This window comes from Marmota flaviventris, chromosome 15 (genome assembly GCF_047511675.1).
Source record: "Marmota flaviventris isolate mMarFla1 chromosome 15, mMarFla1.hap1, whole genome shotgun sequence".
Lineage (NCBI taxonomy): Eukaryota > Metazoa > Chordata > Mammalia > Rodentia > Sciuridae > Marmota > Marmota flaviventris.
The window spans coordinates 1458257-1524342 of record NC_092512.1 but is presented as its reverse complement, the minus strand read 5'-3'; the positions used below and the strand labels follow the sequence as shown (position 1 = coordinate 1524342).

Here is a 66086-nt window from a genome sequence, read left to right as displayed (position 1 = left end):
ATGAGGCAAAGTTAAAAGTGTAAAAGAAACATAAAAGATAGCATGCAGAGAGCCAAGGGAAACCCAGCTGGAACTCCAAGGAAAGAGCTGTGTGGGTAGACTCTTACTAAAAAATATTTCAGAACTGGTGAAAGGCAGGATTCCACAGGGAACATAAGTATACTAACTAGAACAATGGAAAGAAAGTTTGCCCCAGGTACAAAAGAGTGAAACTGCAGGCCAAAGGGAACCTTTGGGACCTTCCCCCAAGGAAAATAAGTCCCAAGGAGACAGCAGTTAGGCTGACAGCAGAATTTCAAGGGCAACAGTGAAAACCAGAAGAGAATGAAATAGTGTCCTTAGGGCTGGGGCTGGGGCTCAGCGGTAGAGCGCTGGCTGAGCACGGATGAGGCCCTGGGTCCGATCCTCAGCACCACATGTATATAAATAAATAAAATAAGGGCATTGTGTCAACTACAACTAAAAAATATTTTTTTTAAAAAAAATGGTGTCTTTAAAGTAAGTGCTCAGAGGATAACTGACAACTAAGAATTGTTCAGTCTTTCCAAAAGTGAGTGCAAAATAACATTTTCAGGTAATTGAAGTTTAGAAAACAACTCAATAGCAAGAAAACAAATCGCCTAATTTAAAATTGAGCCATGGCTCTGAATAGATCAAAATGGATCAAAAGAAGACATACAGATGGTCCATAGGGTTGGGCAGGGGGGAATCCTCAGTGTCACTAACCGTCTCTCTCTCTCTCTCTCTCTCTCTCTCACACACACACACACACACACACACACACCTGTCAGGATGGTGATTGCTGAAAGGACCACAGGCCAGTGTGGAGGAAGGGCGCCTTCGTGTGGTTGTTGGGAATGTGCGCTAGCACAGCTGGGTAGAAAACAGCATGCAGGCCCCTGCAGAGACCTAAAGAAGAGCCGCTGTGCTGTGCTGTGCCATGCAGCCGCCCCCTGTGGAGCGTACACCCAAAGAAAAGGCAGGCAGCAGGTGGCAGAGACAGCTGGGCTGCGCACCCCCCAGTCACCACAGCACTGTTCCCAGATCAGCCCAGGCATCCACCAGTGAATGGGTGGGTGAAGAAAACGCGGAACACACACACCATGAATATTTCAGAACTTTCTTTAAAAAGGAAGAAAACTGACAGGCGCGTGGTGCACACCTGTAATCCCAGCCGCTGGGGAGGCAGGAGGATGGCGAGTTCAAAGCCAGTCCCAGTAATGGCGAGGTGCTAAAACAACTCAGTGAGACCCTGTCTCTAAATACAAAATAGGGCTGGGATGTGGATCAGTGATGGAGTGCCCCTGAGTTCAGTCCCCAGTACAAAAAAAAAGGGAAGGAAATCCTATCCTTTGTGACAATGTGGACGCACCTGGAGGACAGGGAGCAGGTGAACCGAGCCGAGCCGCATCCGCGGGTCTGGAAACACTGAGCTCAGAAGCAGAGTGGACTCCTGATTCCTGGGAGCTGGGGGTGTTGATCAGCGAGGGGCACAGTTTTCATGAGACAGGAAGAATGAGCCCCTGAGAACTACTGCACAGATTGGCAACTGCAGTTGATATAACATGGTTCAAAGTTACCGAGAGTAGGTTTTAAATGTTCACGACACACACACACAAGCGTGTGAGGTGACATGTGAATCAGCCTGGCTCAATTGTTAATTCCAACTTGTTTTTATTCGTGCTGGGGGTTGAACCCAGGACCTTGAGCATGCGAGGCAAGCACTCAGCCACTGAACTACACCTCAGCCCACGATTCAGACATTGTCTTAAAGTTTAGGTAAATACAGTTTTTAGACCAATAAAGCCTAGAGATATCGAGAAGTTTTCCACTAAAAATCCCTTCCTAGAGCTTCCGAAGGTGGGCTGAGAGGGGACTGTGACCATGGAGGGGGGTGTGGCTGGCTCTCCGTGCTGGGACCTGAGGAAGACAACCTAGAGCTGGAAAGGGTACTGGGTTTCAGTCCCTGGCCAGTGACCCCAGGGCTTTGGTGCCGAGGGGAGGCAGAGCGGCAGCTCAGGGCGGCCAGGAAGCCGAGAGGGAGGGGCGGGGGATGCAGGCCCCAGGGCACACCCCCAGGGACCCTCCTTCAAACAGGGCCGCCTCCTCCGGTCCACACCACCTCCCAACATCCACCTGCTGTGAGCCTGAGCCTCACTACCCAGTCACCCCCCAGAGCCCCATCTCTGAGCACCTGCAGAGGGGCCAGGCCTTCCCTGCCTGCTGGGCCCGGGACGTCCAGAGGCAAACCGTAACAGGTGTAGAGCATCGGAAGGAAGGGCAGTGACCCGTGAAATCCAGGCTAGCAATGTCCTGCGGCAACAAGGACATCTGCTGCGCGGAGCCCTGGGCCACAGCAGCCTGCAGGACGGGCGGACGCCGCAGACGAGAGGCTGTGAGCGCAGGAGGTGTCGGTCGGAGCCGCGAGCTTTAGGTCCTTTAGGTGCCGTGAGGCTTCCAGAGCAGCCTGCACAGCATCAGGGAAGGGAGCCGCTCACGGCTGTGGCAGGTGCGCAGGCTAGGTGTGCAGAGACCGCACGTGTCCAGGAGTCAAGGAAGGCCGGGATGCCCTCACACGTGAGCAGGGGAGACTGTGGAGCCAGGTGGGAACGCGGGCAATCATCAGACCCCAGGGCTTTGAAATCACACTGCAGGCCATGGAAAGAACTGCAGCGTGGGGCCGGAAGTCCTGGAACTATAAGTAAAAGATGCCTGTTGGGGAGCGTGCTGCTCATTTTTTGTGACAACTTGGCTGAGCCATGGTGCTGAGGTAATAAGTCAATCAGACATTATTCTGGAGTTTTCTGTGAGGGTGTTTTTGGATGAGATCAGCATTTAAATTGGTGCCTCTTGTCCTCCACGGTATGGGTGGGCTTCACCCAATCAGTCGAAGGCCTGAGAAGAACCCAAGAGGAGCCTGGGGACCCCTGAGCAGGAGGGAATCCTGCCAGGGGGCAGCTTCTGGACACAAGCTGCTCGTCGGCCTCCCTGGTCTCCCGCCTGCAGCCGGCCCCGCAGGCTCTAGGTTGGCCAGCCTCTGTCACCGGGAGCACCAGCTCCTCAGAGCACATGTCCACACGTTTGCTCAGCCGCTGGGTCCGTCTCTGGAGAAGCTGACCCAGGGGAGTGGCACTCACCAGGGAAGACCATTCTGGTGGTCTCCCACCGCCAGGGCACAGTTGGCATGGGCAGAGCTCAGCGAGGGCAGTGGAGAGGTTTGCGGAAGCGGGAAGCACACAGCTGGCGCCCCAGATCCACGAGACCCTCTGACTGCTGCTAAGTGCACAGTGGGCCGGAAGATTCTAGAAGAGGACAGTGCCGGGAGCTGCTCTGGATGCAGACGCCTTTAAGAAACAGGAGAAAAACAAAATCTGCCTCCCTAGATGTAGAGAATCCCCCATATCAAGTCTCACCATGAAAGATTTTTCCTTTTTCCTCTCACTCTCCTAACATTGATTCGTAGTGTATAAATTCCAAAAAATCTTTACCTAATATTTCCAAATATAAAAATTTACCAAAAAATCAGAAAAAATCTTCTGGGAAGTCCAAAGACTTCCCAGTCCCACGCTTTTCCCATGGGAGAGGACCAGAGGTATCAATGTATCCTATTAATCACCTTAATCATTCTTTACATTAATTTATGGTCTCTAGAATTGCAAAATTAAAATTTTTATCTTTCTAAAGATGAAAAATCCCCAGATATTATGAGTCTAACGTCACAGATTATACTTCTGTCTAATTCACTTACTTTCTACAATTCAGCCCACAATACTCTGCAATCCTAAACACGCTCAACTTCTGGAGAGACATTCCAAACCCACTAGATTTCTAAAATTCACCCTGGAGTCCCAGTTCAGGCCTCCATTTGTCGTGACACGTGACTGACCCAGTCAGGGTCACCCCAGGTGAACTGGGCTGCACCAAGTAAACACACAGAGGCAGAGAAATACCTTTTTCTCTGGTTCTGTGACGGCTCCTCCAACCCAGCTCCCACAGGAGACAAGGCAGGCAAGAGAGAGCGTGCTCCTCGAACCCGGGTGTTGTTGGGGGAGGCTGTTCCATGGGATGTTCTATCCCCCAAAGGGCAAAGGGGTAGGACTACAAAGGAACAGGTGAGTGGACTCAACCCAGCAGGTGACATCTACTCCTGGAGCCACACTGTGTTATCTGAGCTGGGGTAACGCCCAAGTTACTGTGACCTGGCTCTGCCGTGCCAGAGGAAGGCAGTGACTGTTCAGAACCCCGAGCGTCAGGACTTACAGGCGTCTGCTTCCAGGGCAGCTCCGACAGGACAGGGAACCAGTGGGGCCACAGTGGCTCAGGCAGGGCACCAGCTTGGAACGGTAAGTCTCTGTTCAGGACACCTGCCGGGCCTGCTGGGCCACAGACGGGCCTGTGTGCAGGAGGTGGGGCAGGCCCTCCCACCCGAGGCTCGAGGCTCGGGCAGCACCTGGGAGTCTGAGAGGCCTGGGAGGCGTCCAGCCAGAGAGCCTGGGAGCACCCAGAGCTCCAAAAGCCTGCACTGGAGGCCAAGATGTAGCATTTCTGGCACAAAGAACGGGTAGATGCCCCTGCCTGAGGAGGGAGGGCAAGGGGTCCCATGAGGGGCTGGCAGCGGGGTCCCTGCCTGAGCAGCAGAGGACTCGCTCCTCGTGCCAGGGGTAGAGCACTGCCCGGGAGGCCCAAGCTCTGCAGGCTCCGCGGTGAATGCCACAGCGCACGTCACCCGGCAGCCGAGTCTGGGTGCTCTCTGTCCCCACATAGGCTGATGGTGTCCCAGCAGGGCTCACACGAGGGGCCTCTTCCCCCTCAGCTTCCACCATTCCTGCCAAGCCACCCCTCCAGGTCCCTGGGCCAGGCCTGAGGCCTGCACTACAGCCCCAACGTCTTTCTGCTTCCAAGAACCCCCTCCTCAGACCCACCCCTCTGCCTCAAACCCCTGCTCATGCCCTCTCACTCAGCCTGAGACTCTCCCCACCTCGCCCTGCTGGGCTGCGTCACCAGGGCTCCCTACGGGCAGGGCAGGCCTGTGTGGGCGTCCCCCACCCCAGCACAGATCAAACAGCCCGACTGAAGGAAGAGCCCTCACTCCACTCTGCCCAGCACACTGCCCTGGGGGGTCCCACAGTCAGAGGAGTGTTCCTGGAGGAAGTGGCACCATCAAGCCCCAGGCTCAGACAGCCCCTGTCCCTCGTGCTGGCCTTCCTGCAGCTTCTGCTCCCAGTTCCTCCCCTCCACACCACCATGTCCAGCTCTAGGGGCCCTAACTCCCCTCCTCTGCCCACCTCTTTGCAGTGTGAAAGCTGGGCTTCCTCTGCGCTGGCTGCTGGGGGCCCTGCACATGCAGGGAGGTCAGGTCTCAGGGCTGCTCCAGGACCTCACCCTGCCTTGACTGCAGGCCAGCAGTGCAGCAGCTGGACAGGCAGCTGCCTGAGCCTGCGGGTGCGTGGGGCCTGGGCTCACCACGCCAGCTCGCCAATGGCTGTCTGCAGCGCTCTGCAGGACCAAGATCTCAGTGTGCAGGGTTCTTAGAGACACCTGAGACAGACCCTGGAGCAGCTGAGCCCACAGCACCACAGGGAGCAGCCACAGGAAGCCTGCCTCAGCCCGAGCCCACCGCCAGTCCCGCCACCAGGGACAAACCTGCACCCTCCCAGCCCTGCACAGAGCTGGGAAAAAGAGAACCAGATCCTGTGCCAGGGAAGGTGGGCAGCGAAGCCTCCTCCTCCTCCCCCTGTGCCCGCACACACTCTCCATTGCTTCCATGCGCACACACACTTACATTTACACACACCGTTCCTCATGGTCATACTGAGAACTCCAAGTCCCCCTGGTGGCTCAATTCCAGTGTTCTGCAATGCCACGCACTTGCTGTCCTCATGTTCTCCTGGTGTCTCACCTGTCCCCCTGGCTGGCCCTGCCTGGGGCTGCTTTCCTGTGAGGCACAGGGAGAAGGACGCGATGGTGAGCTGCCACTTGGCAGGTGTGTGGCCCCTGCCCGTCCCTGTCTGTCAACGAGGCACCGCCACTAGGCCCAGACAAGCATGGCACGGGCATCACGGAGACCACAGTCACCTGCTCAGCAGGGCATCTGGGGAAGAGATGGCAGCACCCTCTCCCTCACCCATCAGCTGGTCCTGACCTCGGACCTCCCCATGCCCGGCCCACTGCTGACACAGCCACAGCAGTGGAGGGTTGGCACCCCACTGCGTGGAGCTCATGCCAGCGAGGAAGGGGGAGCAGGGAGGTGACAGGAAGGTGCACTACGGGGTGCACTGTGCAAGGTGAGGAGAGAAGACACCAGTGTGGGAGTGGGGGGCTGGCTCTGCAGACTCTGTATCCTGTCCTGGAGCCAAAGGAGGGGCAGGGTAGGGCCACCGAGATGGGGAGCGGGCAGAGGCTGCTCGGGCTGGACACTCTGTTCTCCCTACCCCTCGTCCCAATCCTGGGGGAAGCCATGAGCCAGACCAGGTAAGTTCAGATGGAGCGCAGCCCAGCCCCACCTGAGAACAGGAGCCAATCCCGCAGGGCATCTGCATTCCTGCCCACTCATGCTGAGAAAAAATAGTGTTTTAAGCTCCCAAATTTGGGGGCGATTTACCACACAAAAGATAATACAGGTGGGCAGGCCTGGCCTGTGCATGACCTGAGGTCGGGCGAGGATATGGGAAGGAGCCAGGGTGTCCAAGAATAATATGTGAGGAGGGGAGGGCGGCCTCTCGGGAACCAAGAGGCTGAGACCCGCTCTCCCAGGCGGGGCTTGGTTGCCAGGGAGACGGAGATTCTTAACCTGGTTTCCAGGCTACTGCCTTCCTGCGGTGCACGTGGGCGCAGTTCAGCGTATCAGGATTTTTGCAAACAAGCTTAAGTATGGTGGTTGTGATCAGCAGAAGGAAGGGCTTCCTTTAATAAACAGAGTGAAAGGACATCAAGATGTGGCCAAGAGCCCAGCAGAGGGCTGGGAACAGGGGCCTTGACTTCCCTCTCCCCGCCTGACCTGTCAGACGCTGCCTATTTCCTGGAACGCAGGGCGACAAGGCTCAGGACTCTCTGACAGTACCCTGAAGTCTAGGAAGACTCAAGGCCACAGCCTGAGTCTCCTTTTTGTGCTCAGGGTCCTGCAAGTGATTGGAGAGCCTGCTGTCTGCACCCAAGGCCACCTCTGGCAATGGCCCACGTCAGATCCCGGGGCAGCGTCAGAGGCAATGCTTTGGGACCATTGGCTGCTGGGCCTGTGGGAGCTACAAAAGGGGACAGAAGCATAAGGACAGCGAGGCAGGGGTGGGGGACTCAGCTGTGTGGGCTCCTGAGCTCCCTGCCCTGCATTTTGGGCCAACTCAGCCAAGACTGGACATGGGCAAGTCACAGGAGAGACACAGCCATCCCAGCAGCTCATGCCAGGTTACAGAGAAGGGGTTGTTTGCCAAGGTTGGCCCAAGGACAAGTGCCCGCACATAATCCAGAACAGGAGTGACACACAGAGGAGAAGGCCATGTGGCCACAGCCAAGGAGCACCTGGAGCCTGCAGGTGCCAGGAGGGTAGGAAGGAGCTCTCCCCGGACCCTCAGCAGTACGGCCCCACGACACGGGCACGTCTCGTCTGGATATGCCAGGTGCGGGGAGTGCAGCTTGGTGGTAGAGCACTTGCCTGGCATGCAGGTCCCCAGCCACACAGACATAAACAAGACATACAGGACTTCTGGCTCTGAGGCCACCAGAGCACACGTGTCTGATGTCCCTTAAGTTTCTGATTTGTCATGGCAGCCACAGGAAGTCGACATGCTGTCTAGCCAATGGGAGCCTCTTCCAGTTGAACCGTGTGTCCTCTGACAAGGCTTGTACCCAGGATTTTGTTATGAAAAACTTTGAGCACACAGAAATAGTTGGAAGAATTGTACAATGAACACCCCGATGCCCAGGGTCTAGAGGGCACCACTGACCAGGCTCTGTTTGCTGTGTTAGATATCCGCCATTCCTTAGCCCTTGGCTCAACCCATCCTACATGCCTGATGGATCTTGAGGTCAGCAGGAGACACCTGTACACCGCCCCTAAAGACCTCCCATGCACATCATGGGCCACTCAGCATAGGGCTCGATGACATTTGAGGCAAGATTGCATTCAGTGAAGTCTGTGAATCCTGAGTGTGCCCTTCCAAAGTCTGACAAATGCATGTAACCACACAGCTCAAACCCCCACCCAAATGCCGACATTACCATCCCCCAACCCCCACCCTCTCCCCTCACCAAAGGCAGCCCCTGTTCTGAAGCGTGCACACTGTGTGCTGTTCCGCACCTTGGCTTCCTGGCTAGCTTCCTGCGGGATGGACTCCTTTGCTCTGCCAGGTGGGACTCAGCGGGGTTAACTCCCAGACATTGCTGACCATCTCTGTTGCTGGACTCAGCCTTGGTTCCTAGGAACCGGGCCTTTGTGCCAACATGAGCTTTCTAATCTCTTAGGTCGATGGCTGGGTGTGGAGTAGCCAGGCACAATGGCCAGGTAAATGGTAACCCAGAGTGTCTGGGCCATTCTGTGCTCCCTAGCCAAGTGTGGTGGTCACGACTGCTTCGTGGCATGCAGAGGCTGGTGCTGCAGCGTGTCCCAGACCATTCGGCCACCTCCCCGCCTGGCACCCCACATTACTCTGTAGCCTTTCTCTTTCGGTGGTGACAGTACTTGAAGCCAATAGTCTAGACACTGCTCACTGTGGGTGTCTTGGTCCGTTTTGTGTTGGAATGCCCTGACATTGGGTGATCTAAGGAGAAAAGAGGTTGATTTGGCTCACAATCCAGTGGCTGGAAGGTCCAAACCTGCCTCTGGCAAGGGCCCTCCCCAGCCCTCAGAACACTGAGAAGAGCAGAAGAGGATCCTGTGCAGAGGTCACGGGGCCAGAGAGGAAGCAGGCAGCCAAGCAAGAGGCTGGTCAGGCTTTGTCACCGCCCCCTCTCACCAACCCAGCAGACCTGACCCACTCCCAGAGACAGCCCTGGAACCTACCAAATTTTGGTAGCCCTGCCTCCTAAAGGCCCCACGGTCCCAACACCACCCTAGGGACCTTTGGAAGACAAACCACACAAATCCAACCATAGCACAGAGTTGTCCTTGCCTCCAGGTCTCTGCACTTGACAAATTAGAAAATAAGTATTCTATTTCAAAAGGAATAAGTCACATACTCATATTCTCTCTCTCTCTCTCTCTCTCTCTCTCTCTCTCTCTCTCTCTCTGATACTGGGAATTGAGCTCAGGGGCACTTGACCACTGAGCCACATCCCCAGCCCTATTTTGTATTTTATTTAGAGACAGGGTCTCACTGAGTTGCTTAGCACCTTGCTTTTGCTGAGGCTGGCTTTGAACTCGCGATTTTCCTGCCTCAGCCTCCAGCGCCACTGGGATTACAGGCATGCGCCACTGTGCCCAGCCTGTAATCTTTTCATTTCACATTTAGGATTTTTGTGTGTGTGTGTGTGTGTGTGTGTGTGTGTGTGTGGTGCTGGGGATTGAACCCAGGGCCTTGTGCATGCAAGGCAAGCACTCTACCAACTGAGCTGAGCTATATCTCCAGCCCTCAGATTTAGGATTTCTTGTTTTTACTTAACTTCTTTGATTTTTAAAATCCTTCATCTCTTTCCTCTTATGCTGAGAAGTTCATCCCTAATAACAATAACATTTATTTGCTTTATTCTGTGATGCACATGTAGTAGTTTTAAAATGATCACACTAACATTATTACAAATAAGACTAAGAGTTCAGGGTTTCTTTGTGGTCATCTTGTTCCTGGTGTGTATTACACAGGATGTACCTTGGGTCCATGCAGTCATGCCGCAGTAGCCCTGGGAGGCTTCTGACCCTTTCTGTTCTGAATAATGCCACAGTGAGGACTCTGTCCCTTGTTGTGGCTGGTGTACACCTCTGGAACAGCTTCCTGGCAGTGGGCCCAAGGTGACCCATAGGCAGCTTGGCAAGGCACTGACAAGTCTCTCCATGGGGGCTGTGGAGTCCTCCGTCCCCACAGCCCCCTGCCTTGTGCACCTGTTGATGGCTGAGATGCCACCCAGGTCTATCCAGTGGGTGAGAAATAGTATCTCAGTGCAAGTTTAATTGGCATTTTTCTGAATATGAAGATGTTTGAGTGGCTTCTCACAGAGCTAAGAGATATTTGTATGGATTTTTCTGGAAACTCTCTATTCGTATGTTTTCCAATTTTTCTGTTTTCTTCCCCCTGAGTTTTAGGAGCTCTTTATGTATTCAAGGAAACCAGCCCTTTGCTGCCTCTAAGTGCTGACCTCCACACCTTCCTTCCCTTCTCCCCCTTCCTCTCCCCTGTCCTTCCTGGGTCGTGGCCACTGTCATGCCCCTCTTTCCCAGTGGCAAGGCTTCCCCCAGCTGAGTGATGGGTGGCAGGTACTATGGAACTGAGCCACCTCCTTATGGTGTCCTGGGCCTCCTCCATGCCCTTGGCTGACATGTTAGGACCTGCATGTCTGCGTGCTTTGCTCCTCTGCTTGGCAAAGGGGGACTGCCTGGTGCAGGGGGCTGCAAGGGAGGGTACCTGCTCAGTGCTGGAGCTGTGGGGAACCCCCAAATTCACTCCCCTCTTTTTTTCAATTCTGCCCTGCCTCAGGAGGCCTGGGTCTGGCTTCCCCAGTTACATATGCCCCTGTCCACCTCTCCTCCTGTCACCTTAGGACTTTGATGGTATCCCTGTTATGCCACTCAGCTGCCCCCACCAACCCTGATTCCACATGTGCGAGGGTTCAGTACCTGCCTGTGAACAGCTGGGTTCAGTCAACGTCCAGGAGGGAAGAACTGGACGCAGGACCCCTCCCACAAGAGGCGCAGAGGGGCGAAGGCAAAGCTTGTGAAGGGGCACAGGGGAGTCCTCCAGGAGGTCAGGCGTGCATACGTAGGAGGGTGGCCAGCTTTCCTGGAGGGACTGGCAGCTCCCTCCCCACCACCCACGCCAAGGACTCTAGGAGGCCACGTTTTTGCCCGCATCCCTGTGGGAAGGCACCTGAGAGCGCCCTGGGAGCGGGAGGCAACATCACTGAGCTGGCGCCAACAGGCGAGCAGAACCCCAGCCTGATGAACTTGGGGCACCATGCGCTCCAGGGGGCGCCAGTCCCAGAGAGCAGAACCGGGGCCACCCGCAGGTCTCGAGGTTGCGGGGGCTCCGGACAGCGGGGACAAGGCATAGGAGAAGCGCCTGGGCTGGGGGCCGGTGCACCTGAGGACCGCCTTCCCCACGCCACACGGTGTGCCTGCGCTAGGGCTGTTCACCTGGCTGGCAAGGCAGGTCCCGCGCACCCCAAGCACCTGCTGGCGGTGGTGGTGGCACTGGGGTACCTGCACCCCAAGGCCAAACCGCTTTTCAGTGGCTGTCCCTATCCTGGAGCCACAGATTCTGGGTAGGGACCCAGGCCCCACGCTCTGGGCAGGGATGGAGACTGGATGAGGGCAAGTAGAGATTTCCTGGGAGCGCGGGGTGGAGGAGTTGTGCTTGAAGGCACTAGATATGCCTATTCCCTGGCTGTGCCCAGGAGTTTCTCTCACCCGGCGGCTGGCGCTCATGACCCCGGACTCCAAGCATTCTCGGAGGCCAAGGGAAACGTCCTTCCAGCTGGAGCTGCATCGGGCCTGAGCAGAGCCAGGAAACCTCCCCAACGCTAGTACTGATGTGCCGGCACCTCCCCAGAGCCTGGAGGACCTTCCCAGGGACAGGAAGTTCAGGTACAAAACCCAGGTTAAGTCTGTCCTTGGCAGAGGAGCCATTGGAAATGAGACTGAATGAGCCCTGTGTGGTGGCCCACCTGTAATCCCAGCAGCTGTGGAGTCAGAGGCCAGTTCAAAGCCAGCCTCGGCAACTTGGAGAGATCCTATGTCAAATAAAAAATTTAAAAAGGCTTGGGAAACTTAGTACTTAAGCATGGTTGGGTTCAATCCCCAGTACCAAAAAAGAAAAAAGGAAAAAGAAACAAATAAACGAGGCTGAATTATTGAGAAGCAGATATATCTGATGAACACAGCTTCCTCCCTCAAACCCAGGCACCTCCTCGTGGTGACCCTCTCCTGCATAGCCTGGCTCTGAGGGACGTAACTTTGGGTCTGAGACTGTCCTCATCACCTCTCTGTACTCAGGGAGGGTCCAGCTCACTGAGAGGTGAGGACCCCTTGAATGGGGCCTTCCGGGAATCCCTGGGAAGGGCTCCTGCCTCCCCACCATCCACCTCTGCAGTTATCCTCATTTACCCCTTTCTTTGTATTTACGTTGCTTTCTCTGACTTCCTGAGACAGATGTGGCTGATATTTAAGGCCAACATTCTGCTGGGTGGAACTTGCCATTGTGAAGCGGCCTTCTTTATCTCTGCTGTTTATATTTGCCTCCCAGGCTCTGTGTCTTCTGGGGACACAGCTACACCTGCTCTTGGGATGGCACTGGGTGCGTCTCTGCTCTCCAGGGAACCTGTGGATGTCTGTAGAGGATCCACTGGGCTGTCTCTCCAGGTGGAAACCATCTTTCTGGGGCACCATCTTTCCATCCTTCCCAGGTGCCGAGCTCTGATGAAGTGCAGCTGAGACCACCTGCCCTTGGCCTGGCCTGCCTGTCTTGACACCCCTTCCAGATAGTCCCTTCCCACCCTCCCACTCACCCAGGCCCCAACCCTGAACACTCCCGCAGATCTTGTCTCCTGTGGTCAGTTCACTCTCCTCACACTGAGGACATGTGGTTGTTCTGGTCACTGGTGTGGTCAATTGGTCACTCAGCTACCTCAGTCGTGGAGGGCAGAGACTCGGAGTCAACACACAGACACCGGGAGCTGGTGAGGAAGCTGGTTGGTGACAACCACGGTCTGCGTGCAACAGCCCGTTTAAGCAAAATAGCATCTATAAGCCAATCATCTCATGCCTAATGTAACCACACTATGAGGAAGTTCTGAATGTTGCTGTCGTGGTGGAAAGCAGTCTGCTCTGGGGCAACAGCAGCATCCTAGGCCAGCTTAGGGGATCTGGTGAGGACAGTTAGAAGGGGGCCCATGGCAGTGATGCACAGACTCTGTACCTGCTGCAGGTGTGGACTTGACTCGCCAACCTCTGCCGATGGCTGTGGCAGTGGCTGAGGCTGTGCCTGACCACAGGGTGGATCCATATGCTTGCCCTCTGCCCTCCTCCTGGGCCTCTGTTGGCCAACCTCTTCTGTCCCGTAGCCTTGTTATTGCTACGAAGGATCTTGGTCCCTAGGGGAGAGGGCCTTATGAGTCGGGGGTTTCATGCCCTGAAGCACCTGAGTCCGGGTCCTGGCCTGGTAGCCTGGTAGCCTGGCAATGCTGACCACAGTGCTGAGGATGTGGGTTCACAGATGGCTGTCTGGAGCAGAGCTCTCCACCCTGCAGGTGTTCCTGTCAGGCCTGAGCGCGCCTAGGTTTTCAAGCACTCCAAGTTGCTCGTAGCTGCTGGCTGTGAACCAAAAGTTATCCCAACAAGGGCAGGTGCATAGGGTCCAGAGTCTTCAGTTTCACCCCAACCCCCAGCCAGTGCAGGCACCCTGCTCCACAGTGCGGGTGGACTCAGTTGACACCTAGCTCTCAGGTCCTTGACCTCCTTACCTCCAAGGTCCTCTCCCCGGCTCACCTCATGGCCCTGTGGTCACCCCAGGTCTCTCTCCCTGTGTACTCCCCTCCTGCCTGCTCCCCTTCAGCCCTGGTCGGCACCCTCGGTTCCCTTTCTCCTGGTGACCAATAAACTCAGCCCTGCACAAAGCCCTGCTCCAGATTTCCTCTGCCACAGGGACAGCTGATGTCCACTGAAAATTGCTGCTGCGCCTATCAGCCTCAGACCTCGGGTGCTGGGCACCCCGCAGCCCCTGCTGCTGTGGAGAGTTCACACTCCATAAGAACACCTGTTACTGAATCTAGGACTTACCCTGATCCAGGATGACCACAGCTCAAAATCCTGGACTCAATTACACTTGCAAATATAGATTTTATCCAATAGGGCCATATTCACAGGTTCTGAGGGCAACGGTTGGATGCTCCTCTGGGGGGACTGTGCAGCCCTATGCCGTCCTTCCTGGAAATAGCATGGGGCTGGTCAGGGACCCAGAGAGTGAAGCAGGTCTGGCCCTGGACTCTGAGTGGCTGTGCCCTGGGAAGTGGTCACACACAGGTGTTATTGGTCTACTGAGCCCCACAGTGAAGGTGCTCCCCAAAGCCACCCCAATGGGAAGAGGGACCAGAATGGCCCACTGGTCTCCTGCTTCTCAGCCTCCCAGTCAGCCTGGGAGGCTGAGCTCCAAAGGTTTTGAACCGATTCCTCTTCTGCTCCCACCAACCAGGAGCCCTGTGTGCCTTGGCAGCAGTTACATGTGCACCAGGGGCAGAGGACTCAGCACATCCCAGGGCACCTGAAGTCCCTTTGCAGCTCCTGGCCCGCATGCACACACAAGGCACTATGCACAGTTTGCAAGCTGTGGGATTCTGTGCAGAGGCTTCACGCATCCACACGGCCGGAACATCAGTCTGATGTGTTCTTGCTGCTGGCATCTGAAGGGACAAGCAGAGAGCTCTGTTCTTCTGTCCGCCCCACCATCAGCCAAGGGTGCCACCTGTGAGCCTGGAGGCTGGGGAGTAGGAAGACTAGAGGCTTTGACTTCTACAGCTGGGATTGTAGGAGGTGGGTTGTGACGGAGGAGAAGGAACAGGCCTTGGGGGGAGAGCAGCAGCAGGGTGGCATGGGCAAGGCGGGAAGAAACGGGGCGCCTGACACCAGACCCTGCCAGGCTGGCACACAGCAGCTGTGCCCAGGGAGGCCAGCAGCTCAGCTGGCATGCTCAGCCGCCACGGGGACACAGGGGACTCAGGGATCACAAGGTGGTCCAAAGGCCTCAGGATGCTACCTCAACGGCACGAGGCACTAAAGCCTGGTGGGGGCTGCTGGGAGTGGGGCTCAGAGCCGCCCGGCTGGCTGAGGAGCCCTGGCCAAGCAGGGAGGGACAGCACCAGCGGGAAGGTGGGCAGTGGGACTGCTTCCCTCCTCTTGGCCACTCCCAGCCTAGGAGGGCTGGGTCTTTGGGCTGCAGGGTGGGACAAGCACCAGTTCTGCCCCTAAGGGTGGCCCTGCCCAATCCCTCCCACAGCTCACTCTCATATATGCAAGCTCAAGGACCATTTGTCCTTGATGGGTTGTGACCCAGCTGAGGTCCTTCCTGTCTGGCCCAGGAGGGCCTCCTTGGAAAGGGCTCTGGAGGAAGTTCCAGGGCTCTGGGGGCCAGCAGTTCCCTGGGGCAGGAGCACAGTGACACCACCCAACCTGCCTTTACCCACTGGCAACACACCCAGCCACACAGCCACCTGCTCCCCCGGGGAGTCCCCCACCCAACGTCCAGCGTCCGGTGGGGTCCTGCTCTGAGCAGGGGACACAATGTGCCTGCAGGTGTCAGCCTTGCCCTGGCCACATTCAGTCTGAGGGTGGCAGGGTCTGGGGCTGCTCTGGGGCAACAGCAGCATCCTAGGCCGGCTTAGGGGATCTGGTGAGGACAGTTAGAAGGGGGCCCATGGCAGTGATGCACAGACTCTGTACCTGCTGCAGGTGTGGACTTGACTCGCCAACCTCTGCCGATGGCTGTGGCAGTGGCCGAGGCTGTGCCTGACCACAGGGTGGATCCATATGCTTGCCCTCTGCCCTCCTCCTGGGCCTCTGTTGGCCAACCTCTTCTGTCCCGTAGCCTTGTTATTGCTATCGAGTCCCATGAGTGAAATGTCACCAAGTCTGTCCCCCAGGTAGAGCCCAGGAGGCACAGTCCTGGCTGGGGAGCTGGAGGGTGCATGGAGGTGGGGGGGGGGGGCATCTGCGCTGGGGTAGCTCCCTGGGCTTCCTCATCTGTGGCATTAACCCAAACTGCACATGGCCTAAGCACACCTGGGCACTGAGTCCCATGCTGTGTGGCCTGGGGCTCGAGGAGCTCCAGGCACGCCCCTAGCTGTGGCCGCTGAGGTCTGCACCCCCTCCTTCCTCTGTGCATAGCACTGCAGGCCCACATGTGGCCCAGCTCTGAGCCTGTTCCTGTTCAGAAGGCTGCCCAAGTACGAATCGTCCTTTGCTCCAGGAAACTCTGTTAAATGTGACTTGCCTAAGGCTTGTGGGTATCAAGTTGCCAAAACTCTGTTTGCTCAGGAAAGCAAGTCTGGCCCAGGAATGCAGCAGAGCCCCGAGTGCTCGTGGCCACCACTGCTCCTGGAGAGGGGAGTGAGGCTGGGCCAGGCACCCCCCCCCCCCAGGAATAGCAGCTGAGGCCTATACTCTGGCTCCCCACTCTTCCTTCCAGAATGTATTCAAGGGTCGAGGTGCACACGCCAGGGCCCAAGGCTGGGCCGAGTGCTGCCCCCACAGCTGGCTGCAGCTTCCCTGAAGCCCATGGCTCCAGGGCGAGGGCTTTCAGCCTGGTCCTGACCTGCATGACCCAGGGAGTCTTACCATCCAGGACTGGCCCACAGGTCAGGCCCTGCAAGCCCCACCTCCCCTCTCCCACCCCAGATCCTGGACCCTGAAGGAGCAGCAGGACTAGCTCCTCTTGGTTCGACGAGGCTGCCCTTCCCATGGTTATCTAAGACTCCAACACAAGCGCTTGGTGAGGATGGGCAGCTCCCTCACCACCGGGTGCAGAGCAGGAACCCCACACCCTCTTGCCTCCTCCTGCAGGGGTGGTGCCTCCTCTCCTACCCTCCCCAGGGGAACCCACCTGAGGTTTCTCAACCTGCCAGGAGCCCTTGTGGCCATGCCCACCCAGCTTCCCACCCTCTGATGTGCAGACGCTGCCATGGGGTTTTGTGTGGCCAAGGCTGGGGACCACCCATGGTGGGCAAGGGGCTCCTGCTCTCTGGGCCCCTTACTTTGGGTTCTGCAGCAGCTGGTGGCCCTGCAGCCAATGCACATCATATGCCACCTTGCGGAGGCAGGGCCAGGCTTTGCACATCCGCTCCTTGCCTTCCAGGGACTTGGGAGTCGCCCCGTGCCGCCTCCTGCTGGCCGTGAGCTTGGGCAGGCAGGGGCCAGGCTTCTGTGGACGCTCGAGGAGCCCCTCACCTATCCACTTCCTGCTTTTCTGAATTAGGACAAGAGAAGCGGCATAATTATGTTCCGAGTCTTTCCTATCTGTCAGGTGAGGGGGATGAATGTCGACTGAGATAAAATAAATGACACGCACAAAGTCTACCTGGCTCGTCATTTCCCAGGGGAGACATCAGTACCCCACACAGCAGTGGGAGTAGAGAAGGCCGAGCCTTGGGCCCTCAAGCCTGGGGACGGGCCTTCTCAGGGAGGATGGGCTGTGAAGGACTTTGCAGCCTGCTGTGCCAACCACAGATGGGTGTTAGCCACCTCCACTGTGGGGGTCAGGGCTGAAGGAAGAGTCTCCAGGTCGCCAAGGGTGTCTAATGGACCCTGAGGGCTCCTGGGCATGGGACCATATGGAGGGAGAAGGGGCAGCTGGAGGAGGACAAGAGAAGAAGGTGCACGTCCAGGATGGGAATACCAAGGTTCTCAGAGACTGTGATGTGTCCCCTCGTGGGCTCCTGGGTATGGGTGGGGTGAAGGAATGAGTCCTTGGTCCTCCCACCCACAGCTGCTTCCAGAGTGCTCGTTCCAGGGAGGAAAGGAGCCTGCGCCTTACTAGCTGTGTCCACCACTCATTTCTGAGGGTTCACCCTGTCCCTGCCCACCCAGGGAAGGAGGGTCTAGCCTCTGCCAGAAGGGGAGAAGGTCAGTTACAGAGGGTGGAGGGAGCCCAGAGCAGGGACACAGGCACAAGGGCTGGCATATGTGAAGCCCACTTCTGTGCCAAGGTCCCTCTCCCAACACAACACCAGCCCCATGCCCTGGTGGCACTGTTGGCCCCACCCCAGCTCCATGGTGGCCTTCTCTGGAACACCTTCCTAACACCTTCCCCGAAGAGGAGTCTGATACTCCCCAGAGGCCAGCATGGGTGCCATGGTGCCCAGGTCAGGCCATACAGCCCCCAAGAACTGCAGGACCCACAGCACCCCCTCAGCATAACGCCAGCACTGACCTGCCCTCTGCACCCCACCTCACCATCTCCGGCTGGAAGGAGGGTGATAGCTGAATGCCCCCTGTCCACAACCAGCATGGAGCTCTCAGCCCAGGACTGCTGTTGCCAGAAGGGGCAGTGTGACCCACGTGGGCCCCACGTGGGGAGGGACCCAAGATCAGTGGCCACAGGGGCCAGCCCCACCAAGCCAGGGAGCACAGGCAAGGTCAGGGCCCAGAGGCACAGGAGTCTGCAGGTAGGGGGCTGGGTGACCGGCTGTCCCTGAGGGCACTCTGGGGCGTGGGTATGGCCAAGGGGTAAGTGTGGGCTGGGAGGGGTCAGAGGTTCTGCAGGAACCATCCTCAGGGCCACAAGCCCTCAGCCCTGGTCCCGAGAGCCTCAGGGGCCCTGCCCTGGGGAGCTTGAGGGAAGCCTGGTGGAGGTGAGCTGGGCTCCGCACACACTGAACTGGCCATTTCCACCTTCAGACTGGGGGGCAGTGCGGGGGGCCAGGAGTCTGCCATGGAGGCGTCACGGCAGGGGGCCATGTCACCATCATTGGTCATAGGCCCTGGCCTGGCCAGGGGTCAGCTCCCATGAGCCCTGAGCCAGACCCACAGCCTCTCCTGGCCGGGGCAGGGGGAACAGTGTGTGCTGGGCACACAGGGGTATGCCCTCCGGAACCAGGAGGGTGAGTCCTTGCAGCCTAGGTCCTTACGGGACAGAGAGCTGGCCACGCCACTGCCCCCTAGAGTTGTGGAGGATCAAACAACCAAGGCTCATTTTAGCGAGTCCAATGTTTCTGTCTTCCCTCCGCAAGACTCAAGAGCTCTAGCCTAGGCCTGGGATGGCCAAGGAGGAGCTGGGCTCAGGAGGAGGCTGCTCAGCTGGCCTGGGCCCATGGAGGGTGGCAGGTGGGGGGCCCTGGCTCCCTAACAGGGCCTCCCTGGAATCCAATCCTGCCTGCCCAGACCAGAGTGCCTACAGGAAGCTGCTGGAGGTGGGCGGCTGGACCCCTACTGGGCTCCTGTCCAGCACCTGCCTCTGCCCCCTCAGGAAAGGGGAAGCCCCAATGCTGCAGTCTGCACCTCCCCAGAGGCGTGGGGACACCCACAGGGAGGCTGGGGCTGGTGGCTGCCCCAGCAGAAGGCCAAGGAAGGTGTGTCCCAGCAGTCCCAAAGAGACCCCTTGTCCTCCCCAGCCAGCTGTAGCTCAGGCGCAAGGAGACCAGGGGACTTGCCTTGAACAGCCTCACCATGGCAGGACACCCAGAAAGAATGGGGCTGAGACGGGGTGGCTGGCAAAGGCTATCTAGGGAGGGGACACGTGAGCAGGGACACTGAGGCAGGCACAGCCACGTGGGCACAGCAGGAACAGTGAGGGCAAAGGCCTGAGGGCAGGGACAGCGGAGGCCCTGGTCCCAGCCAGCGCACAGGCAAGGTGGTGGGAAGGGGGCCAAGCTGGAGGACACCGGTCGCGTTCTCACCTGAGCACTCTGACACCCCAAGCGGGATGCCCACTAGGGTGGAGGTGCCTGACACCCAAGCCCCTGTGGCTGTGTGGCCAGGGTCCCTAGGAGGAAGGGACAGACAGGCACTGCCCCAGGCTGCATGGCAAAGCTGAGGCTCCAGGGCCCAGGAGCCATGGCGGGGCCAGGAGGCTCCTGAGGCTGCACTCACCTTCTGCAGGTGCAGCACAGGTGGACAGGATGCCCCAAGACTGACACAGTGACTTCCCCTTCCCCTCCAGCCCCAGAGGTCCTGGAGGAAAGCAATGTCCTTGGCATGGTGCCTTCAAACAGCGTAAGGCCCATTGTTTGAAGCTGGAGCTGGTGGGGGCCACGGAAGCCCCGGCAATGCCCTTCGTCCCACTTACCGCAGATCCGAGCCCTGAGTGAGGACCAGCAGAGTGCATCCAGCAGCGCCCAGCAGGATGGAGGTGCTCAGGGCTGTCCTCCTGGCCCTGCTGCTATGCGGGCAATCAGGTGCGGGCATGAGGGGGTGGTGTAGTCCTGGCCCTGGGACCCCCATGGGCCCCCAGTCTGGGGACGAGGCATGGGTTTGGGGGAAGGAGGGGTGAGGCTGGTGTCCCCAGGCTAGAAGGAGGTGGGTAAGGCTGTCCTGGGCCCCCAGAATCATGGCCCCAGCTGGGACCAGGTTCCCCTCTTCCCCAGCGCTACAGGGCTTTGGGGACCCTGCTCACTTCTGGTCTGTTTCCTCTTCTGTGAACCAGACAAGCCGTGGAGAAAAGGGTGGACAGGGGTGGGGGCACTCCACTCGAGTGTATGTCCTCTGTACCTGGGTAGCTGAGGTTTAGAGGCGTCCCTGCACGGCCAGGGTGTGGACAGGCACAGGAGGAAGATGCTGATGACACGGACTTGGGGCCGGACAGCTACGGTTATGATGATGAGGACGAGGAGGACGAGGAGACCAACGTGGCCCCTGGCACAGGTACCCTTCACCACCCGGCCCAGGGCCCTGTCCCCCTGCCTGGCTGGAGGGAGCCTCTGTCCTCACCTCCGCCCTGAGGGTGGAGCAGAGAGAACGCAGGCGCAGCACACTGCCAGGGCTTGCCCCACACCAGGAGGCCCTCGCCTGCCCCAGGCTGCTCTCTGTCCTGTAGCCTTCAAGTGCCAGGCTGCCTGCCCAGAGTTCTCAGATGCACCTCCAAGCCCTCAAGGCCAATGGCAGGGGCCTGGGGCCTGGGGCCCTGCCACTGAGCAGGTAACCAATGGAGGCACAGAAAGGTCACCCTGCTGTCCCCATGCCTCATCCTGGCTCATCCTTCAAGAACCCCCAGCAAGGGGCCCCCAGGGTAGGCCCTGGAAGCAGCTCATGGGAAGGGTGGATGGGGCTTGCTTGAGAAGGCCCTGCAGACCCTGCCCTGCTGAGCAGGCCACGCCCACAGAGCGCCTGCAGTGCTACTCCTGCCAGTCCCTGCACAGGGGCGAGAACTGCACCCAGATGCAGAGCTGCCCTAGCCACGCCTCCTGCATCACGCTGATCACCCATGGAAACACAGGTGAGTGGATGCAGCTGGCACACACTTGGCGGCCCCAAGGGCAGGAGCCCACCTCTGTGCCCCTACTTCAACACCTGTTCTCCACCTTCCCCCAGACTCAGGTTTCCTGACCACCTACTCCATGTGGTGTGTGGACACGTGCCAGCCTATTACCAAGACAGTACATGGAACCCAGATGACCAAGACCTGCTGCCAGTCCACCCTGTGCAATGTCCCACCCTGGCAGAGGCCCCAAATCCGGGATCCTCTGGGTGGCAGGGCAGGCAGCCCACAGGACGGTGGAGCTGGCCATCCCAAGGGAGGCAGGGCAGGCAGCTCCCAAGATGGCGGAGCTGGCCATCCCCAGGAAGGGGAGGCAGACAGCCCCCAAGACAGCGGAACTGGCCATCCCCAGGGCGGTGGGGCTGGCCATCCCCAGGGCAGCAGGCCTGGACATCCCCGGAGTGGTGGGGCTGGCCATCCCCAGGGAGGCAAGGCAGGCAGCCCCCAAGATAGTGGAACTGGCCATCCTCAGGGCAGCAGGCCTGGACATCCCCAGAGTGGTGGAGCTGGCCATCCCCAGGGTGGCAGGGCAGGTGGCCCCCTAGGATGTCCCCAAAATGTGGGTACAGCCCTCCTGCTCAGCCTCCTCACCAACCTTTGGGCAACGGGGGCCTGAAGACTTGCCCTCTCCCACCACTTAGGCCCTGGCCTGGCGCTCTGTCCAGTGTCTCCCCTACCCCATCTCCAGCCTGAGAATAAACCTGGAGTGTCCTTCATGACCCAGCCAGCTCGGGCTCTCTTGGCCAGTGTGTCTGCAATCCCTCCCAAGGTCCTGTTGTAGCCAACCCAGGACGTCAGTCCTGAGGACAGAGAACAGGACACCAGAGGCTCTGGGAGGGGCCACCCTCTCTCATCCAGCCATCTAGAGTGGCGAGGTGGGGCTGGACCCCATACCACCATCAGGGCCATGGCCACTGTAGCAAATTACCACTGACTAAAAACAACACAAGTCCACACTCCACACTGAAGGCCAGACACGTGAAATCAAGGTTCTGGCTCCAGGGCTCCATATCCTCTGCAGCAGACCCCTCTGACTCCCTCCAGAGCCCCCATGACATGTTCAGGGTCCACCTGTATCACCCAGGGCAACCTCATCTCAGATCCTCCTCTCCATTGTGCCTGCCGAGTGCCACGTGCCACTTGAGGCAGCATCTGTGGGTCCTAAGGATTAGGGCCTGGGGATTGTTACCCTCTCTGGACACCAACCCTGTGTCTGGCTGTGTCTAGGAGCCATGGATAAAGCCTGACTACAGGATTCAAGGAGGCATGGTCCAGCACGAGGAGCACGTGTTGGGACCTTGTCCAGACTGCAGAAGCCAGACTGGAACACTGCAGCCTGGGCTGGACTCCCGGCCAACTAGGACGTGGACTCCTGGCCCTGCAGTGTAGATTCAGGCTCCTCAAGACTAGGGTTTAAAGTTGAGTCTGTTTTAAAGCCACATTAGGGAAAGTATTGAGAATGAAGAGGCCCCCCCCTGAAGAGGCACGGCCAGCCTGTGTCCAGACCGGCCTGGCCCCTTGCCATTTCACACAGGCCTATGCTCCTCAGGACTCCCACATGTGGCTGGGACCACACCTGGCTGTGGAAGAGCAGGGGCATTGCCGGACTCCGGGACAATGTCTAAACACAGCTCTCCTGCCCAGGAGCCCTGACCATCCACACACAGGACCCTCCCAGGGGCCACAGGCGTCCAACCCCTACACGCAGCCGCAGCCTGTGCTCACCACCATGGGGGGAACAGAAGGTAAAAGGAAGGACCCTGAGACTGGAGGTCCGAGGTGCACAGATTGGAGGGTAGGCAGGAGAGACAGAGCAGGACCTGCCCAGCACCCACCAGGCCTAAGATTCTGGCTCTCGGGGACTGAGTGGGGAGCAGACCTGCTCTTGGCACAGACGCAGGCGTCAGGGAGTGATTAGGTGCCTCCCAGCAGGCCCCACTTTCAGTCTCACGATTCTGACTTCACACTGCTGCGGAGCGGCTTAGCAGACGGCTGGAGAAGCTCTGAGCTCCATCTCTGCCTGGGCACCTGCGTCCCCCCAGCCTGGGATCTGGCTGTAGAACTGGGTCCCTGAAGGCTCTGAATTGTGTCACACAGCTCCCCAGGCAAAAGCCTGGCCCTTCACCCCTCAGAGGGGCCTGGCTATGCACACAAAGGCCTTCTACCCACATGAAGCCCCAGAGCCTCGAGTGCATTTGTGTACGCATGTGTGAGTGTGAGAGCTGAATCCAGCACCTTGTGCATGCCAGGCAAGCACTCTACCATTGAGCTACACCTCCAGCCCTTCTTATTTTTTGAGGCACGATATTGCTACATTGCCGAGGCTGGTCTTGAACTTGCTATCCTCCAGCTCTAGCCTCCTGAGGGGCTAGGGAGCCTGTTAGCAGCAACCTCTTGCACTCTTCCCTCAAGCCTTGCTTCTCCGCAGCCTCTGGTGTCCAGGCCTTGGTGCACGCCATGGCTCCAAGGACGCACAACTCCACCTCCATATGAAGGGACCTGACATGCAGAGAGCAGCTCTTGCTGCAGCAGATAAAAGGAAATGTAATAGATATCTGAGCCTCATGCAGCTTGCCGGGTTTCCGCCTCCCTAGGGTTATCTCCTGCCAAGAATGGAACACCTGGGGAGGAGGGCCACTGTACCTGAGCCGAGCCCTCAGAGGCTGATGCCCCTGGGGAGGGACTCTGGGGTGGCTCCCCAGGCCTCCAGACATCAGAAGAGGGTGCTGCAGTGGGCAGTCCTCACACAGGGCCAGAGACCTGCACCTGCCCCCTCTAGGCCTCACTTCCCTTTCTGGAAGAGTTCAGGTGGCTAGGCGCTTGCTGGGGAAAAGACCTGGTCACCCTAGGGAACACCTCACCAGTCTGGTGACATGGGGTGGGGGCAGAGAAACTGGGGCTTGGAGCTCAGTCACTGTGGGAACGCCTTTCTGGGAGCATGGCCTCTTTCTGTGGGCCAGGACCCAGCTCTAGCAGGTGATATGGCCAGACCTGAGACCAGAACCCTGCAGGCACCCTGGCCAGGGACAGGGCTGCAGGTGCCAAAGCCACTAAGTACCAGTCTTCCCACATCTGGGACAGGGCAGGCCATTACAGCTAGAGATGCTGCCTGTCTGCTGCCTGGCCTTCAGCCTGTGTCCTTCTCTCCTGAGCACTTGGTTGCCCAGTGGTCATCACCCTTGCTTTCTCCACTCCAGTGACTGCTAGGGCCCCCCTAGGTCCAGCACCAGAGTGCCTGCGGCCCTCAGCCTTGCAGTGTGTGCTCGCAGCATCAACTCAGCAAACTCCGGGGTCTCCTGGATGGGGTGAAGGTAACTGCAGACCTAACTGGCACATCCCCACATGCGTGACAGCAACTGGTGGTGGCAGAGATTCTCTGCCTTGAGCTGCCGCTGTCCCGAACACCTGGTTCAGCTGCCACCATGGCAAGCTGTTAGGAAACAGACCACCCCTCTCCCTGCCCTGGGCCCCAGTGCTCTGTCTGCCAGGCAGGGGGCATGAGCACAGGCTAAGACCACTGACCATAGCAGAGGCCCGAAGCCAGAAGGACAAGGGCCTGGCAGGGCTGGACGAACTCCTCGGGCACAAGTGTGGTCAGCAGAGATTATCCCTGACCTGAGCTCACAGAAGCCAGCCCAGCCAGCCCAAGGGCACCCAGAGGAGGGGTGTGCAGAGCTTGGCCTGTTGGAGAAAGTCAGGTGTACCCCACACTATGATGCAGGAAGCCCTTGTCCCCTCTTCCAGTCCAGGTGACCACAGCCACCTGTACATGAATCAAGAAGGCACTTACCTTCCCACCTGGCCTTGGGATCCTTGCAGCAACACCTGGCAGGAGTGCAGGCCCTGTCTGGTGGATGTCAGTGGCAGTCTCCCTCATTTTCCTCCTGGAGCCACCAGCCTGAACATGGTCCATGCACAGAATCCTGGGAGAGGGCCTCCTATTGTCTGGCAGAGCACTAGGGACATTTCCACTCCTATTTCCAGACCCCAAGCTTGGACAGGGAACTGCTGTGGGCTCCTGAGGAAGCTCGGCCCACAGAGGCCTCTTTGTGGTTGCCCTCAAGTTCTGGCAGCATGGGGGGGCTCTTGTGTGGGCACTTTAGGGCAGGCTTAGGGTGGGGCTCGTGCTGACCGCAGGGGTGCTCTGAGGGCAGCTTGGTGCCTCCCTGTCCATCCCTCCTCGTCAGAGAATGCAGCCTTCCACCTCAGACCCTGGTGCAGAGAGCCTCGGGTCCACCTCTGCTGTGACCAGGAAGCAGTGACACGGCCGGAGCTGAGCGGAGCTCTTCAGGGAGGAGACTGCCAGCATCATTCCACGTGGGGGTGGGGGCCTGTGAACAGGATGGGGTCCCAGAGAGAACAGCAGCCACACTGGGAGGGCCTCCAGCTGCCCAGTGAATGCCGAGGGCAGGGGTAAAGTGACAGAAAAGTCCCTCCTCACGGCTCTGGGGCTGGAGTCTAAGGTCAAGATGTGGGTGGGGTTGGTTTCTCCTGGACACACGTGCACTCCGTCCTCTCTGGGTGTCCTCCTATGGCTCACTCTGATGACCTCATTTTACCTCGGACACCTCTATGAAAATTCGCCTCTCCAAATACAGCCACACCGTGAGGCATGAGGAGGAGCAGGGCAGCACACGACTCCTAGGAACGCGGGCACCGTGACAGAGCTTGTGGCACTTGAGACTGGGAAGGCAGGGGGTCCGGTGCTTCCATGGAGCCCTCAGCACTGACCACCACACTCCGCAGTTACCCACACACATCTGTCACTCACACCCAGTGTACATGTACATGCACGTCCTGCTGGCCTCTGGCTAGCCACAAGGATGGCAGATGTCTGGGAGCACGGCGCCTGGAGTGGCCAGTCAGGACATGTCTACCTGGAAGCCTAGGAAAAGTGGACTTCTGCCTAAGGCCTGAGGGGCTGAGCAGGCTGCTGTAAGCTGCCCTGTGCCAGTTGTCCTCACATGGTCATTTAGCTGACCCTCACCCTCACCTGGGATCAGGAAGCATGGGGACACAAGCTGGAGACATGTGGCTTGGCTCTGGCAGAGGCATCTGCAGGGGTACTACGACAAGGAGTGACCCGTCTGCCCCAGGGGCCAGTGGTACCTGGGAAGGGAGGAGGCACAGGCTGCAGACCAGCCCCTGGGGGCAGGCCCAGCACCACACGGTGTTCCCTCCTTGCTCAGGGCCCACCATGATCTGCTGGCTCAAGAGTGCAGGGTGCCCGTGCCTGGCTCCAGGGAGTCGGGAGGGGGCTCTGTGGGGTATGCAGACCCTTCCTGGGGCCCAATGGACAGGTCTGGGAAAATAAGTCACCTACAGTACCCAAGGGCTCCTCAGATCAAGTGTGTCTTGAGTGTTCATTCCTACTCCAGAGTCACCTACCCACCCCTGCTCTACTGAAGGGAGACACAGGCCAGGAACTTGACTCCTCTAAAGCTCCTTGGGGATTTCCTGCCTCCCCGGACAGGAAGCCGCAGTCCACAGGCACCTCCTGCTCCTGGCCCTGGACTATGAGAACTCGCTGAGGCAGGCACTGTCCCTAGAGCAGGAAATTCCTGAGGAAGGAGACGCGTTATCAGTGCCCTCAGAGACCTCAAGGGCTTGCAGAAGCTGCTGAACACGGGGACAGGGGGCACCACCAGAGGCAGAGCTAGGCTACCCTCTCCTCTGCACCCAGGTCCCAACACAGACAACTCTCAGGAACTTTCCAGAAGAGACATCACCTGCTTGGTGCCATGGGAGACAGCACCTCCCCATGCTGTGCACATAAACAGCTCCTGCCCACCAGACTGTAGGGTGGGGCAGGGTCCCGCTGGTCCAGAGAGAGCTCCTGGAAGTCAGGGATGTGGGAGGTAGGCTTGACATTCCAGCTTGGCTGCAGAGGCTCCCTAAGGAAAAGGTGCTTTAGTGTCTCAGGTGTTCAGCAAAGAGAAGCTGGGACCACACAGTCCAGCGCGTTCCAGCCCAATTATCCCATGCACATGGCTGCCCATGGTGGGCAGCCATACCAAAACAGAAACCACTCAGCAAAAGACCCAGGGAGGGGACACAGGAACAAACGGAGTGGGAGCATCTCTGAAATCCACACATGGGACAAGATCATATCTACAGTGCATCTACCTACCACCTCATGAGGGAACAACTACCCAACTAAGAGGGGCAAGAGGCCCTCGCTGAGGACAAGCAGACCACAACAGGCACGTGGAGAGACCCATCACCACTAGCCCTGAAGACACAAATTAAAACCACAGGGAGGTGTCCCCACACACCACACAGAATGGCCAAAATAATAGTAGAACCACCAAACTGGGGTGGATGCAGGGAAATGAGGCCATACACACATACTACTGGTGGCAAGGGGAAGTTGTATGGCCACTCTAGAAAAGAGTGTGGCTGATTCTTACAAAACTAAATGTGCAGGGCTGGGGTTGTGGCTCAGCAGTAGAGTGCTCGCCTAGCATGCCCAGGCCCTGAGTTCGATCCTCAAACCACAAAAAAATAAATAAACAAAATAAAGGTATTGTGTACAACTAAAAAGTAAATACCAAAAAAAAAAAAAAAACCCTAAGTGTGCAATTACCATATGACCTACTCATTGCACTCCTGGGCACTGATCCCAGTGACATGAAGGTTACCTTCAAACAAAAGCCTGCACATGAGTGTTTATAGCAACTTTGTTACAATCCCAAACTGGAAACAGTGCCAATCCCAGTCACTCCTAGGGTGAAAGGTCAAACTGTGATGCACATACCAGAGGGCACTTCAGCAATAAATAGGAGAGAACATCTACAGAGGGACACCCAGGAAGAAAAGGAAAGTTCCGGGGCGGGGTGAGGGTCCCCGACTTCATTTCAGCGTAAGTTTAAAAATGAAGAGAACAGATCAGCGCTGCTAGGGATCTGAATGTGATATCGAACTAGTCAGGCAAAGTGACATTCTTGGAGGAAACTCAGCAAAGTAAACTAAGCAAAGTGTACAACTGATTTCTCAGTATATCATCATCCTGGTCATCTTCACTGAGTTACTGGGGACGGAACTCAGGCCTCTGCTTGCTAGGCAAGGGCTCCACCTCGGAGCCACGCCCCAAATTCATGGAGACATCTCACTAAATTGTCCAGACTCCTCCCACTCGGGACCCTCCTACTGCAGCCTCCCCGGTAGCTGGGATCACAGGCTTGCGCCACGGTGCCCGGCTCTCTATTATTTCTTAAAACCGGGCGCGAATATACAATTACCTTTTACTTAAAAGTTTTAATTAAAAAGCAAAGAAAGCAGCCTCGGAAAGTCCTGCTGCGGAGAATACTGCAGGTTTGGACCTCGCTGGACTGGACTATGCGGAGAAGCCTTTGGCGGAGCGCTTTCCCGGCTGCCTACCCCTGAGCACTGGGGCCCGCGGACCGGGCCCCAGCGGCCCTCCTGCCTCCGCGGCCGGGGGCGGCCAGGGCGGCCGGGGAGACCCAGGCTGGGCAGGCGCAGGAGATCAGCTGCAGGCTGAGCGGGCTCCGAGGAGTACCTTTCCCATGGCCACATGGGGAATGCCTGCAGCTGGGCCTCCTAGGGAAGAGGCTCACTGACCTCCCAGGGCTGGAGGCGCGAAGTCCCAACAGCTCAGACTCTGCGCACAGCGAGGGGAAAGTCGGGAAGGGCGGGGGCAGCGACGCGGGCGGGGCGGGCGAGAGGCCCAGGGCAGGGGGGTGGCGCGCGCCCGGGCCCCGCAGAGGAGGGGCGCCGCCTACCGACTTCCCGGCAGCCTTCCAGGCTCTGTGCGGGGGAAACGGCACCGCCCTCACTGAGCCGCGCGTCAGCACCGAGAAGCCGCGTGACGTCCTAGAGCGGCGCCGGAAGAAGCGGGACCAGGGTGGGGCGGAACACGGCGTAGCACCACCGAGAGTCCGTGCGATGGCCTAGAGAGCAGCACCGGAAGGGGCGTGTCGGCGGGAGAGCGGAGGGCGCGTCTTCCTGCGGGCTCCTCACGCTAGTGCGGTGGGAGAGGCGGGCCGGGTCCGGGCGGCTGTGCTCTCTGGCCGCCCGCCCCCAGCCGGGCTCGGCGGCCGGCGGGGCGTCTGCTCCTCTGGGCGGAGGCGCTCGCCACCCTTGGGCTCCACCAGGTATCTCCTGCATTCGCGCGCGGCGGAATGGGCAGCAGGAGGGCCGGGCTCGCGCTCGGGCGCTGGCGTCGGAGGGCCAGCTGCGGAGGCCTGCGGCAGGCTTGAGCGGGTCCGGCTGGCCAGGTGGGAGCCCGTCCATCCAGGGCTCTCCAGCCCGCGAAGGGGCCAGTCTCCGTGGTTCCAGGTTCCCCAAGGCAGGGCCGGGGGGACAGGCTTCCAGAGAGGACCTCCTGCTGCTGGGTGCTCAGAGCTTGGAGAAGCCTCATCAGAGAGGTAAAGGAGCCACCCCGAAGTTGCACAGCAGGCCAGGGAGCGGCAGCAAGGCTGATGTGGACTGAGTGGATAACTGCTTGTGTCCACAGGCCGGTAAAGTGAGAGATTCCGTTTTTAATGGTTATTTTATGTCATGTTATAGGGAGCCACTTCAGAAAATTCAAATCCACCAGAACTTTACTTACCTGGCCAGGGACTGTCACCCACCCGTAGATACTGAAGCTCTGTGGGAGAACAGAATTTCCTGGCCTGTGTCTTGGGAATTTAAGGATGAAAAACACAGCTCAGGGGCTTTTCTCAGCATCGTACAAGCAAGCCAATCATAGATGCTAAGACAGTAGTTACCTGCGAGCCCTAAGCAGGACTGGAATTTTCCAGTTAGCAAGCAAGCAAGTTAGAGAAGCTAAGAAGCAGCTTGCAACTCAGTTAACTGCATCTTGGGTCTGAGCAGGTGTTAGACAACCATATTCTGAGTCGGAGCAGGTGGTTAATGGGGGCAAGAATCTACTTCAAAGTCTTGGGTCACCAAGACCACCGCGTCCTGGGTTGAGTACATTTTGTGGGGTATAAAATACAGAAAAAAGTATATTATGAGAAAACAGCTTTCATTTCAGTTTTTCAGAAACAGCTCTTGTAACAGTTTTTTAATAGAAGGTAGTAAAATGGAGGCCTAGGCCTATGACAGTTCTTGCTTTATAATGGTCTTTTCTCAGTTCTAAAAATCTTGTATCCACCATCTATATTTTTAACTAATCTATAACCTATAACTTACACTTTTATTGATTGTATTTATCAGTTCACACTAGTCAGTGTGGACACAGGTAGAGAAGTGAGCAAACCTAGTCCCTGCCTTCATGCCTGCCCCTGGAGGGCCAAGGACACCATCATAAAAAGTATTCTGAGCATGTCAGTGACAGGGACTGGGGACAGAGACACAGCCCTACCCTCAAAACCCCTGCCTCCTAAGGAGGCTTGCACACCATGATGAGCCACCTGAGAAGGGAACACTGCTGTGGAGCTCAGGACTTCACACTTGTCCTAGAGAGTAGTCTCCTGTGGGGCACACGGTGTGTTCTAACAGTTCCTGGGTCACCCGCTTCCTACTAGTACCTGGCCTCAAAGTGCCCGAGGGCTCGGAGCCTCTGAGAGCACCCCTGCTCTTCCTAGAAGAGTGGTGCCGCATTCCCAAAGCCTCCGCCAGCACATAGGACTGCTTCACCTACAGCTCCATCTCCCACCAGACCTGAACCGTCTTCTCCCAGAAGTCGTCTCCAGGTAGAGCCCACAGAAAGGGGTGTTGGCCTGTAGCTGAATCATCTAAACGTTTCATTTGGGAAACTGCACTCTCAAACTCCTTGTGAGGTAGAACTCTGGTCACTTGGGGCCACTTCCCCTCATGGAGGGAAGGCCAAACATCCCCTCCCGACTTAGCAAAGAGAATTCAAAGGATTTATATTAAAATATTTCACTTAGATGTGTGTTTCCCTTCCGTTTCCTGTTCACACTAGACCCCAGCTTCAGACTCCAGCCTGGTTGACCCGTACAAATAGGTGGAATATTGTTACATGGAGCACCACATTTTGAGGTAAGAGAATGTCCTAGTGGGCGAGAGTGACCATCCTGGGACTCTGACACTTTGCCAAGAACACTGTCTGCGAGAGTGGTTCCAGGAGCCAGGTAGTCCACCCTCCTTGGAGCTGCAAGCAGAAGGGTGCTCCCCGTATCTTATGGGGCTATCTTTTACCAGCATCTGAACGGGCCTGATGTTTTTCAGGGTGTTGTGCTGGAATCCATCAGTTAGTACTTAGAGGCAAAACAATACACAGAAGAAATGGAACAGGATTTTTTTTTTTTCAAGGGATTGAACCCAAGAGCAGGATTCTTAACAAATGAAAAGGTGCAGCTGACTCTTAAGAGACCTGGACCTTGCCTGTTACTCCTCTGGCTCTGGTTGACTAACTCTCGTGTGAAGTGGTGCTGAGGTTGGGATTCTGTCATGCGGACGTGTGGATGGGAATTCAGGTCTTCTCCCCGAGCGGTCCTTGCAAGAGGCTGACATTTCTATAGGACAGTGTCCGGACCATGCAAGCACAGGCCTACTTGGTAGTTAGCTGCAGCTTTGGCCTCAAGTCTGAATGAGAACAGCCAGTTGCTCAGGCAAGACGGCCGTGGGGGAGTCACCAGAGCAGTACCACGGCTGCCACCCCTCCTAAGAGGCCCAGTGGACGGCAGCAGAGATCAGACAGTGTGCTCCGGAAGTGATATCGTTCAATTTTTTAGACTTTCAGCACAGTTAACGACGTACTTCCATGTCCAGGAGCTTTTCCAAAGCCCTGGAAGAAACTGTATAAACTAGAAACATTATACATTTGGTTAAAGACGAGAGTGATTTGAGGGAAAAGGTGTGTGGGACTCTTGAGAAGGAGCCACTGAAGGCGAAGGGCCCTCCTTGTGCAGACCTCCAGGGGCAGGAAGGATGGTGGGTGCTTGGGACACTCGAGCCAGCTGGTAAGAGGAGGGAGACGTGAGGGCCGGGCTGCGGAAGCCTTGGTAGTACAAGTGGAAGCCTCTGGGGATTTGAGCGGGGATAGGTGTGGGATTTGCTGGCTGCTGTGGGCCAAGGGGGTAACCCACGTTTCACCCAGCTCAGCACTAAGATGTGGGTGATGGAGGCACCCCTCAGAAGCCCCTATTCCAGAGCATGCCCACTGATCCCAGTGTGAAAGGGACAGTTAGGGAAGTGGAGAAAAGAAAGCCACGTGGTGGCCATTCATTCCTAGTGCACACAGAACCCTGCTGGACACTTGAAATCCCTGCCCCAGCAAGAGGAGGAAGCCGGGGACGGGTGAGATGAGGTGGGAGCTCGTAGCACCAAAAGCACCTTGATCTGCTGTTCAGTCTTGCCCTTTCAGCCACAGAGCCGGTGCCGTCTTCCCCGCACAGAGCTCGAGGGGCGTGGTGTCAGGAGGAGGAGCTGGGAGCCCTCAGCTTCCAGGGTGCCCTCTCCCGGGATCAGCATGGAGAAGCCTGCAGGCAGGAAAAGGGGAACCCAGGCCCCAGAGGCAGAGGCAGATGTGCAGAAGGCCACTCTGAAAGGAGAGAAAGCATCTGGTGGCAAGAGACCCGGCAAGAGACCCGCAGCACCCAGAGAGCACCACAAGGAGCCGAGTCTGAGCCCTGAAGATGAGGCACAGCTCTTTGATGCCTTCGACGCCTCGTTTAAAGATGACTTTGAGGGTGTCCCTGTGTTCATTCCTTTTCAGAGAAGGAAACCCTATGAATGCAGTGAGTGCGGACGAATCTTTAAGCACAAGACGGATCACATTCGCCATCAGAGAGTTCACACTGGGGAGAAGCCCTTTAAGTGTGATCAGTGTGGGAAAACGTTCCGGCACAGCTCTGACGTCACCAAACATCAGAGGATCCACACTGGGGAGAAGCCGTTTAAGTGTGGGGAGTGTGGGAAAGCCTTCAACTGTGGCTCCAACCTCCTGAAACACCAGAAAACCCACACCGGAGAGAAGCCATATGAATGCCAAGAGTGTGGGAAAGCCTTTGCCTACAGCTCCTGTCTTATCCGGCACCGCAAACGCCACCCACGGAAGAAGCATTGAGTGGGGGTGGCCTTCAGGTCACAGAGTTCCTGCTGGGGCACCAGGGCTCCCTCATGCAGCATCCGGTGAGGCCTGGGCCCTGTGCTGTGTGCTGTGCGTGCCTCTGGCTACCATCCCTGTCGTCACCAGAAGAATCCACCCATCAGTGTGAGTTGGCAAGAGGCCTTTCTGCATCAAGCTACAGTGGTGGCACGGAAGCTGCTCGAGGCTCCTTGCAGCCACAGCCATTTTCCATGCTGCTCTATGCTGCTCAGTGCTCAACACAGAACAAACCAGCCTGTCACCTGCCATCCATGGGACACCTGAGGACACCCCTGGGTTCAGTCCCCAGTAGGAGTGGCATTCGTAGTTGGTGAAGGCTGATGGCTCCTGAGTGGCCCTGCCTATAGTGTCCACTCCACTCTGGTCCTGTTACTAACACCTTGAAGACTCCATCTGTGGATGCTCAGCCCCTTGGATCCCTGAGTTTAGTCCCAGGAACTGAGCAGGCACCTGGGACCCCAAGCTGGATAGCAGTGGTCTGTGACCAGCTCTGGCTTCTTTACTAGGGTACCAGGCCCCAAGTTCAGCCCCGTCCCTGGAACTGAGCCGCACCTGTGCTCTCCCACCCAGTCGCCACCCCAGGTGGACAACCTGACTTACCCAGACCGACCCGTCAGACATGGGCTCCTCGGCTCCTGAGTGCTGCCGCCTTGGGAGATTCCTGCCCTGGCCATGTGCTAGGCCCCCAGGGTGCTACCTGCAGCTTCCATCCACTTGACCTTCAGACATGGTGGTGGCCCTGCCCCCTTGGTGGCCTCCACTCAGGTTAGTTCCAGTTCCCTGCCTCTCCCCAAGTCTGCCAAGTCCGCGTGGCTGTGCTGGCCCTTTGTATCCCAAGAGAGATTTGGATGGGACTCTGTGCTCTTGGGGACTGGCTTGTAGGAGGGCAGCAGAGCAGTGCCAGCCAGGAAGCAGGACAGCTTTTTACTGGGAGAATGCTGGCACCCATGTTTTCAACTGGGAGTAAAGACTGATAATGGCCTAATAGAGTGTTGTAGAGACTCGACCCTGAAAAAAAGCTTCCCAGCCAGAGCTGAAGATAGTGTGTCATTCAAGCAGTCACAGAAAGCAAGGGACACCACCCCAAATGATTGAGAGTGGTCCTATTCCCAGTGCAAATATTTTGCCAGGTGAACAGCTTTTACTCTCTGAATCCCCTAGGAGCTGTGACGCTCAGTGCCACTGCATGAGCAGGTGTCCCCTGAGGCAGCCTCCCAGCCAGATTGGCCACATTAGTATCACAGGCATCGCCACCCTTGCAGAGTGGCCTGCCACTCTGAACACACTTCCAGTCCCTGTGCTCAGTTCTACTTGAGAACACTGCACAGTGTACACAAGGCCTACTGCTTCCTGGCAGTGCATGCTGGCTGCCCAGTCAAGGAGCCCACTGTGATTGATGCTGGGGGCTGCAGTATGGCCAGCAGCTGCCCCATGCAGAGGCGGTGTGATTCCCCAGCTCTCGAGCCAGTTTTCTGAAGGTTCACACTGAGTTCCTAGCACCAGACTCCCTCTGCTTTACACACACACTAGCCTAGACATTAGGAAAAAAATTACCTAAATCAGCGGGGCACAGGGGCATGTGCCTAGAATCCCAGCTACTCAGGAGCCTGAAGAGGGAAGATCACAAGTTGAGGCCAGCCTGGGCAACCTAGTGAGACCTGTCTCGAAGTTGAAAGGGCTGGAATGCAGCTCAGTTGTGGAGCACCCCTGTGTTCAATCCCTAGTACCACCAAAGAACAATAATTCACCTAAATTCCAAAAACAAGTGAAGGCCTGACATAGGAGTTTAGCTTATGGCCCAGTCAATCTATAATGGCAGGTCCTGGAGCCCAGCCTGTCACTTTCCCTTGTCCATTTTTTGGTCTACAAGACAGCACCTCACAGACTCCTGGAATATTCTGAGGCCAGGCTCTCTGGGGCTTCACCCACTGCTCTTGGCCTGGAGTGCAGGGCAGCCATGGCCCACCTGGACAGCTAGCTCCTAGTGATGCAGGGGACATTGGCTGGTACTACCCCCACGGGACAGAGGATTTCAGGTGAAGAGCCTCCCATGCTGGGACCTCCTTCTGAGTTGGAAACAAAACAGTGGAAGTGACAGGGCTGCAACCATTCCTGGCTCTGCAGCACACAGTTATCAGGTGGTGCAGCCCAGTCAGAGACGGTGTAGAGCGAACGAGCCAGACTGGGTGCGGGCCAGAGCCCATGGACCAGGCAGTAGCTGTCACTTTCCCATTGTGGTACAGGGTTAGGGCACTGAACCCTCAAAGCTGGCAGACTTTTTCTTTGCAAACTTTCTATAGGTCTTAAAGTCCTTCAGAACTAGATGTTGGCCAGGAAGTTGGGAGACTTGGGTAGAGGACATGCATGGGAGCCAGAGAGTGGCCAAGAACAGCTCAGTCTGTGTCCTCTGATGCTTGGTGTGCCAGGAGGAGGGTGACCTAGACATCACAGCAGTCTCGGTATTCACGTGCCCCCATTGGTTTATTTATTTATTTTTTTCCTCCTTTTGGTACTGGGGATTGAACCCTGGGCTGCTCTACCACTGAGCTACATCCCTAGCCCTTTTTATTTTATTTTGAGATAGGATCTCGCTAAGTTGCCCAGGCTGGACTTGAACTTGTGATCCTCCTGCCTCGGCCTCCCAAGTAATAGTGGGATTTTACACATGTGCCACCATGCCCAGCTGCTTTGTGTTTTGTTTGCAATAATTTCTCCCTGCTGTTATTGGGAAACATCACTTTTAATGAGTGCCTAATGATCTGTTGACTGAGAAAATCAAAGCTGACTTAATCATCTCCTAGCCTGGTCACACAGATTTGGGCTTAAATTGTTATAAATAATGCCATGAGAAAAAAATAAAAACTAACAAAAGAACAGTGATGGCATAGTAAGTGCTTTTTTCCACTTAGGACCTGTAGGTGGTGTCCCAGGTGCAGAGTTCCATGTTGCTGAGCACCTGCCCCTGGTCCGGGCCTTGAAGACACTGCAGCAGTGTGGACAGAGGGCTGCCCTGGCCACCAGCAGCTGACAGGTAGGTTCTTACTCTTGCCAGCTCACTGAGAGAGAAGAGGTGTATTGTAACCTAGTGTCCGTGGTCTCTGTGAAAGAAGGAGGTGCTAGAGAGCATACAGGCACTGGTTTGGCCCTAGACTACAGTGTGGGACCTGGAGTGTGTCACTCAAGCACCTTGCGCCTCATTCTCCAGTGTGAAATGGGGTGCTGATGGTGCTCAACCCCAGAGGGTCTCCAGAAATCAGTGATTTGATGCATGAAGGTCTAAGTACAGGGCTGGTTCATACTGAAGGTTAACAAATGCTAACTCTCAGCAAGGCGCAGTGGCACACATCTGTGAGACCAGCTACTCAGGAGGTTGAGGCAGGAGGATCACAAGATTAAGGCTAGCCTCTATCTCAAAAATTTAAATAAGGGTTTGGGATGTAGTTCAGTGGTAGAGCACCCCTAGGTTCAATCCCTGGTACCACCAAAGAAAGAAAAAAAGACTAGTCTTCTCACACATTTGTGTTCTTAAGTGCTCATTCACATGTGTGGAGGGGTGCCCTGCATGTTTCTCCCAAGAAAAGATGAGACCAGAATTTTTAAAGATCACCATGGAGAAGAGCACATGGCAAGGTGTTTTTTTTTTGTTTTTGTTGTTTAATACAGTTGGATTTTTATTTATTTATTGGGGGGGTGGTGCCAGGGATTGAACTTGGGGGCACTTGGCCACTGAGCCACATCCCCAGCCCTATTTTGTGTTTTATTTAGAGGCAGGGTCTCACCGAGTGGCTTAGCGTTTCACTTTTGCTGAGGCTGGCTTAGAACTCGTGATCCTCCTGCCTCAGCCTCCCGAGCCTCTGGGATTACAGGCCCTGCACCAACTCGCCCAGCAGATTTTTTTTTTTTAATTATGGTTCATGGTTATGAGAAAAATCACCCACCCAACCCCAAATCAGTGAGCGTCCTCTCTTACCATCTTTCTGGCACAGACAGACAGGTGAGCTCATTTCCTTTTTTCTGAGGCAACCAGGACAACAGCAAGCACCAAGACCAGGTGATGCAGGTTGACTCTCATGTTTTGTTGTTTACATGAAACTCGCCGTCCAGGAGAAGGAATCCCTAATCGCCCACGTCGAAGCCAAAACAGTGGAAGTGACAGGGCTCCTGGAGCTCAGTGCCCCCGAGAGCCACTGGGACAGCGGAGGCCCCAGAGGCCCCAGAGGCCACAGGGTGCTGGCAGGAGCAGAGCCAGGACCAGTGAGCCAAAATCAGAAAGGGAGAATGAAGCCAGAGAGGCTAAGGGACTGAAGGAAAGGCTGTGAGAGCGCGATTGGGGTCAGTGTGGCTGAGGGGGAGGACAGGTGAACCATTCGTCGTGTCGTGGTTTGCATATGAGTTGACAGAGCTCATGTGTGTCAGCGCCAGTAGGCCTCAAGGTGAGTGGCTGTGACCTGATCAGCAGCGATCCATGATGGAGAGTCACTGGCAGGTGGGGCGTGGCGGGGTCCTGCAGCTGTCTCAGGATTGTGGAGCAGAGCCTCTGTCCCTGCTGCCCTCTTCCCAGCTGCGTCCCTCGGCCACACTCCTGCTGTCATGCTGTCTTATCTCAGGCCCCGTGGAATGGAGTCAGCCACCTACAGACTGAGACCTTTCAAACCCTGAGCCCCAAAATAAACTTATTCCTCCAAAATTATTATATTTTTAGTTGTGGATGGACACAACACCTTTATTTTTTATTTATTTATTTAATGTAAAAATTTTTTTAGACATTGATGACCTTTATTTTATTCATTTATTTATGGGTGGTGCTGAGAATTGAACCCAGTGCCTCACACGTGCCAGGCAAGCGCCCTACCACTGAGCCACAGCCCTAGTCCCCAAAATCATTCTTGTGGGGTCTTTGGGTCACAGCAGTGAAAAAGCTACTAAAACAAGTAGTGAGAGGGGAGACAAGTTCAGATTTGAGAACACAAAGATGAGAACCACCACATAGACCACACACAGGCAGGAGCCCAGAGAAGCAGCCAGGCTCCGAAGACAGTGTACCAAGCCACTTGTGGAGGAGTCCCCTGCAGAGTCCCGTCACACCCAAGGAGATGGTCAGTGGCTTACATTCTTCCCAAAAGAATCCAAATTCAGGAAACCCCAACTCCAGTTATATGCGATGGAAAAACAGGAAATAGTGGGGTACACACGTGTAATTCCAGCAACTTGGGAGGGTGAGGCAGAAGGATTGTGAGTTCAAGTCCAGCCTTAGTAAGACCCTGCCTGAAAATATGTAGTTGAGTGGGAGACAGACAGGAGCTGGAAGAAACATCCCTTTATTTTATGGGACAGGTATAACTTTGAAATCCAAGTTACAGCTCTGTTTCTGTGTCACATACATAGACATAGAAATCCTAAACAAAACCCTAGCAAGCAAAGTTCAGTGGAACGTACAATGTAGCATGACCAAATCAGGTTTACTTCAGGAAGGCAGATTTTGTTCAAGGTTGATGTAGTGGGACTGGCAATGTAGCTTGATGGCAGAGTGCTTGCCTAGCATTTGTGAAGCCCAGCTTCTATCCCCAGTACTGCAAAAGAAAGAAAGAAACTCTGATCATCATGATTGACAGGTAATGTCACTGTGTACACAGAAATCTGAAAAATCATCACAGAACTACTGGATTTATTAAGACTTTAGTAAGGTCATGTAGAAGATCAATGTTATAAAAGTTAGTTGAAATTAAGACCAAAGAGAATAGAAAGCAGAGGTGTAAATGGACATCACTGTATAATGTTGATAGCAGCATCATTTACAGCAACCTAGGAAAGATGTAAAAACAAAAGTGTGAGACTTACGTAGAAATTTTACATGTCCTTTAAGTAAATAATCTAAATAAATTAGGAAGCTGTATCACAACACTGACAGTCCTGAAATTATCTCTCCCTCAAATTAATTTAGAATGCCAATCTAATTACGTTTCCAGCTAGGTTGTATGCAGAGCCCAAGTGATTCAGAAGTGTGTGTGCAAGACGGCTGAAGAAGGGCCAGGTGGGGTCCTGGGGAACCTGCCCTGCCACAGCCAGAGCTTCTCAGCTTGGCAGCAATCAGGCATGGGGACTCGGGGGGGGCCTCACAGCAAAGGCAGGGCCTAGACCCAGAGCATCCCCAGACCTTCGAGGTTAGCAAGAAGCAAGCACCTGTTGTGTCGGGACCCAACTGAAGCCTCTGGCTGACACCAGGTACTCACCCTGACTGCTGCTGCAGCAGGTGACACCTTCCCAACCAGGGGGCAGGTTTTTTTTTTTTTTTTTTTTTTTTTTTAGGAAAAAGACAAGTAGCAATTAGAAAGCAGACAGAAGACAGGCATTTCACAGAAAAAAAAACGTGAACAGCTCATAAGTCTATGAAAAGATCTTGATCTCAATAAGGAATACAAGATGGGACGGCAGGGAGACAACAGATTCAATAAAATGTTTGAGTCTCCTCATCCACTCAGGAAACAAGATAAGCCAAGGAACTGTCTTCTGTACTGTTGGAGTGTCCCAAGGTCAGCAACTTTGGGGAACAGTCTGATGTTTCCCTGCCAGTTGAAGGTCTGCACCCCATTAACCCAGAGACTTCACTTATTTATTGCCTCAGAGAAACTTTGTACATCTGCCCAAGGAGATGGTTGTAGCATGCAGTGGTGGTCATGGTGTGCTGTGTCACAACCTGGAAGTCCCCATGTGTCACTAGTGCTGCCGTGCAAGTGTTTCCATGGGCTCAGGGGCGTCCACAGGAACAAGGCAGCTGCAGGGTGCACTGGGACATGATCCTGGGCAGAGGAATTAATCCAGAAGCCAAGAGTGTGCTGTGGGGCTGTGAGTGGCAAAGCACAGGAGCGCTAGAGGTGCTGAGAATGGGCGGGGGTGGCTGTCAAGTCATTCCACTCCCAGCCCCAAGTCTTCGAAGCAGCAGGTGCTTCCTGCATGAGAGTGCCACCCGGTCTGGACCCATGCTGCCCATCCCCCTTCGCCTTCTCTGAGCCCCTCCACCAGCTCCTAGCACCTCTACTCCCCCTTGGCAGCACCCCTGCTCGCTCAGTCGGCTTTCTCCCAGCCAAGGGACAAGGCAGGAACTCCACCTCTTCCCTTCACTCCTGTTATTTCTCATCCTTTCCAGGCCGCTGGAGAGGACCGTCCCAGCAAGGTGTCCTGAGGAAAGGACCCTGGAACCAACAGGCAAGACCCCGTGTTCCTGCATTCAGAGGGCAGTAGAGAGGACCAGTGTCCACATGCAGCTCCTCTGGCCATCCAGGCTGAGGCTTGTACAATAGCGAGGGCCTCTGGGGACATGTAGGAAGAAAGCCAGGCGGCGGGTAGGGACGAGCAGAGAGGCCCTGTCGACACAACCGCTCCGCAGGGCTCTTGGTGCCCATACTGCACACCGCTCGGCCACATCAGGCAGCTGCCCACCAGGGACAGTCCTTGCTCGCTGTCAGCTGCCAGCCATTGCGGGGGCGCTCTTCATACCAACTCCATGCTCAGAACCCTCTGGACACCTGAGAAAAGTCCTGAGAGAAACGGGACAGTCCTTGAGCCATGTGACAGGGCTCCCTCACAGGAAAACGATCGACAAAAGCCAGGAGCTGGAGGAGCCCACCTAGGCAGTGCCACTATAACCATCACGTCCAGCAGACACTGCCCACTGGGTCCTTGACCTGGTGTTTCCCAGGCAGCACCCATGCCAGGCCCTGTGGGGAAGCATGGCCTGCAGGTTGCAGCTAGGCCTTGCCCACAGAGAGGCTCTGCCAGGGACCCAACATCACGAATCCAGACCCGGTGTTCTGGTAGCTGCTTTTCTCTCCCTGAAGCCTTCTCTGGCACACAGGTGGGCAGGCTGGCCAGCAGCATGGCCTTGGCCTGTCTGCCTGCATTTTCTGACTCCCAGTTATACCTGGGCACCATTCCCTGTATCTCAGATCTGTCCCAGTTTGGGCACAAGATAAACTCATTTCCTTCCTGTGCCAGTGAGCTCAGACACCAAGACACTGTGGAGGAAGGCAGGACTGCGGGTGTGGGGAGAGCCAGGTGCTCGGGAGCATGGGGTAGGCTCCAGGTGAGGAGCTGGGCCCACACACTGCCGCTGTCTGCAGACAGCAGATGGCTCTGGGCCTGTGTTTTCCAGAGCCTCATACCTGGAACTTGGCCCCTGCCTCCTCCTGGTGTCCTCCTCCTGAACACCAGGTACGTGTTCAGCTCATGGAGGACAGGCAGGCCGTCTTCATCTTGGCTGCACCCCAGGACTTGTGCTTGTCTGTGGTGCAGCTCCAGCTGATGCCAAAGTGGCACAGGGAGAACCTCTGGGACCAGCAAGGGTCCCTGGGCTTCTGTAAGCAGCACCCATGCCAGGCCCTGTGCAGCCTCACCTCAGCCACCTGTGGGCTCATCTGAGTGTTTGCACCTCTTTGTTTTCCTGCATGTGGGACTCCTGGTGCAGCTGGAGGCAAGTATCATAGGACTCTTCTGTTCTGTCGGGGGCAACACCCTGTGCACCTTAGTGACTCATGTACTGCTGTTAACAGTCATGTTCTGGCCTCTTGTGCTGTGGCAGATACTCTCCCTAGTCCAATTTTTCCCACTATAATTTGTTTTGTCCAAAAATTTAACTCTCCAGCTAGCCAGAGTCGCTCCACGTGTCTTCAACCTTGGGGTGAAACTGTTTGCGGCTTCTGTGACTCACTCTGTCCTTGGCTCCCTCCACCCTGAGGGCTGCCTTGCGGGGCCACCACAGCTCTGGTCACCAAGCCTGCCTGTCCCTGCTGCTCATGGACATGTGTCCTCCTGGAGTGGACGTCTGCCCCCAGCCCGTCTGCTGTGTTCCATTGTGCCTCCTGCAGTTTGGGGTGTGCTCAAGATTCCTTCAAGGAGGAGGCCACTGGCTTCCTCTCCAGGGAAAGTGAGGATGCCCCTTCCCAGGTCTCCCCAGTACAGGGTGGGACCCCAGCAGGCCACTGCCCCCAGTGAAAGTCTTTAGGATGCTCCCATTAACCAAACTCGTGAGAACCTGACACACACGAGAAAACGAATCACTGCCTTGTAATGGGATTGCCCCTTCCCAGAGACGGAACACCACCCTGCCCTTCTGGCTCCAGGCAGCTGGGAGGGAGGCTAGTGGAGTTTGGTCAGTTGTGCATCCCCTGCAGTCAGGACTTCAGGGAAGCCTGGGAGGTGTTCTGGGCTCTCCCCTGGCACCCTGTCATCCCCAGCCCCCCTCCCTGAATTCCAGATAACATGCAGACCCATGTGCCCTTGCTAACACATCCTTCATTTTGGGCTATAGTTCTCAGCAAGGGGCAATTCTGACATCAGGGAACACTTGGCAATGTGGGGACAACTTTGTCAACAACTGGGAGGACCTGGTGGGTGAAGAGCAGGGATGCTACTGAGCATCCTGCGCATACAGGCCAGCCCCCAAGACGGCTAACAGGAGGTACATGTACCCCAAAGGACAGTGGGCCCCAGGGCCAGGAGCTGTGGCAGGCTGAGGGATGGTCCACAAGCCCACGCAGCAGCCAAGAGCAGCTGAGGTGTGTTTGGTTTGGGTACTAGGAGTTGAACCTAGGGTGCTTTATCACTGAGCTACAAACCCAACACTTTTTATTTTGACGTTCTCAGATTGGCCAGGCTGGCCTTGAACTTGATGATTCTCCTGCTTCGGCCTTTTAAGTCCTGGGATTCGCCAACATGCGCGGCCACACTCATCTCTCCTGCTCTTTTTCTTTTTGAGTAAAGGGCATTTTATTCAGTAAATAATGCAATTTGGATATTTACATTGATTATGAAACTTTACCAGTTCCAGGTTTATTTAACTGGCCAGAAAGGCAGCCAAGGTTTAGTGTCCCACTGAGAGCACAGCAGGGGCCAGAGCCCGACTCAGCCTGCAGTGCCAACCTTGAAGTCACCACAGCTGCCCTGTCCAACCACTACTGCACTCCAGGGGGCCTGGTCGCCTGCTCCACCTTCTCCCCACCAGCAGTATTTGCCACCTCCAAAGTCAGTGTCCAGTTGGAGCCAGCACAGGCCTCATAAGGCACGATGGGCAGCCCCCAGGACCACTGGGGTCAGGACCCCAGAGGAAGGGGTCCTGAAGTCTGTGTGACTTCAGCAGGACCAAGGAGGGGGACAATCAGTCTGCAGCCCACTCTCCTGCTCAGGAACTGAACCCACATGAGGATCTTGAGTTGTCCCAGGCTTGCTGTCCACCAGGGCCCTGGTGGTCCTGTTTAGAGGACTCCTCCTCCCCAGCTGCAGGTCAGTCTCTCAGCTCTTGTCCTGGACACCACCTTGTCACAGGAGAGTAAGGAGCAGGAGCTCCAAACCTCAGTTCTGTGTCCTGGCGAAAGAAAATCTAAAGTCAGACATGAAAAGCTAAGCACAGGAATGTTATGAGTGATTCGTAAGTAGATAAAGATGGTGAACAAATGACCCTCCAGATTCTGGATATACCTTCTAAAAGGAGATGGTGAGGGCTGGGGTTGTGGCTCAACAGTAGAGCGCTCGCCTCACCCTGGGTTCGATCCTCAGCACCACATACAAATAATAATAAAGTAAAAAAAAAAAAAAAAAAGGAGATGGTGATAATGCTCAGGTGTATGCCATAAGACAAAAGCCGCAATGGTGGAGATGGTCTTACTGCCTCTGCAGCGACTTTGCTCAAAAGGATGCTACAGGGGCTGGGGATGTGGCTCAAGTGGTAGCGCGCTCGCCTGGCATGCATGCGGCCCGGGTTCGATCCTCAGCACCACATACAAACAAAGATGTTGTGTCCGCCGAAAACTAAAAAGTAAATATTAAAAAAATTCAAAAAAAAGACTATATTTAAAAAAAAAAAAAAAAAAAAAAAAGGATGCTACAAGAGGCAACAGAGTATCAGCTTGTGTGCCAGCTAGAAAACACAAGGTGCCACTGCAGTCGCCAACTGCATGAAAAGCTGAACAAATGCAACAAGCTGACCCAAGCAGGCAGAGCATGGGCGTGACATATAAAGGAATGGTGCCCAGAGAAATCCAAGGCAAGATTTCAGAGGCTAAATTGGACATAATCTCAGCCAAAGCCTGAAGATGAACAAGGTGAAGTTGAAATACCTGTCCTGTAGGTGGGTGGCGCTGGTCCCAGTCGAGCTTGAACTCCAAATCTAGTTCTGGAGTCGGAAGAAAATTTTAAAGTCAGACACGAAGAGCCAAGCAAGAGGAATGTATTACGAGTGAAAACTAAGAAGGGCTCGAGCAGAGAGCACCCCCAGGGCAGAGAGCGCCCGAGTCAACACTGCACTGCGGCTTCCCGTGCTTGCCCGGAGAGCTGGGGTCCACCGGTGCAGTCCTCGCCGTCAGCCGGTTAGCTCCTCCTGGGTGTCAGGCGGGGAGGTTTGGACCCTAGCTGGTCCTCTGCGGAACTGCCACGGCCACACCGCCTTCAGGGGCCTCCCGGAGAGTGGGCTGGGTGCTGGGCTCGGTGCGCTACGGAAGAGCCCCTCCTCACGAGCTACCGCGCTGCTCTCGAGCCGTCAGGGCAACTCGCAGTCCCCGCGACGCCGCCCAGCACCCCGCGAGCGCGCCTGCTCTCCCGGCGGGAGCCGAAGGGCCGCGGTGGGAAGGCCACCGAGGCGCGGACCTCCGGCGCCCAGAGCGCCCCGGAAGCGCGCGGGCGGGCCGGCGAGGCAGTTCCGGTCGGCGCAGGCGGCCCCCTCCCGCTCGGAAGGTGAGTGGGCGCCGGTCCGCCGGGTCTGCCCGGCCCGCGACGTCCCGCGCGGTCACTGCGGCCGTCGCTGCACGCGGCCCCAAGGCGGCGCGGGGAGCAGCCCAGGTCGGGCGCGGGAGGAGGACGGGGCCAGCGCAGGCCACGCCCGCTGCCCTCGGCGCCCGCTGCCCGCTCCTGCAGAAGGCGCGTTGATGCAGACCTCCCGCGCCGCAGTGTGGAAGAAAAACGCTCTCACGCTGGACGCGAGCCGTTCGTGCAAACCAAGTTAAGGAACAGTGTTTGGCCCCAGATGAGTCTCGGGGTGTGGCGGGCAGGCCGGACTTGGGGGTGGCCCCCTGCGGCCTGCGACTCTGCAGGGCGGGAGGAAGAGCTTCCTGGGATCTAATCTAGCACCTCCGTGCCCCAGCAGGCATGTTCAGCTTTTCACCCCCCCCCCCCAGGGCCAGGAGCCCCCGGATATGGTACAGGAGGTTCCCCTGGAAGTGTCAGCATGCTCTTATGGTGGGTGAAGCCTCGGGTTGGAAGGACATTCAGGATCCTTTGCTGAAGAACTTGGGGTCAGTCCCTGCAGGTCTGCTGGTGCTGTCCAGGTGACGTCCTGATAGGATTTCACATTGAACAAAACATCCCAGGTCCTTGAATCGCCTCCTACCACAAGCTGGGCACCTCTCCACTTGCCCTTACCTCTTGGCATCCTTGTGTTCCTGAATGAGGAACACTGTGTCATATGGGGCTGCTTAGGACCTGGTGTGTTGTCCCCTCTCCCCACAGACTTCTCCACCACCCTCATCTGCCTTGATTTTCATTTTTTTCAGGTCCCAGGTGCACACACCTTCAGGAAGTCTCTGGAAGATGGCGGCTCTAGGAGCTGTTGAGGAAGTTCTTCCTGTCCCATCTCCCATCAGTCTGTCATCATCAGGGACACCTGGAGCCCGGCACCACACAGCACAGCTTCACCTCCACAGTCATCCACACGGTACTCATCTGGCCCACTGTGTTCCCTCTGCCCTACCTCCACACTATGGAGCCCCCATCTGACCCAGCAACCCAGCTGGCTGAGAGGCAGCAGCAGACAGTTGTGCAGCTTCTTGGAGGCAGGGGCCTGAGAGGCAGCGCTAGGTCAGGACTCAGCCGTGGGAGGAGACCAAACCCATGTCTGGCTTCCTAGGAAAAAGCCCCTGGGACCATGGGACCATTTCTTCCCTGGTGTAGAAAGAATAGCCTCAGAATCTGGGTCTGGTGTGAGCAGGAGTGAGCCAGCACCCCCAGCCCTGTCTGAAGCTGTGTTCCCAAGCAGAAGAGAGCCCAGAGTTGTTGCTAGGCTGCTTTGGGTATGGAACCTGTGGGACCTGCAGGGATGGAGCCATTGACCTTGGTTCTACCCACAGTGTGTGTCTTTACTGGTCACAAGTAAGGAGCAGGCAGGGTGCACTGTGCCCCTGGCACACCTGGCTCTTGGGTCATGGTGTCCTGAGGCTTCCTCTCTGTGTTGGATAGCCAGGCTCAGTGCTCCTAAGAGCCTGAGCCATTGACAGCAAAGACAAGGTCCCTCGTAAGGTATGTCCTGGCAGCCTGCACCTATGTTTAGAAGCTGGTGAAAGGTCCAGGAAAACAGCCTTCCTGGTGCCCAAGGTTCTCAGTCTTGGCTGTTCTTGTTAGTCTGTCTACTGGCATAGTGACGCTGAGGCTTGTGGAGCATGACTGCTGTACCAGGTCTAGGATGAGCTTTTCAAAGCCCAGCCACAGCCTTTCACATGCACACTCACAGATAAGGACAGAGAGGACACCAATAGCCAGGAAATCACATGGTGCAGCACAGGCCAAAATGGGAGTCGTGAGCTCTGCGTCTGCTGCCTGACGGCAGGACCTTTTGCCCCTGCCCATCCCGGGAGATTGCTGGGAAAGTACTTCTTTGGAGCACCTTGCAGTGGTTCCCGTGAACTAGGTGGAATGTCTGGAAGGACCTCAGACTCATTCTGTGCTGAGCCTTGTGGGGCCACCCCTACCACCATCTCTTTCTCCTCTCCGGTGGTTTCTGGACCTTCAAGGGCCCCTGGCCTGTGCCCAGGGCCTGCGTCTCAGAGCCCAGAGCTGAGCCCCTTTGCCATCTGGTTTCTCAGGAGTGCTCCAAGGCCCACAGATCCCTGACAGACCCCAGTGTTTCCAGAACCTGCCCAGGGTTCCCCTGCCAGTTAGAATTCGAGCCAGAACTTCTTAGAGCCAATCCTTCCAGCTTCCAAGTCAGAGTCTGAGATGAGCCAGAGGAAGCCCACCCAGGAGCCCTGAGTCCCAGTGATCGTCAGAGCCCACCCCATACCCAGTCACTCCTGGAGACTCTCTGGCTGGGCTCATACTGGGCACTTGGTGTCCTTGCAAGAGGAGCTGGCTCCTTCCTCCTCAGAGGAAATGAAGGATGCTGGGGGCTCATTAAGCAGGGTGCTCAGCTGTCCCTGTGGGCAGCAGGCTGAGATCCTGTGTCCGAAGCTGAGACCACCTCCTGGCTGGTCCCAGCCTCTTAGAGCAGGCTAGGAAGCAGGTGTAGGACATAGTTGTTCTTCTCCCAGGACCTCTGTGTTCCTACATAGACATAGGTCAGGAGCCATGGCCAGTTTTGGGGTGCTGAGGGTCTGACACAGCTCCTCAGGGTCTGTGTTGTATCAATATAGGGGCAGTGGAGGGCAGTGGGGCCTTCTGATGGGGGCATGGGAAGGAGGCCAGGCCAGAGACTGCCCAGCTTTTGTCTGCTTACAGAGCAAGGGAGGGTAAGTCCCAAAGCCAGGTTCTCAGGAGGGCTTCCTAGGGCAGCTCTTGACCAAGCTGGGGAGGAGGAGAAAGGGTCCTCCTGGCTGGGGAGGCTCCTGGCTGGGGAGGCTCCTGGCAGTGGCACGGAGTCAAGCTGCCCTGCTCTTCTAGAGGTGCTGGGGAGGTGTATACGTGGCAGTGGAGGAGGTGGTGCTGTGTGTTAAGGGCTTGGCCCAGGAGCACGTGGCATCCTGTAGGTGGCCTGGGCAAGTGGGGCTGATTCCAGGGGAGGCAGCACTCTGGAGGGTGGGGCCTGAGCCATAGCCCCCAACCCCTAGGCTCTCCCAGCTCCAACCCTGAGGTGCTCTCCCAGCCATCAGAACTGGATCTCCAAGACCTAGAGGAAGTGGAGATCGGCAGAGACACCTGGCTTGGTGAGTGAGGACCACTGCCCACCCTACCCCGGCACACTGAGCATGTTTCCCATTGCCCTGGAGCTCCTGAGCACCAGGCTCTGGGTATTCCCACTGCTGTGGCTGGCGGCTGCTGTCTGAGGTTGGGCAGCTGCTTCCAGGGAGTTGGGCTACAGTACAGTTGTCACTGAGGCCACCGCCACCCCATGGAGCTCTCTGAGCAGGTATGAGCTCATTGGATCTTACCCGTCTGGCATGGCAGGCTTCAAGAGAGGCTTGTTCCTTGTCCCTCAGTACTTGAGCCCAAAGGATCAAAGTTCCAGATCCTTGCCAGTCCTTAATGTCAACCCTCGGGCCACCTCCTCCCAGCTCAGAGTAGACATGCAGGTCTCGTTAACCACTGTGTCCTCGTAGACAGCCAAGGCCCCGTACACATGCTCAGGTCACCGTCTGACAGAGCCCAGCTGCCCCCCACCGTATGTTTTATCTCAGCTGTTTGGGGCAGAACACCTTGGCCACTGTTCGGGGCCTCCTTCCACCTCACCAGTCCCAAGTCAGGCTTGCCCCCCAGGTTTTGCCCCCCCAGGTTCTGCTCTTACTTGGTCCCAGTCCCTAGAATGCCGCAGTGGGGCTGGAGCTGGGTACCATCTGTCTGCCGTCTCTCCTTTCAGACTCAGAGGCAGAGCCTGGGCAGGCTCCATCATCTCCCCACCAGCATGTTTCTGAAGACAGGGTGGACCCAGAGGGAGGGGCACCGAGGGGCCTCCTGAGGAGCTTTCCCCACAGGCCCAAGTGTGGGGAGAGCTTTGGGCAGGAGTCCAGCCTGGAGCGGCCAGCAGACCAGCCTCCAGGGCCCATGCCCTGCACCCTGAGGAGGAGTGCCTGGTGCCTGGCACTCCTGTCGCAGGGAGCTTCAGAGACCGAGGGCAGCCCTGAACAGGCTCCAGAGCTGGGGTGCAGCTTGGGTCCCAGTCCACCACGGGCCAGTGCACGCGGCACCAAGCCGCACCGCTGCGACGCCTGCGGCCAGAGCTTCAAGTACAACTCGCTGCTGCTGAAGCACCGGCGCGTCCACACCGGGGAGAAGCCCTACGCCTGCCCCGAGTGCGGCAAGCGCTTCCGTGGCTGGTCGGGCTTCATCCAGCACCGGCGCGTCCACACCGGGGAGAAGCCCTACGAGTGTGGCCAGTGCGGCCGCGCCTTCAGCCACAGCTCACACTTTACGCAGCACTTGCGCATCCACAACGGCGAGAAGCCCTACAAGTGCCGCGAGTGTGGCCAGGCCTTCAGCCAGAGCTCCAACCTGGTGCGCCACCAGCGGCTGCACACGGGCGAGAGGCCCTACGCCTGCAGCCAGTGTGGCAAGGCCTTCATCTGGAGCTCCGTGCTCATTGAGCACCAGCGCATCCACACGGGCGAGAAGCCCTACGAGTGCGCCGACTGCGGCAAGGCCTTCCGCGGCCGCTCGCACTTCTTCAGGCACCTGCGGACCCACACGGGCGAGAAGCCTTTCGCGTGTGGTGCCTGCGGCAAGGCCTTCGGCCAGAGCTCGCAGCTCATCCAGCACCAGAGGGTGCACTACCGCGAGTAGCCACAGCCTGGCCTGCGATAAATGCTGTGTGTGGAACCAGGAGCTGGCTTCTGCTGGGCGAGGTGGGCTGCTGCCCGACCATGGAGCCGTCAGACCTGCCCAGCACCGGATGGGGACCAGTGGCAGCGCCTGGAGCAGGCGGGGCGGGCGGGGCGGACGGGGGGGGGGGGGGGGGGGGGCGGACGGGGGCTGCCTTCCAGGCTCCTGCGTTCCTCCTGCAGCCTGTGGCCTGACCCAGGCTTCCTGTCGACCCTGGGCACAGGGTCTGCAGCAGCTGGGTCTCCCCGCACAGCCCTCAGACCTGTTCCTTGTCTCCTCCTTGCTCTTCCATTTAGGGCTGGCAAGGTCAGCAGGCTTCCATGAGAGGACCTCCCCGACCTGTGTTCTCCCGACCTGGCCTCCCATGCTGCTCCTGCTCTGAGAAGGTGGGGACCTTGAGTTGTCGGGGCTGGACAGGTGTGCAGAGGGGTCAGGCTTTTGTCCTCTGAAGATCTTCCCAGAGAGTCCTGTGGAGGGAAGGGCAGAGCCCGGTGGAGAGGGCAGGCTCCAAGCAGCCAGGGTTCCGGGCACCTTTCCTGCCCAGCTGTTCCCTCCAGAGCAGCTGAGGGACAGCAGACTCCTCCCAAGACTGCAGTGCCCAAGTGTGACCTCCCTGGCCCTCCCCACTGCTGGGCTTGCCCAGGGTTCCTGCTGGCAGGTCCCCGTGGTGGCTGGGAGGCACTACCCTGCTGCACTGGTGGTGTGCTTTGTGGCTGTCATCAGCCCTTGGCCAGCCTGTTTCCCAGGGGACACGGAAGTTATGAGGTGACGCATGGCTTCCTGCATGTCACAAGCAGTGACCAATCTCAAGTCTCCTGATGGGTCACACAGCCCTCTGCAGCCCCTTGAGGAAGGCACCTGTGGCCACCAAGTGCTGTTTGCCCCCACCCTGTGTCCCCATGCCAACTGAGAGCCAATCTAGAGGTGAGAGCTAGAGGTTAGGCTGTTGCCTGCCTCCCCCGCCCCTCAGGGATACGTGGGCAGCGCGAGACTCTGCAGGCAGCCCAGCAGCCTCATCACCAAGGACGGGCTCCATTGGCAGTAATGGAACCCAGCAGCATCTAGGGAAGGTCCTATGGTGCTCCAGGGGTCCCAGCCTCCTGGAAGTGGCCTTCAGGCACCTTGTGGGGCAGGGCCAGGTGCCCCAGAACTAGCTGTGGGTGCTAGTGGCTGGCAGGGCAGCTCTTCTGTGCTGGGTCTAAACCTTTGCTGAGGCAAAGTCACCGTTGTCCCTTGCTGGGCAGGACCACCAAGATGAGCTGAAGTGGAATTTGCATCTCCCGTGGTACCCTTTTTCCTCCAATCCCTGGCAGTCAGCAGATTCCCAGATGTTCCACCAGATCTCCACCCAATGTTTCCAGGAAATTCAGTGGTAGGGGTCAGGCATGGCTCCTCAGGACCGTTCTACTTACCCTTGCCCATCCCCATCAGCATTCACTTGATTGGGGCACTTATCTCCTGTGCCCCAGAGGAACCTGGGCACCATCTCCCCTCAGTTATTCCTGCCTTGCAGGAGGTATCTTGTCTGGGCCAGCCTGTGAAGGCATCTGTGAAGGGCTCCTGCAGTGGCTGTTTCCAAACTCCAGAAGTGACCATTTCTGTGAGCACAGCATCTGCATTTGGTCCCAGAGAAAGGGGCCCTAGAGGGACACTTGAGCCATCAGGTCCTGGAGCTGCCAGAAAGGATTTTGTGAGGCAGTTTCCAGGGATTGCAGGCAAGGGGAGGGAGGGCTGTGAGCTGATGAATCCTAGATGGAACCACTTGGTTTTAGAGTATGAGGATCTGCCCCAGGTGCCGTGAGACAAGAGGCAGATATATCCAGGGTCACGCTGCATTTTATTGTGGAACTTACTGACAAAGGCAAAGTTGTGATAAGATCAATTGCATTCTCAAAATTTGGATCAGAAAGGGACATATATATGAATCAGGACCAAAGTAACCTCATCCTGGCTGAATTGTACCTGGTTTATCTTAATGTGGAAGAGTTGGGTACATCCCTGGAGTCGGGGTCTAACCTTGTGCATTGTTTGCTAGTTGGTGAGTGCAAAACCACTAAGCACCACCAGGAGGAAGAGTAGAGAGGCATATTACTTGAAGTCAGGAGAACACTGGAGATAATTCTCAAAGCAGTGTGTCCCCCCAAAACAAAGCAATGGGCTTTTATTGGGGAAATGAGCATATTTCCCTAGGAGACTCATCACTTGTAGAGGTGGGCACACTGCTGGGAATGCTCAGTTTGAGGTCACAGCATAGCCTTTAAAAAAAAAAAAAAAAAAAACAGCTGGTGATGCCTCTGGGCAGAGAATTCAGTATTACAATGAGCAGAGTTCACTCCAGGTCACCTAGACTCCGTGGTCAGCAGCTTGCACTGGTTCCTTGTGAGTTCTCTGGAGAGTTTGGTCTGGAACAAAACACCTCTGATGGAGCATTAAGTCACTTAAGGGGCGGCTTCTCCCTTCCTCCAGGAAGCCTAGGCGTTTGTCCCTAACTGTACCAGCCTAGTGCTAACAGTATGATTCTGTGGCTTGTCTATCACAGTTTGCTGGGGAACTGTGCAGGAAAAACCAATTAGGGTTACTCTGGGGCAATTGTGGGGGTAGACTCAAGATGGCTGTAGTCAAGCTGAATCTACCCAGGCTGCACGTGGCTGTGGCAAAAAGGGTCAATCCTGGGTTTAGAGACTGCTGTTGGACACAAGGGTTTGGTTTTTACATAAACATACCTGTATGGTGCAATGGATAAGAAAATCAACTGTGGAACTTAAAGGACAGCTCTACTCTTATCTGTGTAAAATGAGATTAATTTCTCTGAACCTGTTTCCTGGTTAGTAATATGATGAAGTCGGGTTTTCAGTGTTTTGAGAGCCCTTGGGTAAGTTGGGACTTCAGTCGCAAAGCAGTTAGCAACCCTGCCCTTCAAGGGGATAGAGGAGGCCAGATCCTGGTGTTGACCAGGTGCCCCTCACGGGATACTTCCTTCATCTGGTAGGTAGCCTTGTGTTTAGCTGTGGACCTGTACCAAGGTTTCCTCACTTGGGAGCGTGTCTATGCTGGCAGACACCTGAGTGGCTCTTGTCTGACCCATTTTGTGGAAGGCAATCCATCTTTGCCCCCGCGGTTCCTTTCTAAGTACTCCGCTCCTGCAGCTGGTCCGACTGTGCCTAGACTGGGTTCATTGCTGGACGCTCACGTTCCCACCCCAGTCCCGGCCAGCACCCCCTCTCTCCTGGACCACAGCCTCAACCCAGAGTTGGATTCCCTTTTTCTTCCCACCTACAAGCACAAAGGCCTTGACGCCCCCCACTTCCCGCAAGCCCTTATGGCCTCTAGGTCCCCTTGCTTGCCCCGTCTGTGCCCCACCGCCGCATCCCCTAGCACCTCGGACAGCGCCGGGCGAGCAGCCGCGGTCCCCAGGCTGGGCTTGGGAGCCAGCCTTCGGAGGTGCCTGCGGCGTGGGGCGGGGCCTGCTGGCCTCGCTTCCGTCTCAGCGGTGCGCGTTCCGCGCCCTGGAACTTGGGCCTCCGGGACCACGGAGCACCCCCCTGCCCCCGAGCCGGCCGGCCGTGCGTCCTCCGGGGCCCCTCTGGCCCCTGTCCGCCCCGCGCGCGGCGGCCAGCTGGAGCTGTGAGCGTGGGGTGTGTCCCCTGCATCAAGCCAGGGACCCACTCCGCAGGCGCGCCTTGAACGAGGCCGGTACCGTCTGGCCAGCGACACCTGGTGGCCACCGTGAAAGGAGGGAGGCTGGAGGAGTCGTGGGGAAAGCTGCGCGGCGCGTTCCTCTCCGCGAAGGCGCGTCCTGGAATGTCGGGACAGCGCTTTCTCAGTGCAGCCCACCGGGATCGCCGAGCGTCTGCCCCTGTCGCCTTCTCCTGCACACCAGTCGGGGCGAAAGGGATGCTCCTGCTGTTGCCGCCGGAAGAGACCCACCCTCCTGGACCTTGCCTGGACACGGTCTGTTGGCCAGGCAGCTAGCCGCTGCCTGCCTCCTGCGCAGTCCTGTGTCCCTTCGGAGCGCACCTGGGCTCTAAGCACAGCCCGGTGGGTGCCTTCTGAGACCCTCAGGACCTGTCCCAGGACGGGAAGTGTACATCCCAGCCAATGGGCTCTGGCACCGGCTCTAACCTTGTCTCCCGCCTCACCTGCCCAGGGAGACCGGCCAGACTCTCCGTCAGGCAGCCAGGATCCCAGAACACCGTACTTACCTCTCCAGCCCCCTTCTTCGTCCCTCAGGCTCGAGCCCCAACCCTGCTGCCTCCCCTCACTCAGCCAGCAGCCTCCATGGGCTCTGCCAACAGCCCACCCTTGCCTGCTGCCCTACTGGGTGGGTGGGAGGTACCCCGCCACACCGCAGACCTCAGGGAGGAAAGTTGAAGTCGCATCCTTAAAAAGCACGTTTTTAACAAATTTCTTTTCCCCAAAGCATTTGTTTGTGGTCTTTAAAGAAATTTTAGAAAATGTAAAAAGAAAAGAAAGAAAGAAAAAGAATAATGGAAACCAGGAAACGTTTTTCCTTCCTGTCAGTAATTCTGAAGAAGTGTTTGCCTATATTTTCAATCAGTTCTTGGTTTTAAAACGAACTCAATGCTCAACTCATCCCTAAAATAATCTTCCTGACTTGAGGTCTCAGATCTGCCAGGATCTGTCCTGGAGCCCTTGTCCCCGCCTTGTGAGGGGCTCCAGGGGGATGAGGCCCTGCACACAGCTGTGTGCTGAGCCCAGGACTGGACTCTGGAGCCCACACTGCACTCCCACCGCCGCCCTGTCCTCCCTCAGTTTGCTGTGACTGTGAGTGGATGGCGTGTTTCCAGGGAGGATGCCTAGATGGGGGTCACAGGGGCAGCGGTGTGAGCAGCGTCCTCCAGGCTCCCTTTCAAGTGTCCTGGAATGCCCATCCATGCTCCTTGGGAGAGACCTTTTATCCCAAATGGGAGAGCTGTTCCTAAGTGTGTCCCCAGCATGGGAAGCAGGTTTGGCCAGTCTCGCCCCAGGCATTGCCCAGGGGTGCTTCATGCATTCCAGTGCATCTGGTGCTAGCGGAGGTCTCAAAGTCAGGAGGATGCTCCAGAGAGCCTGGCTGCTTGTGGGCCACTTTCAGAGTGTCCAGCAGTTGGTGACTTTGTCACATACCCCCCTACCCACTCTCTAATTCAGTACAGCATGCTGGCCCCAGGCAGCTGAGGTGAAAAGCACTGACTCCCAAGAGCCAGATAGCCCCCCATGGCCTGGGGGGAGGCAGGTGGGGACAGAAGTCCACCTGTGTGCTGGGGGGGGGGGGCAGGGGGACTCGGTCTTGTAATTCGCGTTGGGCCCAGCTCGGACCCGGGCCTTGGGCGGGGCGTCGTCTGCCCGCAGACGGGCAGTGTGGTTTGGTGCAGATTCAGGCTTTCCTTGAGGTTCTCATAGGCAGCCTGTCCTGGCAGGAGAGCGGTTGCCCTGTTGCCAGTTCTGCCATGTCCCTTACAGGAGCCAGGTCTTCCCTAAGCTGTGGCCCCATGTCTTCTTTAAAATGCAGTGTCCCTCTTTCCTCACCTCTCCAGCCCACAGACCACTCTCCTGGGTCACACTAGGCCTGTGGGACATTCTCCACCTCTCCTCAGAGGCTGCCCAGGCGGCGCTGCGTCCAGCCAACTCCAGCCCAGACTTAGCAGAGAGCAGGACCACATCACCATGCCCTCTGCTCTTTCTCTTCTGTGACTTATTTTTAGGAAGAAACAAGAAGGTTCTAGAAATAGGAACGCACTGTGCCACAGCAGCTCAGTGAGGACAAGGGGCAGGTCGCACAGCTGCCTGGGTCTGTGTTTCCTACCCAGATGAGACACACAGGCCGCTCCGCAGGGAGCTGAGGCAGAATGCTTGCTGGTTCCAAGCAGGGTGGTGGGCAGACAGGCCCACAGAGAGGTCCTTGGACAGTCCTGGGAGCAGACAGCCTGTCCCCTGCTGACTCTGTGAGGTCCTGTGCCCCGCCTGCGCCTGGCAGTCACCTCTCCTTTGGTCCTATGGCCTGCCTTTAGGCCAGGGAGCAGGAACCCACTGAGCTTTTCAGCCCTGGCACCTTTAAGGAGTGCTAAGCTGCGGTGACTTAGGCCTGCAGTCAGCATTTGGAGGTGCAGGGCTCAGGCCCTTTCCAATACCCACAAGTCCCGCCACCACTCCCTGCTGCACCCCTCCCCTGACTCTGGCAATGGCAAGGCCCTACTGAGGTGGATGGTGCAAGGTGTCCATCCTCTGGAGGAGCGCAGTATGTTTCTGGGAATGGCCTGGTTTGTTTCTGTATTCCTTTAATAAGTATAGTTGCGACTTCTCATATGACCATTAAGTATGAAAGAAAAAACGTGACTTTCCCAATTAATGCAACTACTTCTAAAGAATGAATCTGTTTGCGCTAAATGATTCAGCTGTGGAACTGTAAATCGTTAATGTTTAATGAGAAACCCCCTGTAGGAAAAACAGTCAAGGAAGTTTTTGAGAAATTAAATTAAAATCTAGAGAAGAAGAATTCATGTTAAGAAGACAGATTAGTGCTTGGTACTGGGCAACTTGTTCTTGTTCCTGTGCACAATGGTTTGATGCTCTTACTCTTGTTTGATTAAAATTAGTAGCCTCTCTTTTCAAGTTAACCACTTGCCATAACCGTGGTGCTGTTCTAGTCAATAAGTCAAGAAAGAATAGTCAAGGTATAGGCCAGTAGTCTGGACATTTCTAACTATTATTAAAAGCTAACTAACAGAAACAGCTCAAAGCAAAACGCAAACTGAAAGGAAAAATGCTTGCTTATGCATAAGCCAGGATACATTCTTCTTATCTAATTGTAGCTACACAATATTTTGTTTCTTTGAATAATGATTCCTGTTTTGTAACCACAAAGTACTGTGAGCCTGCCAAAATGAAAAGTATGTATGATCAACTTCACAAGTAGAGATGGGGATTCGGCACCTTCACTATGTGTCTGTGTTGATTCTCCGCCGCCTTGCGCCATCTCTCGCAGACTCCTGGCCTCCGTTCCTCTCCTGAGACCCCCTGCCCGAGCTGGACTCCGACAGCTCCCTACAGCCCCGTCCGCGCCCCCCCCCCCCCCGCGTCCAGGACAAAGCTCCTAATTTCCCTTCTCCCTGCCTCTCACGAATACAGACGCTCTTGCCCCCCATGGCCCGGGCACGACCAGAGTCCGGTGACACCGCCCTGTCCCTTTCTGGTTTCAGACCGTGAGGACCAAGGAGCGCAGAGCAGGGAGGCCTGGAGCGGGCAGCGCCCCGGGGCGCCCGCGGGGGGAAGCCCAGCCCGCGCCGGCCGAGGCCTCCCCGCCGCGCCTGGGGCCAGGGCGCACGCGTGCGGCGAGTGCGGGGGGCCTTCCGCCGGAGGGCGGGCGCCGCCCAGCACCAGCGCGTCTCTCCGGGAGAAGCCGAACGCGTGGGCCACTGCGGCCGCGCCTTCGCGCACAGCTCGCACTTCTCGGCACCTGCGCTCCCACGCCGGCGGGAAGCCCTTCGCGTGCCCGAGCGCGGCCAGGCCTTCAGCCAAGCTCCAGCACCGCAGGGTCCCACGGGCGAGCGCCCCTACGCGTGCCAGGACCGCGGCCGCACCCTCAGCCGCGCCCCCTTCCTCAGCGAGCACCGCCGCATCCACACGGGCGAGAAGCCCCACGAGTGCGGCCAGTGCGGCCGCGCCTTCCGGGCGCTGTCCGGCTTCTTCCGGCACCAGAGGGTGCACGCGGGCGAGAGGCCGTTCCGCTGCTCCGAGTGGGCCGCGCCTTCCGCCTCAGCTCCCATCTGATCCAGCACCGGAGGGTGCACGGCGCGGAGTGAGCCCGGCCCGCCGCCCGCGGAGAGAACCCGAGGCTGGCCGGTGGCGCGGTGGCGCGGGGCAGCTGCGGACGGACGCTGGGTGGCAGGGGACCCGCACAGCGCCTGACACCTGCGCAGGAATTGCCCTCCTGAGATGGCTTTTGACAATGCCGGAGACCAAGTCAGGAGCTGGGCCAGAGGCGACGCGGCCTGACTTTGGACCGGCTTCAGGTGAACCATGCTTTTACACCATTTAACTGTCTGGCTTTATGTCCAGGCCTTCACCTCCCATTCCGACCCTTCACAAGAATGGCGAGAACCTACTGGGCCAGCCCGAAGCCAGGCCCAGGGGGTTCCTTGCCCCTTCCCAGCAGATGGGGAGAGAGGAAAGGCCTTGGCCCGCAGGGTTCAGAGTCACACTGCTTGGTCAAGGAGAGATGGAATTTGCAAAGGAGCCAGGTGCGGGGCATGGTGGAAGGGACAGGAGAGGGATGAGCAGGAAAGAGAGGAGACTCCTGCCCAGGGAAAAGGGCTTGAACTCTGTCCAGTGGGTGGTGCGCAGCTCACCTGAGCCACAAATCAAGATCAAACAGGAAACATCAATAACTCGGGGGGAGGACATCTCCCCAATATAGAATGTTCCGTGGGGATGGGGGGAAGGGCTTTTATACTTTATAGGTCATCCCCTTTAGTTGTTTTGGTTTTATATGTGTTTTGCAACACTGCATAATTTTTTTTTCAAATAAATATGCAGCATATGGTGGGTATGCATCACAGATGTTCTTATTGATGCAGTAATGAGAAAGCCACAAGCACACAATGGTGAGGGATGGCAGGAGACAGGTGCAGGAGCCCAGTTCCAGGGCAGCAGGCTGCAGGTGCCTAAGGGAGCTTGCTGGGGCTGACCCAGGCTTCTGCACTGGGGATAAGTGCCCAGGGGCACTGTATCAGGGCAGGTATCCTACCTACCCGTGGCCGCTCTTTGCCCCTGCTGTGGTCCTAGGCCTATGGTCTGCATTCTCCAACTCCGCATTCAGAAGCTATGACTGCATCAGAAAAGGAAAGGATCCTGGCCTGCTTGACCACCATGGGCAAAGTGGCAGCCAAAAGGCCTGTTCACCACATTCTTCCTGGCCATCTCTCCCAGCTTGCAGCAGATTCCCACTGTCTGATTTTTGCTGAACTCATTGTGCTGGGGACACAGGAAGAGCCCCTGTGGCTTCTCCACATTGACTAGGGATATCCTCAGGGGTTAAACTATTCTGTCAGACTGGGTCCTGGAATGATGTCCAAGACACAGTGCCTACTGTCTGGCCTTTACCAAAAGGCTGATCCTGTGATTGGATGAGAAGTGGGCCTCTGTAGTTTCTGGCTACTACTCTTAGCACAGCAAAGCCTGGCGGAGCAGGGGGGTCCCCCATTTCCTATATGCCAGTCCTTCCTCTCAAAATGCTCATCTATAAAACAGACTCTCAGGGTTACTGAATTAAAGGCTGACTGTCGTGGCTAGGGACTGTGGAAGAGAATGGTGACTGGAAGCCAACATGAGTGGGCCTGCCTGTCTGTGTCGTCCCCTGAAGTCTAAATCAGTGGAGCCTGAGGTTGGGAAGGTGGCGGCTGGGCGGGGCTGGGCACAGAGCAGCAGTCCTCCCGCGCCCAGAGCGCCCCGGAAGTGCCCGGGGGCGGGGCCGGCGGGAGGCACTTCCGGCTGCGGGCGGGGCGGGCTGGCCGCTGAGGCCAACCTGGCCGAGGTTGGCGGTGGTGCGCGTCCTGGCCCCGCTTCCAGCCCCGCTTCCGGACGCAGTTGGATCCGCTCGCCTTGCCGCAGCATGGGGCTTGGAGAAGCCAGTCCTCAGCCCCAACTGCACCATCCCATAACCTTTTCTTGTTTTAAAGTTTTATGTTCAAGTTTTTATGATTTCTAAGAAAATATTAGGACCCATGGAAATTTCTCTAGACTCCCAGGGGCTGACCAACCTTCTGGGTGCACTCACTGCAGCAAGAAGCCACCGCCGGCTGCAGTGACCGTTTGCTCTTGACCCCCTGGAGGGCCAGTGATGGGAGTGGGGCCGCCCCGCGGGACCCCCAGGTCCCCTTCCCAGTCTCTTCTCTGACCTCAGCTTACCCTCCGCTGCACCTAGCTCTCCCTATCATTCTGTTTCTTTTCTTCTTTTACCCAGGCAAGAATTGTTCCCTTTCCTGTTGTTGTGCCAGGTGCTGCCAAACCTGACCTCCAAAAGCCTGTCCAAGGACAGGGAAACCCTGATGGAGGCCCCCACAGGTGAGAGGTGGGAGGGGACAAGCCCACAGTGAGGCTCAGAGGAGCTGGGGAGAGAGGGGGGCAGCTTAGGAATTCACCCCCTACCCACCCATCTGCCCAACTACTCAAGATTTAGCCAGGGCTCACCTTCCTGCCCCCTCATCTTCAACACTTCCTGCTACCTCTCCAGGTGCTTTCCTGGCCACAGCACGCCTCATGCTCCTTCTTCCTGGCTCCTTGCCTGCTAGTTGGCCTAGGTTCAGGAGGTGACCAGGGAGAGTGAATGAAAGAATGGAAGTGCTGGTGAGTCTTCTGCTTGTTGTCCAGCTGCCCTGTCAGGCTCTGAGTTCTAAGCTCTCTCTGTCCCTAAGATGCAAGGCCACATCTGAAGTCCATAAAAGTTGAGGACTCATACTTCAATTTATTATTGTTGTTCCTATTAGTGCTCAGAACGATGCCGTCTTCCCTTGGTAAGGAAGTGTGCACCGTCAAAGCCTCTGCACGCTCAGTTTGCCAATTCTTGTTTAGTGGAAGCCTGAGTCAACCAACCGTGGCCACCCAGAACACACACAGACCCAATACACCAGACTCACACCTCCCATGAACTGAGAGTCAGCCCTATGTCCACAGACAGATGCCTATCCCTCCAGGGGGTACCAGATGCACTGTTCCAGACCCACCCCTTAAGCCCAGACCACGAATGTTAGAAAATAGGAACTGGATAGGCAAAATAATAGAGATCCACTACGTAGGACTTTAATCTTACTCCTCAGTCATTACCCTGGCTGGCTGGTGCCATCTCAAATTCACAGGTATCATGGTGACGGTCGTCTTGTGTCTAAGCTTGTGCATGTCTGATCTCCTCTAGCTGTGAAAACGACATTTCCAGTGTGTGCTGGGCAGGCAGTGCAGACTGTGGGGCTGACTGCACAGCTGGAGGCTTCAGGGGCAGGAGGATGCCTTGAAGAGGCTGTGCCTGTGCTCCTGCAGGGGCCGCCCGGAGCACCCAGGTCTCAGGACCTTCGTGAACATGTGGACGCTGCACAGAGGCCTGGAGAGGGCCCCAGGGGACTGGGGACTGGTGAGAGAACTGGAGGGCACAGCAGTGGCGAGGGTGGTGTGTCCAGATCAGACAGCACACTTAACTCAGGCCCTGGAACAGATCAGCGAGGCCGCTGCAGAGGGCGGCCTTATCAGTGTGACACCTGTGACCGGAGCTTCAAATGCCACTCAGATGTGGTGAAGCACCAAAGCATCCATTCTGGGGGCAAGCCCTACGAGTGCAGCGACTGTGGGAAGGCCTTCATCCACAGCTCGCACGTGGTGCGGCACCAGAGGACTCACCACGGGGACAAGCCCTACGTGTGCCAGGAGTGCGGGAAGGCCTTCAGCCAGAGCTTCAACCTCCTCAGACACCAGAGGGTCCACACGGGCGAGAAGCCCTACGAGTGTCCCGAGTGCGGCAAGGCCTTCAGCCAGAGGTCGGACGCCGCCAAGCACCGGAGGATCCACACTGGAGAGAGGCTGTACGAGTGCAGCGACTGCGGCAGGACCTTCGTGCACAGCTCCAACGTGGTGCGCCACCAGCGGACTCACCACGGGGCGAGCCCGTACGAGTGCCCGGACTGCGGCCGCGCCTTCAGCCAGAGCTCCAACCTCCTCCAGCACCAGCGGGTCCACACGGGCGAGCGCCCCTACGCGTGCCCGGACTGCGGCCGCGCCTTCAGCCGCGCCTCCTTCCTCGGCGAGCACCGCCGCATCCACACGGGCGAGAAGCCCCACGAGTGCGGCCAGTGCGGCCGCGCCTTCCGGGCGCTGTCCGGCTTCTTCCGGCACCAGAGGGTGCACGCGGGCGAGAGGCCGTTCCGCTGCTCCGAGTGCGGCAGCGCCTTCCGCCTCAGCTCCCATCTGATCCAGCACCGGAGGGTGCACGGCGCGGAGTGAGCGCACGCACGCGGGGTGCGCAGGGGCAGCACCTCTGGGGCCTCCCACACCGCAGGCCTGTTCTCACTCTGTGCAGCCGGGGAAACAATAAAGGTTTCTGCCCCTGAAAGCCTCCCTCTGTCTGCAGCCGGCGGGAAGGGAGGGTAGGAAAGGCCAGTGTCGCTGATGGGCACTGCAGGCTTTCCCAAGGTAGAGACTTGAGGGACCCTGGGCAGTGCTGGACTGTGCCAGCTTTGCTCTGTGGTCAGCAGGCCTCACCTGTGCCCTCATAACTTCCCTTAATCTCATTCTTCAATGTGCATGCAAAAAAGATATCAGGAGACTGCTTCTAATAGACAACCAAGAAACAGAATTTTTTAGAACTCAAAAGAAAATAGGGGTAGTGTGGGAAATAAGAAAAGGTGAACAAGATTATAAGTCATAACCTTAGAGAAACTGCAAGGGAAGCCAGCTGTGGGTGAGGTGGACAGTTGCTTGAGCCCAGGAGTTTAAAAAGAAACTCTAGCATTAAATAACAACAGAATATTACTTTTAAAGGAAAATTCAAAAAAGTAAAAGGAAAGATAATAAAAAAGTTAAGATGAACAGACTCATATTTGTAATATGAATACTTTTTCACACTGCTCACTGCCTGTAGAAAGATTGGAATCCAAAGACCTCTTTTCATTTTGAACCATCTCAGTCCCTTTTTACTAAGACTGACACAAGTCCCTTAAAAATATCGTTGGTTGCCTATGTAGAGAATTACAGTTGACTTTATTAGACAAAAATGCACTTTAAGTTTTGAGTAAATATTTTCTCAATTTTGTATGGTGTGTTAGAATGCTGTGGGACAGCATTTTTCAAGTTTTTAGAATCCCTCTTGTCAAGCTCAGGGAGTTTGTACTAGAAAGTATCTAAAACATTTCTAAGGCCTTATAAAAAGAGTGTTATGGCACAACCTTGCTTCTTTGCCCTCAAGCTTTTTTTTTTTTTAAGAATCTTGCTGACCAGGGACAAGATGTGAAATGGTGTTATTTCTGAAACAGTGCCAACTCCAGTTCTGTCACATACTCTGGTTGCAGACTGGACAGTTTCTTCTCTGGCTTCTTCACCCTTGAAGCCGGTGCAGGTGGAGACACTTTTAACACTCTCCTTATGCACATCGGTCTCCTGGCTTTCGAGTTGCTGAAAGCACTGTTTTCCAACACCTCTTTTTTGAGGGGAGTGGGGGACACTGGGGATTGGACTCGGGCACTGGACCACTGAGCCACATCCCCAGCCCTATTTTGTATTTTATTTAAAGACAGAGTCTCACTGAGTTGCTTAGTGCCTTGCTGTTGCTGAGGCTGGCTTTGAACTCATGATCCTCCTGCCTCGGCCTCCTGAGCCACTGGGATCACAAGTATAATTATTACTGCCCCTGGCCTCCCCCACCTCTTGCTGCTGCCTAATGGGTTTCCCCAGGCGCTCTCTGCTAGCAGAGTCCTGATTTCCTGGACTCTGTCCGATGCCTGGGCTCAAGGTCAGTGCTGTATGAGACTTGGGTGCTGGTTTTTTCGCACCTATCTTGGCTGTAAGGGATCCACAGACTGAGTGACTAATGCAACAGACATTTATTTCTCACGGTTCTAGGGGCTGGAAGTCCAGGGTCAAGATGCCAACAGATTTTGTTCCTGGAGATAGGTGCTTCCGGCTTGTAGAGGCCCTCCCTCCCTGTGGCATGCTTGTGGAGGGAAGCCCTGGAGTCCTTACTCTTAGAGAGCCCCAACCCCACCCTGCCCACCACCTTTCAATCTCATGAACACCCAAAGGCCCTAGGACTATGTGCCATCACATTGGGGATTAGGACTTCAACATAGGGATCTGGGGGGCCACAACAGCACCCCATTTTTTGGAACCTGTTTTATGTTAACATTTGCTGAGTAACGATCCACCCCCAAATCTAGTGGCTCATGGTGATGGCAGTGTTGGCGGCCCATGCCTGCAGGCTGAGGGGGCGAGTGCAGTTACTGCAGCTATGAGGTAAACCCAAGGGTGTGTGTGGGCTTTGATCTCAGGAACAGCCTCCGAGGTGTGCAGTCCCTCAGGAGGAGGCCCAGCCTCTGCCCTGCAGCTCTGCACTCACCCGCAGCCTTACCCACTGTCCTGGGCTGGGCCCGAGCCAGGCAACCTGGAGAACAGAGCAGACTGGAAATTCCCAGGTTCCATCTCCAAGTGTGAAGTTAGTCCCATCCTCCAGGAGGCAAGGGCTGCCTGACCCTTCTGTGAGATCAGACGGAGACGCTTGTCAGGCTGACTCACTGCTGGCTCCTTTCCCAGGCCCTGGTCCCACAGCTCATGTCCTCACCACCTCCACCACCTGGGGACACCTGTCCTGCAGCTGCGCTGTGGGTCCAAGCACAGGAAGGCCCCTCCTGGAGCAGTCAGGCAGCTGGGGCTCCTAGAGTTGTTCCCATGACGGGAGCCCAGCTTCGCCTCAGTGACTCTGAGGAGCTAGACTGCCGACAGCCCCACTGTTGGGGCCGGGACCTGGCAGTACTCCAGGCCTGGCCTGGAGTGCCACCAAGAGTCCCCTTGGGCTGACCAGGGGCCCTTCACACAGGGAACTGGAGCCCCCCTTGTTGGGATAGTAGTTTAGGCTGTGGGCAAGGGAGCCCCAGGTGAACCCCACTGAGGGAGCAAACAGCTGCAGACAGTCGGGGAGCAGAGTACTGAACACACAGGGCCAGCACCCCAAAGCCGGCCCCTGAGGGTAGGGTAGACCTGGGCGAGAACGGTATTGGGAAACTGAGGCAGGGCAGCATGAGTTGGCATCTGTGTGGTAGAGGGTCTGCGTGACATGCATGACGCTCAGCCAAGGGAGATGGGAACTGAAGAGTGGACACTGGGCAAGGGACAAGGGGTCTGTGGCCTCTATGGAGCCAGGAGTGTGAAGATGAGGCCCTGCTGAGGGGAGGACAGGCAGGCCCTGAGGGGCACTGAGGCTCCTCGCCAGGCCCACCAGAGGCTCGGATGCGGTCTCTGCTGTCCAGTAGGCGCGGCCGGGCTGAAGTTGGAGCTGGGACGCCAGCAGGTGAGAGCCAGGGCGACAAGCTGGGGTGTGACGTCGGGGCCTTTGTTCCAGGTCACCACACAACCCACGCTCCTCGCACACAGCGCCTCACGTCCGTAGTAACCGCCGTGTGACTTCAGTAGTGAAGACCACAGACAGCTGAGACAGCCGTCCAGGGCCCAGGCGAGGTTCTCCCTCTGCTCCCTGGAGACCTTCTCTCCACCGAGCCTCTCGCACCTGACGTCTGCCCACCTCCAAGGCCAAGGTAGAGTAAGGGCAGTGGCCTTGGTGTAGCTGGGAAGCCAGAGACCCTGTGTGTAGCCCAGACCTGCTGTCCCTGGGACCCCCCCAGGGGCACACCCCAACCCCAGCGCATCAAGACTGCACCCGCTGTCGCCCAGGTATCACCAAGCAGGACCCTCAGGGAACCCTGGTCCTGACCACCTCTCTCCCACTGGGCAGGTGAGCATCAGGACTTCATGTCCCAGGGCACTGCCAGCCCTCACCCCAAGCCACCCCAAAGCTCAGGAAGGAGGAGGAAAGACACAGGACTTGGCATCAGGGACATCTGCTCAGGCAGGTTCCCATCACAGGAAGGACCTGTGCCCACCAGGGAAGACAGGCGGGGGCCCCAATGGGACCAATATGGGCCTCCTGGAACTCCAGGCACCTGTGGGCACTGACCTCAGGGCCCCACGACCGGCTGTGCTGACTCGGGGGCCAGGCAGCTGAGCGTGGCTGTGAAGGCTCAAGTTGTTCCCCTTGTTTGTGGCCTGGCTGCTCACCTGGGCCAGCTGCTCCTCCACTGCTCCAGCTGATGCTGCTGCTTCTCTGGGAAACTGGCAGAAGGAGAGGCCTCGGTGCCAGGCTGGGCCAGCAGCAGAGGAGACAGCACCTGCGGCTGCCAGCTCTGCTGCAGCCTGCTTTCCCACGCACAGCTGCCGTCCTCCCAGTCACAGGCCAGGTGCGAGGGGAGCGGTCGAGTCAGGTCAAAGAGCAGACCCCCAGCTCCACACCAGACCTGAGCAGCTGCTGCCTGAGCCGCCAGGAGCCTGCCGGGGAGGAAGGGCAGCCCAGGCTGCTGCAGGAAGGGGGGTGAGGGAGCCCGAGGGCCGAGGGAGGAGAGGAGGCAGACACCGGCCACAACTTCTGAGAAGGCGCTCAGCCCTACTCCTGCCTCTTTGAAGAAAAGCAGATTGGAAAAATAGAGAGGTCCTTTCACCTTGGCCACCTCTGCAAGCTGCCAGCAGGCACCAGCCCACCCTCGGCACCCTGCCACAGACACCTACACGCGTGTGGCCAGGCGGGCCGTCCTGAGCTGGCCAGCGCAGGCACTGTGGCCAGCCTGAGCTACACCACCGCACTGATGGACTGCCACTCAAGCCTCGCACACACCCGGGCAGGGCACTTCTGGGAGAGT

General features: G+C 56.9%; 4 protein-coding genes and 4 long non-coding RNA genes across 24 annotated transcripts; 4 read left to right on the top strand and 4 right to left on the bottom strand.

Annotated features, from left to right (window-relative positions):
* Positions 1 to 5744: 5744 nt before the first annotated feature.
* Positions 5745 to 7506, bottom strand: LOC139702059 (uncharacterized). The gene is made up of 3 exons (XR_011704635.1): positions 6998 to 7506; positions 6791 to 6903; positions 5745 to 5935 (listed from the first exon to the last, which is right to left on the bottom strand). It is a non-coding gene; the product is annotated as an uncharacterized lncRNA (long non-coding RNA).
* A 5169-nt stretch (positions 7507 to 12675) lies between these two features.
* LOC139702058 (uncharacterized) lies at positions 12676 to 20413 on the bottom strand. 3 transcript variants are annotated; one of them, XR_011704634.1, is made up of 7 exons: positions 20333 to 20413; positions 19911 to 20076; positions 19522 to 19795; positions 16882 to 17093; positions 13916 to 14535; positions 13216 to 13450; positions 12676 to 12962 (listed from the first exon to the last, which is right to left on the bottom strand). It is a non-coding gene; the product is annotated as an uncharacterized lncRNA (long non-coding RNA). The 3 variants fall into 3 exon arrangements; XR_011704633.1 differs by having other exon boundaries at positions 13916 to 14062; positions 14397 to 14535; positions 19911 to 20375; XR_011704632.1 differs by having other exon boundaries at positions 19911 to 20375.
* Positions 19895 to 21817, top strand: Gpihbp1 (glycosylphosphatidylinositol anchored high density lipoprotein binding protein 1). 2 transcript variants are annotated; one of them, XM_071602082.1, is made up of 4 exons: positions 19895 to 20019; positions 20372 to 20485; positions 20943 to 21056; positions 21152 to 21817. In XM_071602082.1, exons 1-4 carry the CDS (start codon positions 19968 to 19970, stop codon positions 21712 to 21714), a joined length of 843 nt encoding a protein of 280 aa, XP_071458183.1. In that variant the 5' UTR covers positions 19895 to 19967; the 3' UTR covers positions 21715 to 21817. The 2 variants fall into 2 exon arrangements, with proteins under 2 accessions (XP_071458183.1, XP_071458184.1); XM_071602083.1 differs by lacking the exon at positions 19895 to 20019 and having other exon boundaries at positions 20396 to 20485; positions 20930 to 21056.
* Positions 21818 to 24796: 2979 nt separating this feature from the next.
* On the bottom strand, positions 24797 to 26984 carry LOC139702060 (uncharacterized). Of its 2 annotated transcripts, XR_011704637.1 has the most exons (4): positions 26828 to 26984; positions 26487 to 26659; positions 26092 to 26207; positions 24797 to 25429 (listed from the first exon to the last, which is right to left on the bottom strand). It is a non-coding gene; the product is annotated as an uncharacterized lncRNA (long non-coding RNA). The 2 variants fall into 2 exon arrangements; XR_011704636.1 differs by having other exon boundaries at positions 24797 to 26207.
* Positions 26985 to 28853: 1869 nt separating this feature from the next.
* On the top strand, positions 28854 to 41824 carry Zfp41 (ZFP41 zinc finger protein). Of its 8 annotated transcripts, none has more exons than XM_071602080.1 (5): positions 28854 to 29212; positions 30994 to 31070; positions 32429 to 33906; positions 36051 to 36172; positions 40286 to 41824. In XM_071602080.1, the coding sequence occupies exon 3, from the start codon at positions 32503 to 32505 to the stop codon at positions 33097 to 33099; it is 597 nt and encodes a 198-aa protein (XP_071458181.1). In that variant the 5' UTR covers positions 28854 to 29212; positions 30994 to 31070; positions 32429 to 32502; the 3' UTR covers positions 33100 to 33906; positions 36051 to 36172; positions 40286 to 41824. The 8 variants fall into 8 exon arrangements, with proteins under 8 accessions (XP_071458181.1, XP_027806902.2, XP_071458178.1 ...); XM_027951101.3 differs by having other exon boundaries at positions 28855 to 29212; positions 32384 to 33906; XM_071602077.1 differs by having other exon boundaries at positions 28855 to 29335; positions 30994 to 33906.
* A 1107-nt stretch (positions 41825 to 42931) lies between these two features.
* Positions 42932 to 44910, bottom strand: LOC114104862 (uncharacterized). Its single transcript, XR_003584901.3, has 2 exons — positions 44250 to 44910; positions 42932 to 43498 (listed from the first exon to the last, which is right to left on the bottom strand). It is a non-coding gene; the product is annotated as an uncharacterized lncRNA (long non-coding RNA).
* Positions 44834 to 49755, top strand: Gli4 (GLI family zinc finger 4). 5 transcript variants are annotated; one of them, XM_027950992.3, is made up of 5 exons: positions 44870 to 45126; positions 45303 to 45452; positions 45678 to 45838; positions 47943 to 48038; positions 48689 to 49755. In XM_027950992.3, the coding sequence occupies exons 2-5, from the start codon at positions 45361 to 45363 to the stop codon at positions 49606 to 49608; spliced, it is 1269 nt and encodes a 422-aa protein (XP_027806793.3). In that variant the 5' UTR covers positions 44870 to 45126; positions 45303 to 45360; the 3' UTR covers positions 49609 to 49755. The 5 variants fall into 5 exon arrangements, with proteins under 5 accessions (XP_071458174.1, XP_027806793.3, XP_071458175.1 ...); XM_071602073.1 differs by lacking the exons at positions 44870 to 45126; positions 45303 to 45452 and adding an exon at positions 44834 to 44862; XM_071602074.1 differs by lacking the exon at positions 45303 to 45452.
* Positions 49756 to 57026: 7271 nt separating this feature from the next.
* Znf696 (zinc finger protein 696) lies at positions 57027 to 62145 on the top strand. 2 transcript variants are annotated; one of them, XR_004618852.2, is made up of 4 exons: positions 57027 to 57659; positions 59609 to 59709; positions 59879 to 59991; positions 60557 to 60644. XR_004618852.2 is itself a non-coding variant. In XM_027951004.3 (3 exons), the coding sequence occupies exons 2-3, from the start codon at positions 59694 to 59696 to the stop codon at positions 61630 to 61632; spliced, it is 1092 nt and encodes a 363-aa protein (XP_027806805.3). In that variant the 5' UTR covers positions 57035 to 57659; positions 59609 to 59693; the 3' UTR covers positions 61633 to 62145. The 2 variants fall into 2 exon arrangements, 1 of the variants encoding a protein (XP_027806805.3); XM_027951004.3 differs by lacking the exon at positions 59879 to 59991 and having other exon boundaries at positions 57035 to 57659; positions 60557 to 62145.
* The last annotated feature ends 3941 nt before the right edge of the window (positions 62146 to 66086 follow it).

Excerpts from the sequence above, each read along its gene's own strand:
- Gpihbp1 (XM_071602082.1), top strand. The coding sequence starts at position 19,968 with ATGGAGGTGCTCAGGGCTGTCCTCCTGGCCCTGCTGCTATGCGGGCAA. Across the intron at positions 20,486-20,942 it reads CAACGTGGCCCCTGGCACAG|AGCGCCTGCAGTGCTACTCC; the intron begins GTACCCTTCACC and ends CCACGCCCACAG. Across the intron at positions 21,057-21,151 it reads GATCACCCATGGAAACACAG|ACTCAGGTTTCCTGACCACC; the intron begins GTGAGTGGATGC and ends ACCTTCCCCCAG.
- Zfp41 (XM_071602080.1), top strand. The coding sequence starts at position 32,503 with ATGGAGAAGCCTGCAGGCAGGAAAAGGGGAACCCAGGCCCCAGAGGCA.
- Gli4 (XM_034637396.2), top strand. The coding sequence starts at position 45,274 with ATGTTCAGCTTTTCACCCCCCCCCCCCAGGGCCAGGAGCCCCCGGATA. Across the intron at positions 45,839-47,942 it reads CCTCCACAGTCATCCACACG|GCTCTCCCAGCTCCAACCCT; the intron begins GTACTCATCTGG and ends CCCAACCCCTAG. Across the intron at positions 48,039-48,688 it reads CGGCAGAGACACCTGGCTTG|ACTCAGAGGCAGAGCCTGGG; the intron begins GTGAGTGAGGAC and ends CTCTCCTTTCAG.